At 37.1% G+C, this 72089-nt stretch overlaps 3 protein-coding genes, 1 long non-coding RNA gene and 1 pseudogene across 6 annotated transcripts; 1 reads left to right on the forward strand and 4 right to left on the reverse strand.

Annotated features, from left to right (window-relative positions):
* Positions 1-21665: 21665 nt before the first annotated feature.
* Positions 21666-23428, reverse strand: LOC136996962 (SCAN domain-containing protein 3-like). Its single transcript, XM_067346980.1, has one exon. The coding sequence runs from the start codon at positions 22989-22991 to the stop codon at positions 21666-21668; it is 1326 nt and encodes a 441-aa protein (XP_067203081.1). The 5' UTR covers positions 22992-23428.
* A 20-nt stretch (positions 23429-23448) lies between these two features.
* On the reverse strand, positions 23449-26166 carry LOC137000242 (uncharacterized; annotated as a pseudogene).
* An 8694-nt stretch (positions 26167-34860) lies between these two features.
* Positions 34861-35864, reverse strand: LOC105668213 (uncharacterized). The gene is made up of 3 exons (XR_010888258.1): positions 35702-35864; positions 35294-35541; positions 34861-35194 (listed from the first exon to the last, which is right to left on the reverse strand). It is a non-coding gene; the product is annotated as an uncharacterized lncRNA (long non-coding RNA).
* Positions 35865-38251: 2387 nt separating this feature from the next.
* LOC136997545 (putative nuclease HARBI1) lies at positions 38252-42212 on the forward strand. Its single transcript, XM_067348469.1, has 3 exons — positions 38252-39702; positions 39774-40011; positions 40159-42212. The coding sequence occupies exons 1-3, from the start codon at positions 39335-39337 to the stop codon at positions 40840-40842; spliced, it is 1290 nt and encodes a 429-aa protein (XP_067204570.1). The 5' UTR covers positions 38252-39334; the 3' UTR covers positions 40843-42212.
* Positions 42213-42355: 143 nt separating this feature from the next.
* LOC105678708 (uncharacterized) lies at positions 42356-52833 on the reverse strand. Of its 3 annotated transcripts, XM_067348467.1 has the most exons (13): positions 52386-52833; positions 52001-52118; positions 51716-51833; positions 51431-51548; positions 48074-48097; positions 45149-45398; positions 44473-44628; positions 44164-44295; positions 44001-44081; positions 43855-43902; positions 43552-43775; positions 43094-43253; positions 42356-43008 (listed from the first exon to the last, which is right to left on the reverse strand). In XM_067348467.1, the coding sequence occupies exons 5-13, from the start codon at positions 48092-48094 to the stop codon at positions 42830-42832; spliced, it is 1251 nt and encodes a 416-aa protein (XP_067204568.1). In that variant the 5' UTR covers positions 48095-48097; positions 51431-51548; positions 51716-51833; positions 52001-52118; positions 52386-52833; the 3' UTR covers positions 42356-42829. The 3 variants fall into 3 exon arrangements, with proteins under 3 accessions (XP_067204568.1, XP_067204569.1, XP_067204567.1); XM_067348468.1 differs by lacking the exon at positions 48074-48097 and having other exon boundaries at positions 52386-52831; XM_067348466.1 differs by lacking the exons at positions 48074-48097; positions 51431-51548; positions 51716-51833; positions 52001-52118; positions 52386-52833 and having other exon boundaries at positions 45149-48064.
* Between the last annotated feature and the right edge of the window lie 19256 nt (positions 52834-72089).

Raw genomic sequence — 72089 nt, forward strand, 5'->3', positions numbered from 1 at the left:
TGTTGCTTGCCGGACGGATTATCGTTATGAAATCCCGGCGAATAAACGCGGTGTGCGGACTTAGGCTGCCGATTACGTTCGGCGGGAGTACGAGGATGCTCGTACGAAGACGGAATTTAGAATAGCGACCTGGCTAGGTATGCGGAAATGCCCGCAATACAGAGTTCGGTGGCCTGGAGGAACCAAGTACGCTTGGCGGGTATACGAATATATTCGTATCCTGGAATCAAAGAGTACCGAGGACGCTCGGCGGTACACGAGGATTCTCGTGTGCTGGTAAAGGCATAGAGTCCGAGTATGCTCGGTCGGGACTACGAGGACACTCGTAGCAGGTTTGTTCGCTGTCGATCAGCGAACGGAGTCTGGTGAGAAGACGTTCAGCCGGGCCTCTTTTATACCCGGCTGGCGGCCGAATGATTTCGAATCGGCAAGCATCGGCGGTTTCGGCGGCGAGTCCCCCACAATACGGAATTTCGGAACGGTCGGGTGTGGGGGATTTTCGGCGGTTGACCGCCGCTGTTTTTGATGCGAAATTTATCGGCGCGCGATGCGCCCTTGGTGGGCTACGGACGATGTACGGTCCGTAGCCGTAACGATGCAGCGGGCTGCATCGTTACATATTTTCTAAATATATTTTTGTATTTTTTTTTATTTTTGTATTTTGTATTTTTTATATATTTTTTTGTATTTTTTATTTTTTAAAACTTTTTACAAAAAATTAAAAAAATTTTGCCCTAGTAGGGTTTATTGATAAATCCTCCATTGTTTAAAGTAAAACGACCGTTGATCCAACCACCTAAGGCAAGATTGGCCGTCGATCCAACATTTTTTGAGAATATTTCTGAAATGGAAGAGGAGCAAAGTTTATTTGTATAGTTAGTATTATGTAACAATGCTATCAACAAAATATAAAATTAGTATTATGTAACGATGCTATCAACAAAATATAAAGATAATGCATATACAAAGTAAAGTAGTATTTAGTGTTTATTTTATCTTTTATATTTTATATTCTCTATATCTTTTATATTATATTATATTTTATATTTTATTTTATAGAATTAGATCTATTCCAATTTTTTATTAGATATAAAACGATGAAAAAAATCATTTTGAAAAAATATTAGATTTTTTACTAATTTCCAAATCGCATTTAAAATTTCATTTTTCTGACTTTTTTACCGCAAATACGTCAAATAATACTGTGGAGAGTATTTCTCAAATAGTTTACTTCTTCATGTTCAATGGAAAGAATGCTTAAAGCACTTAAACGATCTTGATTCATAACGCTCCGTAAATAATTTTTTATTAATTTCAATTTTGAGAAAGATCGTTCAGCAGTTGCAACAGTCACAGGTATAGTTAGAAAAAGTATGAGAACTGTACAAACATCGGGAAAACTCGCCGTATGTGCAAAATTTTCAACTATCAATAGGTTTGCCAATTTTTTCACTGTAGTCAATTTTGTGATACTACTTTTGAGACACGATCGCATAGATATTAATTACATTGGAAAACTATCACTAATGTCTTTGTTATATTTATTAACTATTTTTCGAGCCTGTTAAAGTTGTTGGTCGTCTGATAGCTTAATTAATTTTTGTGGTTGAATCGCTTGAAAAATGTAATTAACATGCTTTAAGCTTTGAAATCGCTCATGCAACTTATTGATAACAATATCCAAGCATCCATAGAATACATTTGCTCGGAAACGAGATTCGCCATCAGTGAGTCTTTCTTCCTCATATAGTTCACCGAAGTGACGTTTTGTTTTCTTTACACGTTTATTATCAAATACGTGTAACGATGCAGCATACATCGTCACGGCTACGGACCGAACATCGGACCCACCGGACCCACCAATCGCGTAGAGCATCACCTCCGACTAACGGACTTACGGCCAATTAAACAGCGATACCGCCCCCGCAACCGGCCATGCAAGGGATCATCAACGAGGCCGTAGAAGAGATGAAACGAGAGGAGGTAATCGAGCCGTCACAGAGCGCCTGAAGCTCGCTGGTCGTAATCGTGAAGAAGAAAGACGGCAAGCCCCGCTTCTGTATAGATTTCCGGAAAGTCAACGCCGTGACCGAGTGCGACGCGTACTCTCGTCCTCACATTACAGCCACGCTAGACAAATTAAGAGGCGCGAAGTACCTGTCGACGCTCGATCTCAGGAGCGAGTACTGGCAAGTGCCACTAACGCTCGCAAGCCGGCCAATCACCGCTTTCGCCGTACCCGGGAAGGGGTTAATGCAGTTCCGAGTGATGCCGTTCGGACTGCATTCTGCCCCAGCGACCTTTCAGCGGTTGCTCGATACCGTGTTAGGCCCCGCGTTGGAGCCCAACGTGTTTGTCTACCTTGATGATATCATTGTTGCCAGCGCTACGTTTAGCGAACACTTACAGCATTTAGCCGAAGTATTCCGACGCCTTCGGGAGGCCAGACTGCGTCTAAACCCAGATAAATGCCACTTCTGCCGGACCGAACTCACATATCTCGGTCATGTCATTTCACGGGAAGGCATTCACACGGATCCCGCGAAGGTAAGCGCCGTATCCCAATGGCCGGCTCCTACCACGATTCGAAAGGTACGCCAGTTCCTCGGCATGGCCTCGTGGTACTGCCGTTTCATTAAGGATTCCTCTGCCGTATCCGCGCCGCTCACGAAACTAACGCGGAAAAACGCGCGCTGGCAATGGGGATCGGAGGAAGAAAGCGCCTTCAACGCGCTCATAACCGCGCCCGTGCTCGCTTGCCCCGACTTTCGGCTACCGTTCGTATTGCAAACGGACGCAAGCGCGTACGGACTCGGGGCCGTTCTAACGCAAGATTTCACCGAGAGCGAACGGGTAATAGCATACGCAAGCCGCACTTTAAATCCGGCCAAGAAAAATTACAGCGCGACAGAGTTGGAATGCCTCGCGGTCGTATGGGGGATCCGCCGGATGCGGGATTACTTAGAAGGATATTTCTTCACGGTAATCACCGACCACCAGTCGCTTCGCTGGCTAAAGAGTCTAGAAACCCCCACCGGCCGACTCGGACGTTAGCTTTTCGAGCTGCAGCAGTACAGCTTCGACATCCGGTACCGGCGCGGAGCGTTAAATAAAGTTGCCAACGCGCTTTCCCGGGAACCGGAAACCTGCGCCGCCCAGACGGCAAGTTGCGCGTGGTATAGCGACCTCCTGAAGAAGGTAAAAAGGGAGCCTACGAGCTAACCCGATTACACCATTCAAGGGGGGAGACTTTACCGCCATTTCCGACACGACTTAGAGTTTCGCGAACACACCGAACAAGAGCAGTGGAAACGCTGTCTCTCTCGCCCCGAACGAGAGGAGGTCATGCGTCGATTCCACGACGAACCGACCGCAGGACATTTAGGCGTGGCAAAGACAATCTACCGCGTCACCAGGCGATATTACTGGCCCGGACTGTTCCGCGATATCGCCCGCTACGTTCGAAATTGCGAGAATTGTCTCGCCCATAAATCTTACCAGGGCAAGCCTGCCGGACGCGCTCACGCGCATAACGTCACCGCGCCGTGGCAGCAAGTCACGATTGACTTAGTGGGGCCGCTACCCCACTCCACAAAAAGCTACTCATGGCTTTTCGTCTTACAAGACCGATTTACAAAGTGGGTTGAATTACAACCCCTGCGCAAGGCCACAAGCGAGGCAATTTGTAAAGCCGTAACGGAGCGGATTATATACCGGCACGGCTGCCCCGAACTTGTCATCTCGGACAACGGAAAGCAATTCGTATCCCGCCAGTTCAATGGCTTGTTAAAATCGTTCGGGATAGCGCACCGCACTACGCCAATCTATACGCCGCAATGCAATCCAGTCGAACGAACCAATAAGACGATCAAAACCATGATTGGACAATTCGTCGGGCGCGACCACCGCCAATGGGATCGCCATATCCTCGCGCTTCAATACGCGTTCAACAGCGCATGTCACGACGCGACCGGATTCACGCCCGCGTTCGCCAATTACGGGCGCGAACTAGCACCGCCGTATCCCGAAGACCGAACGCACCCGCCTGTACCGATTCCGACGACAGCCTGGCGGCGCCACCTGGACGAGGCCCGAGAGCTTATTACTGTCAATCTCGCCAGAGCTTTTCAACGGCAAGAGCCGTATTATAATATGCGGCGTCGGGATTGGCGGCCGAAGATCGGCGCGACAGTATGGCGCAAAGAACACCCTCTGTCCAACAAACGCCAAACTCGCGCCAAAATACGCCGGTCCATACGTTGTAACGGTTCGCTTTTCTCGACGCTGCGGATCTGCTCGCCGGAGTCAGGATTCGAGAGAAGGAGGGAAGCTTGATCGATCACTCCATGAAATATATTAAAGCTGCGTTTATTCAATCAATTGTGGTGAAGAATACAAAGTGCGCTTCTGCGCGGACGTTCTCTCTTAAGGTCTATGGCGTTCACTTACACTAACGTTAACTACACTCTATATAATACAACCGCGTACCGGGAGAACCCTGGTTTTAGGAGAGGGAGCACCCGTCTCCTTTAGGACGGCCTAGCGCGCCGCGAGCCGGGAGAACCCTGGCTTCAGGGCGGGAGCACCCGGCCCTGTCGGTGGGAAGTCGGAGAGACCGAACGCCGGGAGAAACCCTGGCAGCAGAGCGGGAGAACCCGGCCCTGTCGGCGGAAAGTCGGAGCAGGTATATCTCGGGAGCACCCAGAGATGTGGTCTGGTCGGATACCGGATCGGGACAGGTGTCGTTATGCTGGCCGAGCCGGCTTATATACCCGGCTCGGGCCTCCCATCCGCGAGTATCGGTCGCGCAGTGGGAGCGGTCCCCACGCTGGGGCGTCGCATGGGCGCGAGCGCTCGTGGGCGTCATAGGCGTCGAGCCTACGTCTGCTGCACGGGACAAGGACAGCATACTGAGTGATACGATAGACAATTAACGACTAGCGAAAACACGTTCCTATGTATAAATGTATAAATTTTTGAAGACGTACATATGTATAAATTTTTGAAGAGAATTGTGTATTTTTTCTTCAAATAAAATGATATTTATAATAAACATAAAAATTTATTTGTAAAATAATATTTCTTACGAGTAAAATTACTTGATTGGCCAAGCTCTTGAGAAATACTTTTCCACAGTTTTTCTTTATAACTGCCATCAAGATATTTTGGATGGGATAAGTCGTACAACTCGATGTGTTGTCGCACTAATTCAATTAATTTTTTGTTATCCATTTTTTAATTTTAAAAGAGTGCTCTTGATATCGTGGACTGATTTAAAATGAGACTCAAAAATCTGACCGCTACACTGAAGCCTATTTACATTTGTCAGTACCGGCACGTTTAGTGCCGTCCGATCCGTGAAAATATCGTCGTCAACGACATCTGCGGTGCCAGTACGGACACGGACGGCACGGATACGGAATAGTGTAAATACTTACATTTAATCATATGGAACCGAATCTAGCATCCGTGCACGGATGTGTACGGTACGGACACGGTACGGATACGGTACGGATATGTATAAACGGACCTTTATTCCGCGTACACAAACGTACCGTTTCATACGACTTCCACTTTCCAAATGGAACTCATTTCCGCAGATTTTTTTTTGCATCTTTATAGTGATCCCGAAAGTTTGTCAGTTCTTTATAAACTTCTTCTATAAGACTGTAAGCTTGAGAAAGGTCTAAATCAGTTTTTTGTAAACTAATTGAAACAGAATTGGTAGTCATTAAGATTTTTGACTGCAGTACAACGTGGAATACAAATTCAAATGTTTCTAGTTCTTTCTTTAGTGAATAGGCCTCTTCTCGTTCAGATGATAATGTACTTATTAGCATAATTTTTGCCAATGCTTGCATGATATGTAGATATCTAAATCTGATTGCAAGCAATGACTCATTCCTTGATGACCAACGCGTTGGGCAAAGACGTTTCAATTTTAAATTAGATTTTTTTTCATTCGAGTCATAGAAAGTTGATAAAAGAGCCCATCGTTTAATACTATTACCAAAAAAAGTATAAATTCTCTCAACCGTCTTGAAAAAACGAGTAACTTCTGGTATCCCGTTCATTGCGTCATTGAGAACAAGATTTAAATTGTGGGCACAGCAATGAACATACAATGCATTCTCTTGTTTGACAATAATTTGTTTTTGCACACCAGAATAAGCACCGCTCATTACCGCTGCTCCGTCATATCCCTGGCCTCGACATTTCGATAAATCTAAGCCGACACTTTTGATACTGTCAATAATTTCTTGTACCAATCCGTCAGTCGTTTGATCGATTTTTGTAAAACCAAGAAAAGATTCTTTAACTTTAATTTCAGTAGGTTTAACATTTTCATCTTTCTTAATTTTTACGTACCGAAATACTTTACTCATTTGATAGCTAAAGTAAGCGTTATATTCATGATTCGATGTATAACTTAACACCAGAAAGACTTTTCCTTCAATATCCGAGCTTCATGATCTTTGTCAATAATTTTATTTTTACACCATTGTTCATATACCACGCACGATTTATGATAAATTACGAAGTTCTTATGATCTTTGATCTTATCACCCAACCTTCTCCAAGCCCGTACTCCATTTACCCAAGCAGGATTAAAATGTGGGTTATTTCTTTCAGCAAAGAGCCAACACGGTTCACAGTACACACAGTCCAGTATTTTCGAATAGCAAATCCAACTTCGTGGTATTGTAACTCCGACTTTGTTCATTGCTGTATAGTAATAAGCTGAGAAGTGACTTTGTGTTTCGTTATTCAAGGGATAAGGTCCAAATGGACGGCAAAATCCAGAAAAAACAATAAATTTTTTAATATTTGCTGACAGTACACATATATTCTTAAAATGACCTTTGCCAGTTGGATAAGTTTGTTTTGTTATTGTAATGGTCGGAGCACAGACTTTTGCATAAAGCATAACGCATAAGCATAAGGAAATTGATTGGCCCATTTCCTTATGCATTTGCTTATGCTTATATATAGACCAATCAATTTCCTTATGCTTATGCGTTATGCTTTATGTAAAAGTCTGTGCTCCGGCCTTAAGCGTTACGTTAGGTAATTACGCGATACGTACGATGCACCACCGATGGTTACGGCACGTACATCTACGACCGACACTATTCTTACTGTTGTGTGTCGTAACACAACGTGTCGCTATAAGGTTAATTAAGTTAAATACCAAAATAAAAATACTAAGAAAGAATTATTTAGCAAATAAAGAATAACGATGAGGCTGCAGAGAAACAACCTCGGATTCAAGGTGACACGAATCAGCAATCCGAGAAATATCAACAATAACATATCAATAATATTACAAAACTCTTGATTGCCGATTCGTATAAATACAGTCGCGCGCAAGCAGCGACGGATTCAGTTTACGATACGCGAATACACCGACTCGTTTCCCCGTGTCCGTACACGGCTCACGGAAATCTAACACCGTCCTGGCGGTTTGTGAGTGATTAAATAAATTGTTCGAGACAAGGTTTGCGTCCAGTTATTCCACACCTCTAAGCAGTACGTCCCGTTCCCCAAGCGGATCTCGAACTTACGGTTGCGATCGGAAAGACTCGCAACATAAATTTGGTGGCAGCGGTGGGATCCGCAATTACCGAAGTTCATTCTGGACACCCGATAATCGGATATCGGCAGTGGTAACAGAGGGACCACTGAGAGAATCTATCACCTGGAGCTACAAAAGTGAGGTGAGAAGGCAGTGTGGAAAATCGCCTGGATTCACAAGGCGACGACAGTCCGGGCAACAAAGCGGCGGAAAGGTGCCTGGCGGAGCAACGACCAAGCTGAGTCAGCGTAACCCGAGAGGACGACGACAGGCAAGGATCGCGACCTACCTCAACAACGGATCAGCTAACCAGCAGCGTGCATCATGCGAGCGAGCGGCCTAATGTAAGTCGATAATAAGAAATAATATTAGAAAAAGCGAATGTCCGGGAAACGAGAGAAATTAGGCTTCCAATTTTGGTTGAACGACGACCGAAGTCATAGTGAGGCGTTAGATAGTTCCGCGAACGGAGAGGAAAAGCGCGTAATCGTAGAATCCCAACCAAACCAATCTCGGTTGATCCGCAACCAAGATCAACGAGCGTTGAGCGTAAGCGAACAACGTAGTAAGACGACAGGAAAGAAAACTGGAAATAAGAAGCAAAGTACCGGAGACGCGAACACAGATACCATTTCGAAAAAACCAACCGTTGAGCGCAATCGTACATTGCTAGGGCTCGACAGTGCTTTGAAAGCTACTCGCGAGGACAAAAAACCGCGACAAAGTAGGCATCTGCCAAGTAGAACTCCGAGTCACGTATCGGAATACAGTGAGTTCGCACTCACATCTTATGATAGTTGCGTTTTCGACCCAGACGAGTTCCGCACTGAAGTAAAAATGAATAATGATCAAGAATTACCGAAGACTACCGAGTCAGAAATCGACCGGGATATTGAGTTACTAAGAAAGGAAATGACGCAAAACGCAGGGGCAAAAACTGAAGACGCGACGCGAAACTCAGAGCTAACAGATACAATGATGGACTTTGTGCGCGAAATAAGACAACAGTTGACCGAAATGCAAGAGCAATTCCACGAACAAATAGAAAACGTACGGGGGCAACAGCAAGAGTGGCAGCAACGGCTCTTAGCTATACCGGGCCAACGAGAATTGAATGTACCACTGACTACTAGGCGCGTAACTGATAACGCGGATGTAGCATACGGACGGGGTATGTCGGATATACGAAATAGGCCGATAGCCATGCATGGGTATATGCAACTAAAAGAAGCGCGAAGCTTAATCCCAGAGATTGACGGAACGTCACAGGCTAAAATACAAGAGTTCCTCAGCGCGAGTACTTACGCGGTGGAAAGTATAGACCCTTTGGAAGAATTACAGTTGCTGAAGGCGATACTGTGTACTAAGTTAAAGGGAAAGGTCTTGCTCGATTTTCAAACAAGAGATATTCAAACGTTCGTGCAATTAAAACGAGAAATAGAAGCAGGATATACAACTCATAAGAGTATAACGCACTTGCAAATTGAATTTAACACGCTAAAGCAGAAGCATGGAGAGAACGCCCAAGCTTTCGGTACACGAGCAGATCAGCTCGCGATGAAACTTTACGAAGCGATGATCGATGGAAAAAGTCTCACGGTCATGGAGAAAAATACAATAAAGACCACTATACAAAACTTAGCGCTACAAAACTACCAAATCGGACTAAACGAAAGCATTAAAACTATAGTACGCGCACGCAATTACAAAACGCTACAAGAGGCGATTGCGATAGCGACGGCTGAAGAAAAATTGCAAAGTCCGTATTCCGAAAATAGGAATTATAACAAATTCAGTAATAATAACGGCGCAAGAGAAAAGATACTAAAATGTATCAAATGCGGCAAATTGGGTCATGAAGGGCGTGATTGCAGAATAGGACGCTTTCATAATTATAATAACCGGTATCAATTACCGAGAGCTAGCGGCCAGAAGGTCAACATGATGAACATGTTTTGTAAACATTGCAAAAGATCGGGGCACAATCAAGATACCTGTTGGTCATTGCATGGAAGGCCAGACAAGGACGACGCCCGAACGAGGAAAAACGCCAAGCAAGGCGAAGGAGAAGAGGCAAACATAAAAACAGCACGACCCGCAAAAACATTGCAGATAGCATCAGTAGGCGAATATGCACAGGCCGAACTTAATCTAGATTTAATAGCAGTACCTATGCAAGAAATTCGAGCAGCACGGGCAGTTATGCTCGTAGATACAGGAGCTGCAATAACTTTAATTAAATTGAAAACCTTAAAAGAAGAAACTTTAGTTTACGATGAAAAGATAATGATAATAGGCGCTACTGGACAGAAGGCCGAAACGTTGGGCACGATAATGGCTCACGTACTATTGAAAGGGCAAGTTATTACGCATAAAATGCATGTGGTGAAGGACAATTTTCCGATAAGTCATGAAGGAATATTAGGAGTTGATTTCCTTAAAAAGCACGTGATGAAATGGGATTACCCCACTAAGCGACTAACGATAGGGGACACCAAATTTAAACTATTTCCGTGCCGACCAGTCACATTGAAGTCACGAAGTGAGACCATAATATCCGCCACTACAAATAAAAATATGACAGGAATAGTGCATGCATTGGAAATGCAGCCGGGAATTATCATAGGAGGTTGCGTGACGACAGCTCAAGATTACGGTTGTGTCATAAGCGTAATCAACACTACCGATAAGCCGGTAGACATACAGACTCCACACGTAGAGTTAACATTGTTAGAAGCGGAAACAGGAATTCAAGTATTTAATACTGAAGTTAACAAGGCAACAGATAAGCCAATGTCTCGTTTGGAGAAAATAAGAGACGCATTAAGAATTGAACATTTGAATAAGGAAGAGCAAAAGGCAATAGCAAAGATTTGTGAAGAGTACAGCGATATCTTTCATATAGAAGGAGAACCGCTGACCCATACCGTGGCGATGAAACACGAGATCGCGACGCGGCCGGGGACGGCGCCCGCCAACACGCGACCGTACCGGTTGCCGGAAAAGCATAAAGAGGAAGTGAACAGACAAGTGAGAGAAATGCTAAGAAATAAAATCGTACGCCCAAGTACGAGCCAATGGAACGCACCTCTCCTAGTGGTGCCAAAGAAAATGGACGCTTCGGGGAAACCGAAAATGAGGGTCGTAGTAGATTTCCGGAAGGTAAACAATGTAACTATAGGAGATTCCTTTCCATTACCTAATATCACAGATATTCTGGATCAATTAGGAAGCTCAAAATACTTCACGACCTTAGATTTGGCTTCTGGTTATCACCAGATACCAATGGCAGAGGAAGATAAACAAAAAACGGCATTCTCGACACCATATGGGCATTACGAGTTTAACAGGATGCCCTTCGGATTGAAGAATGCGCCAGCGACATTTCAGCGTTTGATGAATACCATACTGGCTGGATTGCAGGGCATAAAATGTTTAGTTTATCTGGACGATATTGTAATTTATGGAGCTAGTTTGACCGAACATAATCGGCGGCTAGAAGAAGTATTGGACAGAATTCGTGCAAACAAGTTGAAATTGCAACCGGACAAGTGCGAATTTCTGAGAAAAGAAGTGACGTATCTGGGGCACATTATTACTGAGAATGGAATAATGCCTGATGCGGGAAAAATCAAGGCTGTACAAGACTTCCCTACGCCGAACAAAACAAAAGATATCCAAGCGTTTATCGGATTAGCTGGATATTATCGGAGGTTCATCGAGAATTTCTCCGGAATCGCTAAACCACTCACTAAATCGATGAAAAAGGACGTGAAATTCGAGTGGACCGCGGAACAGCAACATGCTTTCGATGTATTAAAAGAAAAACTAGTTACAGCACCGGTACTTCAGTATCCGGATTTCAGCAAGGAATTCATAGTTACAACAGATGCTTCAGACTTTGCTGTAGGAGCTATACTTTCTCAGGGGGAAATAGGACAGGATCGTCCAATAGCCTACGCAAGTCGAACACTCAATCGAGCTGAGCAAAATTACAGTACTACGGAAAAGGAGTTGCTAGCTATAGTGTGGGCGGTAAAGCATTTTAGACCGTACGTATACGGAATTAAGTTTACAATAGTCACGGATCATCAACCGTTAACATGGTTATTCAATGTAAACGATCCGGGTTCGCGATTGATAAGATGGAGGTTGAAACTGGAGGAGTACACTTATGAAATCGTGTACAAGGCAGGAAAAAGCAATGTTAATGCCGATGCGCTGAGTCGCAATGTCGCGCAGACAGTATCCGCGATAAACAAAGACAGAAAGAATGATGATGACGAAGCAAAAGAAGGAAGTGGAAGCGAAGAGGATGACAAAAACGAAATCAAGAAGTATACAGAAGAAGAAAAAAGACAGATAATGTATGAATATCATGATGCGCCGATAGGGGGGCATCAGGGTCTACAGCGAACGATAAATCGCATTCGATTAACACATAATTGGAGAGGCCTTACACGAGACGTAGAAGACCACATATCTAAATGCAAACAGTGCCAAAAGAATAAACTAAGTAAACACAACAAAGCGCCGATGGTGATTACGGATACGCCTAGCCAACCGTTCGAAAAATGTGCTTTGAACATTGTCGGACCGCTAACCGTCACAGACAATGGAAATAAATATGTATTAACATTCCAGGATCATCTTGTCGCAACATTACAATAGCAATGGCGATACCGGTAATTACATAAATGTCCACTCGAAATTACTTATCGAGGATCTGTCAGGATCAAAAGGCAGGACGGTAAATATACCGTCCTAATAATGTGCTAATTATGTTTGCACCTAATAAGGTGCAAACACAATAATACAATAACGATATTTATTAATATCATTAACACTCGCGTACATACATCGTGGTACTGATTACCGAAAAACACGCCGGACGTGTTGTCACACGAACTGCTCAAAACGGCAATTGCCCGGCACACATGCCGTGACACGCTCAAGGATCGCCTATTGCATCAGCTAATCCTGATTGGCCCTTATTAAGGATATTCCTACGCCTAGGTCGCTAGACGCAGCGCATTAGATAACTCGCGCGTGGTCGCGAGGACCGCGGGAAAGGGGGTACAGTGACGCTCAATCGGCGGCGCTGCACATCATTGCTTACAGTTCGGCCAGCCTGCATTTACATTCGACCCAAATGTGTTCTGACCCTAAAAGGTTTACAAAATAACATATTGCAGGAACTTAAAAGAAATTGGAACTGATCAATAATCATTTAAAGTTTAAATCATAAGAAATAGGAAAACAAAACCTGCATAAAGATAGGACACGATAGTGTACTCAAAACAGAAGTCAAAATTAAAGTAAGTAACAAAAGGAGAATTCTCAAATATAAAATATGAAATATCTGCTTTAGCAGAAACGCTGATATACTTAATCTAAATACAAAAGTATAAACGCTAAACTTAGGTCTAAAGAAACGCAATCTTAATTCAAATACAAATTTAAACTACAAACTAAATGACTGGTTTGACCCACGGCTTGATCCGATCGGGAGATAGTATCGAGTTATAAGGGCGAGGAGTTATATTAAAACCAGGGATGTCCTGTATCACGTAACGGTTATTATTTAAAACTTTTGTAACCTGGTACGGCCCTTTATAATTTGTTTTAAATTTTTTGTCCTCTCCGGATTTAATTATTGTATTGCGGATGAGAACGTAATCCCCGACGTTATACTGAGTGGGTTTACGATGACGTTTATCGTAATAAACTTTGTTGTAATTGCGGATCTTATTTGAGACTTCATAAGCGATTTCACGACAAGCGTCTCTTTCTTTGTCACAATCCAACTCGACTTTAGCGATCTGATTTAAAATACGCACAAGATGTGCATCGGAATGATTCCGAGCATCATACCCTAAAAGAAGTTTAGAAGGGGTTGACTTTAGTGACGAGTGATAGGTGTTATTAATGACGTATTGAATGGCTCCAATTTTGGAAGACCATGACGTCGGATCATCGATAGCCTTTTTGAGCGATGATTTTAAGAATCTATTGACTCGCTCTACAAGACCGTTGGCCCAAGGAGCTGCAACAGCTACTAAGCGATGTGAGATGTTTTTAGAGTCTGTAAACTCAGAGAATTCACGAGAAGTGAAAGCCGTTCCTCTATCCGAGACAATTGAAGAAGGATTTCCAAAAATATCAAAAACTTTCGTGAAATTTTTTATCACTTCTATAGATCCTGTTGATTTGACTGAAAACAGCCAAGTGAAACGAGTGAAGGCATCGATTAAAAGCAAGATATGCTTATGTCCTTCAGATTCGGTAAGAGGACCGAAATGATCACAATGCATGATCTGCATTGGATACGATGGAGATTCTACTTGCTGAATTTCTCCTTTACGGGAATGAACCGATGAATTTGAAATCAGACAATCTAGACAATTATCTAGATGATCACGGACTTTTTTACGTAGGGAAGGAAACCAGTAATTCGAAGAAATTTCTTCAACCGTTTTATCAAAACCACAGTGGGCTTGCTCATTGTGATAAATCCGAATGATGTTTTGAATCATAGATTCTGGGACAACAAAACGAGGTTTGTCTGGTCCTTTTTTGAAGATGAGACCATCAATTAAGTCGAATTTATCGTGGTCTTCAAATTCCAGTTTATGTACGATTTCCTTTAAGTAAGGATCCTGAAGTTGTTTAAACTCGAGTTCTCTTTCGAGAGGCATATGCTCAACGTAACTGGAAACGCGACTCAAGGCGTCGACGTGGCACATTTTATGGCCAACTCGGTGAGAAACCTGGAAACGATAATTTTGAAGACGTAATGTCCAACGCGCAATGCGTGGATTTAAGTGAGCCTTATTCACGGCGTACACAAGAGCATGACAATCGGTAACGACCGTGAAATTCAAACCGTAAAGATATATATGAAACCTTTCGATTGATTTCAATACGGCTAGCATCTCCAGCTCAAAGCTGTGATACTTTGACTCAGCTTGGTTAGTTGTTTGACTGTAATAGGCGACCGGGGCCCATTTACCTTGACTTTGCTTTTGAAATAAGATTTCAGCCAGAGCAATGGAACTGGCATCCGTGTGCAGCTCAGTTTCTGCAACAGGATTGTAAAGACGAAGAACCGGAAACGAAACAAGTTCTTTTTTGAGAGTCTCGAAGGATTGACAACAATCACTATCAAAATTAAACTGAGTAGCTTTCCTCGTTAAATTATTCAAAGGCTTTGCTATGGCAGCGTAATTTTTAATGAACTTACGGAAATAATTGGTCAAGCCTAAGAAGCGTTGAACCTTTACAAGTTTTTGAGGCTGAGGAAAATTGCGTATGGCCTCAGTGTGGCGAGGACTTAAAGTTATTCCATCTGGGGAAATAATGTACCCTAAATATTCGATTGTGGTTCTTAAGAAAGAACATTTCTCATAATTGAGCTGAAAAGAATATTGTTTTAAAATCAAAAGTACTTCTTTGAGAGTCTTGAGATTCTCTTCCACTGTTTTGGAAGGTATTAATATATCGTCAATATAGACGATGACTTCGTCCTTTCGAATAAAGGGTTGTAAAACGTGTACTATACGTTTTTGAAATTCCGTGGGAGCTTCACAATATCCAAACGGAAGTTTTTTAAATTCGTATTGTCCATCAGGCGTCGCGAACAAAAAATACTTTGTATGATCTGGATGGACGTCTATTTGATGGAAACCATCTTTAAGGTCGAGTAAGGAGAAAACCGTTCGATCCGATAACCGTGAGAGACAATCCTCTATTTGAGGGAACGGATATTTTTGTTTCTCTACCCGATCGTTCAAAGGCCGCAGGTCAACGCAGAGACGAAGAGAACCGTTCTTCTTTCGCACCGGAACAACCCGCGCACAATACGGCGATGAACTATACTTAACAATATCTCGGGTTAACAAATCATCGATTAGTTTACGCATCTCTAAACGCTCATTAAACGCGAAACGTCTTGGCGCAAACGCATATGTTGAATGATCTTTTAAGCTTACTTTAACCGAGTAATTGTCTTTTATTGGCGTGACCTGAGAATTATCAACCTCAGTCAATACAGTTAACAATTTAGCTTTTATTTGATCATCAAAATCTGTTTTTAATTCAACAGATTCAAAGTCGTTTTTTAACGGCTGCTCAATAAAAGAATTAGCGAAAGCTATTTGACGGAAAAACTTTAAGTTATTTTCCGCGGTTTTTGCAGAAGGCAAAATAAGGATGCTAATGTCGTGTTTATTAAGAAAGTCACGACCTACAATTAATTCAGCATTAAAAACATTATTATGTAAAACATTTAACTGAATTTGTCCGTTGAAATCTGGTAATTTCTCAAAACAAACAAAAGAATTTACAAAACCAGTTGTTTCAATAGGAAGACCATTTAGGCCAATCCACGAATCTGAATTATTGTTGATCAAAGTATTTCGGTTAAAATATTTTTGATACAAGCGAGGACTTATAAAAGAGACTGGACTACCAGAATCTACAAACGCTAATAAATCGCACGCAATATTATTCAACGAAATAATCTTTACAAGAGGAGGATCAGATATCTCCAACCTTTTTTGTTGAACCACACAAGCTACCGTTGAGGAAGAGGAAGCGTCCTTTGAAGGCTGTCGATCCTCTGCACAAGAGACTGCAACGGGTGTTGGTTTGACGACTGGTTCGGCTGCTGCGACAACGTCAGAAATCGGTGATGTAGAAGACTGCTGCTCTTTTCTTTTGAGCTTGTAGCAATCAGCACGTATGTGTCCTTTAATTTTGCAATAATTGCAAATTATGTCTTTGTGCACTTTTGAAGAGTCACTGTTCCTTGAAGAAGTGTCACTATTCTTTACCGAAGTGTCATTTGAGTCTTTTACTTTCCTTTTGAAAGGCGGTGACTGTTTTTTGTTCACGTCACACATAACCGTGATGTCGTACATGTTTTGCAAAAATTCATCAACTGACTTAGCTCTTAATGAAATGGCAGTTGCTTTTAATGATGTACTACCAATTCCACTAATCAAAGCGTTAATCACATCACAGTCAGGCAGATCGAGATTCTGCATAAGCTCTATTTTATGAAGAGCATAATCTTGAAATGTCTCTTTCGCGAAGTTCCACTTACGCGCTTCGACTTTCTGCATGGTCACAAAGAACGGGACACGACGACGAAATCTATTCGTTACTGCTTGTTTGAGCGATGACCATGAGTCGTTAATTGTTCCAGCGTCCAAATCGAACCATTTACGCGCGGATTTTGTCAGCTTGCTAGAAGCAGCTAGCAAAGTGACGTCATCAGATACTCCATGTATTCGCGCGATGCGTTCTACTTTTTTCAACCACAGTTCCACGTTTTCTTCTTCCGATCCACTGAAACTGGGAATTTGCGACGCCAACAAATTGACTGCTTGAGCGGCTGATGCCGTTGAAAGAATAGAACCACCTCTTGACAGGCCAGAGGTGTTAAAGTTCGGAATAGCACTCACGAAACGATTTTGCCCACTCGTAGGATCAATGTTTTGATCAAAACCGTACGGTGAAATCGGCGGGTTAACGGGCCTTAGTGAGGCTTGCGGAATAATCGGCGGAACAACCGGCGGAACGACCGGCGGAAAAACCGGCGTATTAACGAGCCTTGATGAGGCTTGCGGAATTGCACTAATCGCAACTAACATTTGTTGCATCATTGCGCACAAACGCGACAATTCACTTTGTGACGGCGCGGCTGAGTCACTCGGCCCTGCAACGGATGTTTCGGCACGAGGATTTTGCGTCGTTAAAGCGGCACTACCCGCACTAACCGTAATGTCACTTCGCGGAAACGGACCAGCCAATGACGGCGGTGGATGAAGCGAATCGGTATTTTGCGGTGGCGAGACACTGTCCGTAGAAACCGCACTTTCGTTTAATTGTTCATTGTTCTGAGACGACCCGTGTCGTTCGTAATATGACATGATTTGGTCAATGAGACTCGAACGCGAATTATCACGCGGTAATATCAGAAGGCGAAAAGCCTCAGCACAAAGCTCTTCGAACGAGAGTCTGTCCAAGTAATGACGATCCATCGTCAATTACTAATCACAAGCGTTTACTACAGAGGCGAATAAGTCACTCACACAAAACGGCGACTCGGCGCTACGAACGCGACGTATCACGAAATGGCGATGTTCACACGACCACGTGTAACGCGCACAAATATTGTGTTTGCAGGACAAACGGAAAATAATCCTGGATAGGAATGACAGGATATTCCGATAAACGAACTAAGAAGACGGGAGGTTTAATAATAACAATTATCAATCTTATCCCACTTCTGAGATATTAACGTACCCGCTATAAGCGTTACGTTAGGTAATTACGCGATACGTACGATGCACCACCGATGGTTACGGCACGTACATCTACGACCGATACTATTCTTACAATAGCAATGGCGATACCGGTAATTACATAAATGTCCACTCGAAATTACTTATCGAGAATCTGTCAGAATCAAAAGGCAGGACGGTATATTAGGTGCAAACACAATAATACAATAACGATATTTATTAATATCATTAACACTCGCGTACATACATCGTGGTACTGATTACCGAAAAACACGCCGGACGTGTTGTCACACGAACTGCTCAAAACGGCAATTGCCCGGCACACATGCCGTGACACGCTCAAGGATCGCCTATTGCATCAGCTAATCCTGATTGGCCCTTATTAAGGATATTCCTACGCCTAGGTCGCTAGACGCAGCGCATTAGATAACTCGCGCGTGGTCGCGAGGACCGCGGGAAAGGGGGTACAGTGACGCTCAATCGGCGGCGCTGCACATCATTGCTTACATTATGTTAGCGATCATATGTACGTTGTGGCGGCTAAATAGCCAACCACAAACAGAAATAGAGATACCATCGCTAGACGGAGAGAAAGCATAGGTTACAATATTCACCGCTAGAGGGCTACGGCTGGCTAAAACTAACTCGTAAGTAAAAAGCCACGAGCTGCCTATATATGAACATCGAAAAACGATAATCGACACGTCCTCGAATTTGAGTGAGCTTACACATAGTGGGCCTCAGATCACAGACAAAGTAACCCGACATTTCACGAGGTGTGCCAACTCACCTTGGCCCTCGAGAATTGCCTTTGAGGCGCGCCAATTAATTTTTGGCCCTCAAGAGATATCAACGGCACTGCCGTGCCAAGACCACGGAAGAGGAGACGTCCCGACGAACCTCCTCAGCGGCTGCAACTTACACCGAGGGAACCCCCTCTGCAGCCACCTTCCAAGGGAATAACCGGGGTACCGACAGGACCACAGTCACTAGACCAGGGCGTCACACCAGAGCAAACATTTTTATCGTGGACTCTGATACCTATAGAGTTCACGAATAAAAATCCCGATCCACGGACAAACAGAAGGCGGCCACCAGCTTCACAGACCGTAGCCACCCAGACCGGCGAACACACTGCCGACGCCACCACGCAGACGGAACAAGAAGTCCAACGGTGCCGCTCACCGAGTCCCGGCAGCACGCCTTCTCAAATTCCACCAACACCGGGGAAAAGTTTAGAACGGCTGCTAGCCTTTCACAGACTAGAACGTCTTCTTGCACGTCGCAAGAAATTCAAGACGTTATTTTAAAGAGACTCTCGCCAGCCACAACACCGGTTGCAAATAGTCTGCGCCTTAGGGCGCCATAAAACTTTGTAAAAACAAACACTATATTACATAGAATAAATTAGATTGTTACTAGCTCTGACTCCTTTGTGCAACTTACCCAAAAATATCTGGCAACCGCCACATACGTCAATATTTCTTTCTTACGATTCATCAGTTATGACTTTTTCTCTTTCGGCAGACCCAATTGCCTTATCCATTTCGCATACATCTGTTCGATCTACTGTTTGCTCAAATAATGCATTACCAATTTGTTTATTTGTGATCATATTTTGTTCAAAAGTACTAGTATTTTCTTTCATATTATCGCAAGTTTTAAAGTATTGATCGGTATTTTTTTTTACTTACGCATTTTGGCGATGAGTCTAGGAAAGATATTTTTTTTTAATTTTTTGCTATTTTTATCTACTTTAATTTTATTTTTTATTTTCTGATAACCGCTCAGATAAACCCGTTTATTGGAACTCATTTTAAAATTAAAATCCGCGCTAGCACACGCACACTACGTCTGTTGTAGTAGTCGTAATCGTGGCGTATAGTAAGGCAGAGAAAACGATCGTATACGTGATACGTAAGCGCTTACGCCTTGTTCCCCGCTATCAGCCTAGGGCTGACGCAGGTCCATCCCCACTACTTAGTGCTAGCGTATTGTTCCGGCTGCAATCTAGCAGCTACCATAAGAGCGCGGGCCGCGTTGCGTTAACGTCAGCGATAGCAGCGCGCACTGACGCACTACGAAAGCGATCGTGTATGTACAGGGTGTTTCCGCAACATACAGATCAGTAAGTAGGGTTGCCTATTTATTTATCGGCAGGGACATGCTTTACCGGCCGTACAGAATAAGGTTAGATCGCAAGTCCGGCGAAAAATAAGGCAAAAGAAATTTGAGTTATACCATTCTGGTACAGTGTAGCCAGATTTGGCCCGGTTTTTCGCGCATGCGCGACGCGACGAGCTCAGTGAAGTGCTTGAGTGTAGTAAAAAAGTATGCTATATGGTACCCGTTCATTCTAACAAATTATATTCAGAAAAATCAATTAAAAAATTAAGTATGTTTACGTATATTTATATTTACATAAAATGTAAATAATAAAATGTAAAACAATTATGTAATATATTTTAAAAGATAAGCTAAGATATATATAAAAGATAGAAACTGAAAAAGGGTAGAGGATATTAAAATAATAATTTCAACACATTTTTAAATAAATAAAAATAAATATTTTATTTAGCACAATTTGTAAAGAATACCAACATTTGTTGCAAGGGTAAGGAAAAGTGCTCAAAACCTTACCAGTATTCATGAAACAAAATATAATTTACAAACAATATCTAATAATATAAAAATATGAAAAAATATATTAATGCATTTATAAACATCTATAAACTAAAAATATTATTAATACTCTAAAATTAAAAAAAAAAACTTTGCTTAATGCATTTTATAATAAAATTAAAATAAAATATTTTTTTTAATAATTTCCATTTCAAACAATATGTAACCTAGATAATTATCACAGAACATAATAATGAAATAAAAATATTTTATTATAGAAATAAATAATAAATAAAATATAAATATAATTAAACATAAATAAAGAAAAATATATTAAATAATATTATATACAAACATTATATATATATATAATAAACAAACTGAAAAAATAATGGTTAATTATGTTACAAAATTATAATAAATAATCATAATAAAATAAAATAAAATAAAATTAATAATAATTTGAAACAAAAAAATCAAGCATTAAGTAATCAAGTGCCATCAGATGAATTGCATTCCTTTTAATATAAATTTTTTGACGTGTGTAATTCTAAATGTCTCGAGTCTATTTCTAAATTGGTACAATTAATATTTTCGGTCTGAAAACTAGATCTTACTACACACATCGCGGAAAGAGTGCTACTTGCTAATTTATTTCTTTTTTTATTTTTAATATCCGTTACCATGGAAAATATCCGTTCGGCTTCGGCATTAGAGTGAGGAAAAGATAAAACGGTTTCAATTAACAACTCTAAATTTGGAAACATCTTTTCCCCGTTGAAATCTTGAAAATCTAATATTTTTGCCCACATTTTATCAATTTCTAATGAAGCTAAATTTATTTTTTCCGAATCACTAAAAACTGTGGGCAAAACTCTCCATTCAAATGCTAATTTAGTTACATCAATATTTTCTACACGCGTGGCAATATAAGATAAATCTTTAATTATTAATCTACCTTTATTATAAAGTGCAACTTTGGCTTCTAAAAAATTTAACTGTTCAAATAAGACATCTTTGTACGGTAAACGTTTTAACATTTCGTTAAGCGCTATTTTATAGAAATTTAAGCAATTTAATCTAATTTGTTGCGCGAATTCAAAAGATCGCGATGCTAAAAAGCCTTCACATTCTGGTCCCACATATATATTTGTCAATTATAGGATATTATGTTCATCGTCATTAAAAGTAGTAATGTCTTTCAAAGCCTCAGGGATCATAAAATTTTGACCTATTTGACGAATTAATTGCTGACTGTTAATAAATAATTTATGAATTAATATTTTACGTGACTGAAACAGCGCATTAAAATGATTGAAAAAATTCAATGAGTATTTTAAAAATAACAAATAGGCCTTAATCGAATCATCATTTAATTGCGTTAAAATAATTTCTGCCGATTGTAAATTATCTTCGACTACAGCTAGCATAAAATAATTTCTTAAAACCTCCCAGTTATCCAGAAGTCTTGTAACACATTTATGTAATATAAGCCATCGCGTGTTGGATAATTCAAGTATTTTACTTCTTTCAACATTAAAAAAATCTTGAAATTCGTTTAATATTGCGCATCTCTTTGCACTGCCCGAAACATAAGTAGCAACTCCTCTAATTAAATTTTCGCAACATTGCGGTAATTTTGCACAGGCTTTACTAGCAATAATCGCGGATGTGTGACATATACAATTTAATAAAACTACATTAGGTATTTCAGATTTTAAACGCGAGAAAAAGGAGTTATTGCATCCTGTCATTACTGATGCATTGTCGCTTGCCATACCAACAATATTTTTTAATGGAATTTCTTTATTTTCTAAAAACGTTTTAAAAGTTTTGAAAATGTTATTCGCAGTACAATCTGTGCCATCTAATGATAATAATTCTAATAGCTGCGTTTTTACTTTTTTATTTAAGGGCGAAAAATATTGAACAAGTACACACATTAGTTTCGTATCAGAAATATCTGTACTTTCGTCGATCAAAATAGAAAATTTACGCGTTTGCAAAATTTGAACAATTTTTTCAACTTCGCGTTTGGCAAGGACTTCTTTTACGATATTAATGCACTTAGTTCGACCCAGTGAAAGATCTTGCACAATTTCAGGCTCAATACAAACATCTTTTAATAAAGGAATTAAATGGTCAACTGTATTAAAAGCGACATTATGCTCCGCAAAAAATGCTGCTAATTTTATCTCCGCGCGTTTTACTTTATCTTTATGGCAAATTTCTACGGGTGTTACTACATTTGATTTGAGGCTTTGACTTTGACGATTGACTTTTTCAATATGTGAAACCGTCTGTGAATGTTGCACTAAGTTTGTTTTGCAACATCTGATGGTCTTGTTACATACAATACAAAAAGCCTTGTTTTTCTCTGAATGGGGAGCCAACCATCCTTTAAAAATATCCTCCTTTAACCAAGCAAAAATAAAAATTTTTTCCCGTTTTTTAATGGCTCCTTTTCCACTATTTACATCCATATTGCACAAATTATTGCACAAAAATAATATTATAACTTACCTGTTTATTGCAATACACGTCCCAATTAATTTTGACGATGCTAACCTACACTGGTCACTGATGTCAGGCTGCAGACGGGGCTCATACTGATGTCTACCCACCAAAACTTTGGCGCCCTTTACGTTGCGCATGTGTGTATACATCCCTGTATTTTCTGTTCCCGCCATCGCCACAACGCGCATGCGCGAAAAACCGGGCCAAATCTGGCTACACTGTTCTGGTATAGGATTCCAGATACCATCCAGGATACCATTCTGGTATAGGATACTGGTGTAAGATTCAATAATATATATATAATAAAATATATATACAATTATATATAATAATTTATTAATTATATATAATATAATAAAATATATATATATAATAAGAGTTGTTTAATAATAGAAATATTAATAACGACATAATAATAAAATTAGTAAAAATTTAACGATTATTAAACAAATAACACAATTTACAAAATAAATATAAATAATATTTTTTTAATATAATAAATAAATAAATAATAAAAGTTATTAATAATAGGGTTATTAATAATTAACAATTAAAGATTAATAAATTAAATAATTTTTTTATTTAAATGCTTATAATAAATGTTCTATTAAATTACCATCTTCTTCTAAACATAACATAATTCTGCGCATGAAATTTTCTCTCACTTTATTTAATATGGCAGGAGTGATTTCTGTGCATGCGTTTTGTATTTTATTTTGCAAATCTTCTTGATTTGCTGGCAAAGTTTCAGTTAGATTTTATTTTTTAAATATCCCCACACAAAAAAGTTCATGGGCGTAAGATCTGGAGACCGTGGTGGCCACTCCTGAGGACCATGAAGCCCGATCTATCTCCGCGGAAATTTTCTATTTAGAATTGTTCTCGCTACAAGAAACGTGTGAGCGGGATGTCCATCCTGTTGGAAAACCATTTCTAGCCTATTAGCTAGTGGCACATCTTCCAAAAGCTCGTCGAGTCGGTGGAGAAGAAATTGTGAATAATAATGTGCATTCACATTTCCTTCTATAAATTCAGGGCCGATGACGTGATCTCCTACGATTCCGAGCCACACATTTACTGCCCACCTGCCTTGAAAATTGTGTTCCTTTACACAATGTGGATTCTGCTCTGCATAATGATGCTCATTATGACGATTTATCTGCCCATGACTTCCGAAAATTGCTTCATGGGTTTACAAAATGTTTTTTAAAAAGATATCATTTCTGACATCATTAAAATCCACTTGCAGAAATTGAATAATTTAGTATAAAGTTGACGATGTAAGTTGATAAATGGTAACAATGTGTCCGGTATATTATAAAATAATAAAAGAATAAAAAATTTAAACAAACTAGCGTGATCAATAATCCATTCACAGAAATTTAAATGTCGTGGCATATCAGCAGGTACAAGTTTGTGTGTTGTATGTTTTTTGAATGGATGCAAACCCAGCGAATGTTTAATTATTTTATGAACCGTAATGTGGTTCATGTTTAGATCCGCAGCAATAGCTCTCATGCTTGTGTGAGGATTTCTGACAACAGCTTGTTGAACTGCATCAATTATCTCCTGATTTCTTTGTGGAACATGGAGCGGCTTGCGAGATTTACGAAATTGTCCATTTGTTCTTAATCTTTCTTTAAGGCAATGAAAAAAACTGTGGTTTGGGTGGCGTCTGTCCGGAAACTTTCGAGCGTAAAGTGCAGCTGCTTGTCTTTGATTCATTTGACACTCGCCGTAAATAAGAATTATGTCCGTTAATTCGTCAAACGAATAGTGATTTCGTTCCGGTTCCATTATGTTAACTCAATTTTTAACGCGTTTTAACCTGTATAATTCACGTCAAATTCTGTCAAACGGAATGCGATCAGGACATAAGGAATACAGAAAGAAAAACAATCGAACAAACAATTGTAACAGTTTTGTTCGTTTGAAGAATTAACACACATGATTCCACATTGTGCAAAAAAACACAATTTTCAAAGTAGGTGGACTGTAAATGTGTGGCTCGGAATCGTAGGAGATCATGTCATCGGCCCTGAATTTATCGAAGGAAATGTGGATGCACAATATTATTCGCAATTTCTTCTCCATTGACTCGACGAGCTTTTGGAAGATGTGCCACTAGCTAATAAACTAGAAATGGTTTTCCAACAGGATGGACATCCCGCTCACACGTCTTTTGTAGCGAGAACAATTTTAAATAAAAAATTTCCGGGAAGATGGATCGGACTTCATAGTCCTCAGTGTGGCCATTATGGTCTCCGGATCTTACGCCCATGGATTTTTTCGTGTGGAGCTTTTTAAAAAATAAAATATATGAAACTGCTAGCAAATTAAGAAGATTTGCAAAATAGAATACGAAACGCATGTGCAGAAAACTCTTGCTACATTAAATAGAGTGAGAGAAAATTTCATACGCAGAATCACGTTATGCTTAGAAGAAGCTGGTAATTTAATAGAACATTTGTTATAAGCATGTTTTAAATAAAAAAATATTATTTATCTTTATTTTGTAAATTGTGTTATTTGTTTAATAATCGTTTAATGTTTACTAATTTTATTATTATGTTGTTATTAATATTTTTATTATTAAACAACTATTGCATATATATTATTAAATCTTACACTATACCAGAATGGTAAAACTCAAATTTCTTTTGCCTTATTTTCCGCCGGACTTGCGATCTAACCTTATTCTGCACGGCCGGTAAAGCATGCCCCTGCCGATAAACAAATAGGCAACCCGACTTACTGATCTGTATGTTGCGGAAGCACCCTGTACACGCTTCACTGTGTTCCGAAATTCACTGCCAGTACTGAAATCTTATAGTTTACGTTACGTATATTGTAGATTTTCAGTACTGGCAGTGAAATTCGGAACACAGCCTGTATTTATTTCGAATAGCATGTTAACAGCCCTAAATATTTGGGAGCCCCTTTTAAACTGGAGCCCCCGGGACGTACCCGGGCTTCCCGGGTGGTAGTTACGCCACTGGCTCAATGTATAAGGCAAAGTATAAGGCCATGGGTTAGAATAAAAATCGGCGGGACCGGTAGGTGATTACCGGCCGCGACTTGGTATAGAGCACCGGTCCTAAAAAGAACGGCTTTAGCGAGGGTGCACGTTGCAACTCTTTCCCAAGCGTCGGAGGTACTTCGTTCGGGAAGTGATCCTTGGTTTGTCAACTGCTCTTCGAGCAAGCCCTAGGCGGCGAGGTTTGAGTGGCGATGGAGCGTGTCTCCGATGCGACTTGCACTGTGGCGGTTTCGGTTCTCGGCGGCGCAATTCGTTCTGCGAGCCGAGGAAAAAGAGTGCAGCCGGTGACACCACTGTAAGAATCAGCGATCCCGGAAGGAAAATTGGCAGCAGCCGAGGAAATACAAAGACCATCCGCAGCAGTTGGAGATCCTGAAAAAAGGGGCTAGAACAGCCAAAATTAGAATTTAAGATAATTTTAAGTCTTCATGTATTTAATAAAGTTATTTAACATTTTATACTAGTAAATAAAGCGTATTCTTACTTACCAACAAACACACATGTAAACATAAAGTAAAGCAAAGCGACAAATAGCATAATATAGCATAAGAGAGAAAAATCTCAAATAATAAACAGATTAAAAAGGTAATAATTACTATAAAAATGCGTATTAAAAAGTAAACCAAACGAAATCCAAACAAAATAAAATGTTCAAAATTAATTTTCGGTACTGCCAAAACCAGTAAATTTGATAACCGGCTAAATTTTATTAATTATAATAAATTTTATTTTTACAAGTAAATTACGTTCCATAAGATATAAAAAGCGTAGTTCATAAAGAAAAAATAACCTAGCATAATAAACAAAATTTACTATAACAAATAACCATGATTGGCTGAAGCACTCAGAGAGGAGATATGCCCAAAACCTTTGGGTATATAAGGGGCAGTCAGCAGAGACAGTGAGTGAGAGTTGACAGTAAGTCTTCGGACAGACGGAGTTTCCCTCGGGGAGGACTATTCTTTAAGAATCGAATCGAGTAAACCGGTAGTAGTGTAAAATGACTCGGGTTAGTCATTACGCGTAATTTTAAGGTTATCACGCGAACGCGAAAAATGTATAATGCGGCATGGAAAGTGACCAGCTGTGACTAAGATTGACTCATTGTAATCACATAAAAAACAAGTGTTAATTATTTTTTAATAAATTTTTATTTTTAATTATTTTATAATATTAAAAATGTGTTCAGTGTTGTGGTTTATTCCTCCCTATCACAAATCATCTTTTGGTATGAGATACGGGAACCCGCGGGTGCAATCTGAAAAAATAAAACGATTAAAATTAAACAAACAATAAAAGATATTTACCTGGTGAAGCAGCGGCTGATCCGGAAGACGAGTTGAACAGTGAGACCTGTAATAAAAGAAACATTAATAGTGACAACTCAGCGGATGCAGTGTACGCTTTGCGTAAATTCGGAAACAGATTATAAACGAGCCTGTAGCAGCGATCACCGAGGCCACGACATGCTGTCCAGAGGACTGTATCCTGAGAAAGAAGGATGTCGATACACGTGGGCGGCGATCAATCTGTGCTGACTGGACGGCCGGCATTCCGACTGAGGAAATCATCATTCTTGCTGATAGCAGGTCAAATCAGCTGGCGACCATAAAGGTGGAACGCATTATGTCTACATCGATAAGTGACAAGCATGGCGCCTTGTTATAATAAACATTCGACCGGTCACAAGAGATCTCCGTATGCGGATATCTTCTGGTGCAAGAGTGTCCCGTGGAAGCCAAGTCAACCATACGTAGAATTCAAGCGGAATAAATCTCCACTGTAAAGCCTGCGGCGGCGATAGCGAAGCTGGTGCGTCAGCGAGCCGCAAAGGAATATTCCTTGGTGAAGTGTGCGGCCGGAGCTGGGACCGAGTTTTCTGCCTTCGTGCCTTTCTATAAACTGTGAGAAAGTCGAGAAAACTTGTAGCGAACTAATCGGTTACACTGGTTACGCTCTTTTGAAACAGAGCTACTACTCAAGTCAAGGGCCTTTGTAGAGAGCTTGCACAGTGCGGTCACCGTGGACAATATTCGAAAAAATTATTATTAATATTAATTATACTAATAAACTTAAATTAACGATCACTAATTATATTTTGATAAACACGCATTAATACTTACCTAGAGTACTTATGAATGTCTTACAATTGCAGCCAAATGTAATATATAAACAATTGCAAAAAAATTAACCTAATTTTATAAAAAAGAATACAGCTTAACTCTGATAATTAATATTTGCAAGAATTACTTATAAGAAAAAATTTATTATGGAGAATAGTAATCAAGGTATATACTTTTTGTTTAAATCAAATAATTTATTAATATGTACCTATATATGCACTCATTTTATTTATAAAATAATAATAATAAATTCGAAGTATTGTTTTATTCACCAACTTAACCTATACTTTTAAGTAGATTTGACATAAAATATTTTGTACTTTAAATTATCTGATATTCCTTGTATATTATATTTTTAGAATTCAAAAGTTTTATCTGCTACATACTGCTATATGAGTTTTTTTCAGAATGTGGACTCAAGTTAAAAAATTCGGATTTATTGAAGTTGTGGATTTCGAGTAAAAAGACAGAAAGAATATCAAACATAACAATGAAAATTCAGTCATTATTAAATATTACTGAGTGTACCGATTCAGTTTATGATAAAATGAAGAAAACAACCGAAGATTACTGCCTAGCATTGAGTAAGAAGTGGAAAGATTGTTTGCGTAACAAAAACTATTTGTTGCGATGACATCATAAGTGGTTAAACAAAGAAATTCAACTTGTTGATATTTTTCCTAAACGAAAAGCGATTCCCAGTAAATCACAACCAGGACGTAGTCGTGGGAGACCACAAATATCTTTCGAAGACGCTTCATTAAAAACTAAAAGGAGACGTGTTCAAGATTTAATTACATCAAGATCATCTGACGAACTTTGTTTGGCTGTAACATTATTGCAAAAAACTCCTAAAACTTCAGACCAGGCACTTCCTCGCATAGCTCCGCATGATATAATTGCATTGTATTTAGATTTAGACCTATCAGAAAGAAAATATTTAATACTTAGGTCCTTTGTTAATACTTTACATAAAAGCTCGTACTCGTTTCCGTCCGTAAAAGTCCTTAGACAGATGAAAAGATCATTCTTGCCTTCATCGATATCTGTAACTGAGATATCTGCTGAAATAGATTTGCAAGATTTATTAAACGTAACTGCTGATAGCATTTTAAAAATGGTTAATATCGAAAATGTTACCAATTTAAAGCTTTTATGTAAATGGGGATTTGATGGTAGCTCAGGTCATAGTATTTACAAACAGAAATTCACTGAAAATTCATCTCAAACAGATGAATTTATGTTTGTAATTGCTTTTGTACCACTTAAATTAATAGATACCAGAAATAACAAAGAGTTATGGATAAATCTTCGTCCATCGTCTACGTTTTTTTGCCGTCCAATTAAATTTATATTTATGAAAGAAAGTCAGACATTAGTAAGAGAACAAGAATCTCTTATGATTGCAAAATTAAAAATCTTTCTCCTTACATGATTAATTCTAATCATTACAATGTGCAAATTGATTTTCAGTTATACTTTACGATGTTGGATGGTAGTGTTAGCAATATTTTATCCAATACTAATGCGACTTCTAAATGTTTTATATGCGGAGCAACTCCTAAAGAAATGAATTTCCCGAACATAACTCAGAAGCTTCCAGATACTGAAAATTTTCGTTTTGGCTTATCTACACTTCATTGTTGGATAAGATTTTTTGAATGTATCCTACACATTTCTTATAGACTTCTATTTAAAAAATGGCAAGTAAGAGGTGAGGAACACAAAGAAATCTTTGAACAAACAAAAAAGCAAGTACAAGAAAATTTTAAGGCTCGATTAGGTCTTATTGTAGATAAGCCAAAACCAGGATATGGTTCAAGCAACGATGGTAACACTGCAAGGAAGTTTTTCAGCAATAGTGAAATTAGTTCTCAAGTTACTGGCATCGATAAAAATTTGATAGATAAGTTTTATTTAATTTTAAGAGTGCTATCCAGTTGTAAGGCAATAAATACAATTAAATTTGAAGTACTCCTGCAAGATACTCTAAAATTGTATTTAGCGTTATATAGCTGGTACTATATGCCAAGTAGTGTGCATAAAGTATTAATACACGGCTGTGATGTAATACATTATTTTGATCTACCCATAGGACTTCTTTCTGAGGAGGCTTTAGAGGCTAGACATAAGGAAATTCGAAAAAATCGACTAAATCATACTCGTAAAACAAGCAGAGAGGATACAAATAGAGACCTCATTAATGTTCTTTTACTTACCTCGGACCCTCTAATTTCAAACCGTAGAAAAACTACCACAAAAAAATCTAATGAAGATTTTTCAGATATTCAAGATTATCTGCTTAACATAAATTCATCAGGAATGTCAAATGACATGCCTGATGAATCTATATTACCAGACATGCACTTGAGCGATACTAATTCAGACAGTGAATAGTTATCATTTCTAATAAAAATATGTTTTTGTTTTTAGATATAATATTACATATAATTACTTTTTATTAACTTCAAACATAATTGTGAGTTCTTTTTAATATTAAAAACATACTTCTTGTGCGATTTATATATGAGTTTCTATTTTTGTCCCAATAAAACAAATTTGGCCGCACTGTGGCTTGCCTTGAAACGAGTGAGTAAAGAAAGAATCGAATCGACGCTCTTTTATAGTAAGTCAATCGAATCGCTAGATAGCTTTACACCGCCTGCGCTATCTGGCGGTGTAGCCGTAAGCGTGGAGCTTGGCTGAGGACCTGCGGCGCGTAGCGGCGTCGCGGTGAACTACATAGATTAACTTTCCATCTAATTCATTAAACATCTGGTTTAAAAAAATTAAAAATATGTTGAGAGGTATATGTTTATATTTATGTTATATAAATGTTTATACGTATTTGTAGGTGCAGTTCAATTAAAATACCCGCAAGCTACCGAACATGAAATTTCGGAACCAATAAAATCATGGCTTCGTCATGCAAATGAAAAAATAAAAAAACTGTATGCTGCACAATTAAATATTTAATACTTTTCTTTATATTTTGTTCATGTATATAATTCATACATAATATTAGCGATTTTATGTACACAATATTATGTATGTAATATTATTCATATTTAGTTATAATTTTTAGTAATATTAAGTTTATTAATTTATATTTAACAGTGACTAGTGCAATTTTAAAATGTACAAGACGTATCTTTAGCTTTTGTTTTTATATATACAAATTTTATTTTTATTGTGACTATTTTTACATTATATAGTAAATAAAAAATTTTTTAAAAATTACATATTTTATAATAAAATGTGCTTTATATGTACTATTATTTATATTACTTATACGTACTTTACCTTTTTTGAAATGTGTCTATTTCTTAAAATAATGTAATATAATAGAAGCTTTTATTTTTAGAAATTTTGCTAATAATCTTTCCTTTATGCTCATAAAGATACATACATGTCAAATGTCTATATAAAATATTTGAAAAAATATGTATTTTGAAAAAATGTTTCAAAAATTGTTTAGTTTTAAAGGAGTAATAAAAAGTAGTAATAAAACAATATCTTGATAGTGGTGTCATTAAAGCGAGATTGTCGTAATTTTTTAAAATATAAATAATTAATATGAAATTTTTCGAGAGAGAAAGAGAGAAACATTACTTATTAAGATTACTGTTTTATTGCTTTCTTAACTTAAAACTAAACAATTTCTGTTTAAATCTTTTTAAAAAATATATTTTTTAAAGACATTTTAAATAAATATTTAAAATAAATATTTTTCTGGGTGGTATTTATAGTCCGATTTTATATTTAGAATCTTCTTATGATTTCATTCAACTAATGAAATAATGTTGCGCAACCATTTTGTTGATTGAATGTTTTAAAATGATTTCGAATATAAGATCGGATTATTAACACCATCCTATATTCAATAATTTTATTTGGATTTTATCTGGATAAAAAAAAGATATCCAGGGGACATTGTTGGGATCTAATTTAATCATATGTAGGATATCCCAGGAATATCCCAGGGATTTATTTTTGGATGTCCTACGGATATCTGAAAAGCGGACATTCGGATATCCCACAGATGCCCTACGGATATCCTACGGCTTTGTACAGACATCCCAGGGATATCTGAAAATCCTTTACATTACATCCCACGGACATCCGTAGGATGAAATTTTGCTATGTGGGGTAATATTTCACACCACTGTTTTCGTCTGTACGTATTTTTTGGGAACCTATTAAATATATTAAGAATTCAAATTTTATTTTTAATATTTTCTAATATATATTACATCTTTAAACAATTGTTTATTGTAATAAGTCTATGTTTAATTTATTAAGATTTGGTAAATTCTATTATGCAAGATCTTACATTATTGTTGTACTTACGTGTAAAAAGTTATCTTCTGCTTTTTTTCGAGTTCTTGTTTATATGATTTTCGGTAGGTTCTATTAGAACAAGTTTCCAAAATACACGATGGCATTTTTCTAATACTTTATTCGTATACTTCTTTTTACTTTAATTTCATTTGACACTTCTTTACACTATGAAGCAGTGATGCGATATTTCCCACAGCGGTCCCGGCTCCGCTGCCTCACACAACCTCACAGAAGCGCTACGTCACGTATCCGTGTGAGCTCGGCTGTTCAACCAATGGAAGAGAGCGAACGTCTCCCTTCCACCGAGCCGACACAACAGACGATAAATGCATGCTACTTGCATGTTAAAAGCAAGCGTTTCTGATTCAGAAAAGAAATTCTGAGGCGAGTGACTGGAATATTAAAGATCACCTGTTCGAGATTTGCTTCGTGCAACTTTCTTTTCTTTTTTCCGCATTTGTTTCTAACATAGTAAATCATCAGATAATATTTTTTTGCCAAAAAAAATAATATTTTCTATTTATCAATAATATTCGCATATGTTAAACTAACAATTTTAAAAATAATACAAATCTGCTATTGTCAATAGAAAAATAAAAAGATATTTTACAATGTTGCAACAAAGTGCTAATTTAACATATGCGAATATTTTTAATAAAGATAAAATAATTTTTTTAGCCAAAAACATTATCTAATAATTTACTTAAAACAAATATCGAAAAAGGAAAAAGTTGCAAAATCACAGTTTTCAAACAAGAGATTTTTAATATTCTTGCCATTCGCCTTACTCGTTTAACCATGCTTGCTATTTTACATTTATCAACATGAAAGATTACACACCTGCAAAGCTTTTAATTATTTATTTTAAACTATTGCATATTAGCAAGAGTTACTGCAGCAACTACATATACATGTACTGTGGAGATTAGTGGAAGAACACAGTAACATATTAAAAATGCAGTGAAATAGATGTAAGATTAGTAATTTTATTAGTATTATTAATAAGTAGTGGTCTTCCGCACCATTTTTGAGGTTCCACTTATGGCGCGTTCGATTTTTTTATAAGTGGATCGTCGCCTGAAGCCCTATTGTACCACTTTTTACACCTGTTATTTACAGGTTAAAATAATTTACAGTAGTTGACACTGTATCTTTGTATCTATATACTTACTGTACTTTGTATACTCACTGTACTTGTATTTTTGCGCGTTGCGCGTATATTGGCGAATTGGGAAAATTACTTACTTTATAACTTTCTATGAATACAAAATATATTTTGTATTTATTATGCCTGCAATGCTATCAAGAGTAATGTGAAATACAAGGTGTCCCATTTTAAACGATCCACTCAAATATCTCAGAGACACCGAGTTAAATAAAAAAATATATTTCATAGTATAGATATTTCATAGTTTATGTAAAATTATGTCTGTGGCGGCTCACCGCCACACCGCTGCACGGAAGCGGCCTAGTACGCCGCGGCGCCGCTACGCGCCGCAGGACCTTTGCCGAGTTATGAGCCTGCAGATACACCACCAGGTTGCGCAGGCGGTAAGGCTTTCTCCATATATGTAATACTCCTATATTGCTAGTCTCGTATCTTCACAATGAGAAGGACGAGCCCCATAAAAGAGAGATGCACGAATTCCAAATATGGGCATGGACGGTCAAGTCTCATTATGCGCAGGCGCGTCTATTGAGTGAGTGTGAGCGAGAGACAAAGCATTAGAAAATAAAACGGAAAGAACGCGAAACAAAGAAAACATTACCCGGTCGCGCCCGAATGTTTATTCGCAACGTACCTCTGACGGATAAATGTTAATTAACGAATGATAATATTTGAAGAGAAAAATTGAAATTATAGATGCAGGGTTTTTCATTTTAATTAACGTTCTAAAATATCTCGAGAATAAGATATGGAATTGGAAAATGTAATCTTTTTATGTAGAAGCGTTTTTGATAGTTCAAGCAAGTCATTATTACTGTTTTAAATGGAACGATCCTAAGATTTAATTTACATCGATTCCTCAGAATATTCAGCGTAAAAAGTTGTACGAGTAAAATAGACAAAAATGGAATACGAAATATTTTATTCTTTAATCTGACGTATTTCAACATAAAATATCTCGTAAATATTTCTTCAAATCTTCATGAAATAAATCATCTTATCAGTAATCTTTTTCAGAAAAGAGAAATGATGGTACATAAGTAAATACATAAAAGACGTACATATTAGATCGGATCAAATTTAATGTGAAATTATAAGAAATACATTTTACTTGGGTTTTTTGAATTTGTGAAATGTAGGATAAAATAAAGATTGCGCTCATGTCCACAATTTCTTTTAATCGGTTACGTATATATAATGTTACATTTTTATGAATATCTTTACACAATTAGTCGTGATTAAATAATATTAATTTTGTGTATTTATTTCAAAGATAAACTTCTTTTTCAGATATTTTATGGGCTTCGTAAAATAATCGAATGTTAAGGTATAATTCTATAATATTTTTGCACAACTGACTGCGATGATTATCTAAAATGTCTTGAGATAATATATGATTATCCATCACATTCTTGAATGTTGACGGAAACTCCAGTTCCCCTACATTAGGAATAACTAATGTGGAAGCTGGAGGAATATCAATAGAAGGCATTGATCCTGTAAAACAATAGCATAACGTTAAACCAAAGTTGTAACAATTCTCTTGTCAGTATTTACTACCCTCAATAAAAAACAATTTTTATGTTTCAAACTTACGTGTTTCATCAATTATATTCTCAGATGTTGACTGGAACTGCAGTTTGGCAGCTGGAGAATTTGGAACATTAATGGAAGGCACTGCTCCTGGTTTCAATAACCACTTTCTGCAACACAGTTCTATGCTATTTTTATAATCACTCGGTACAAAGTGATCGGAGCAAATGTGTATATACATCACATTGTCCTTGTCAGATAATTTGCAGGCATGCAACCACTGTGCCCGAATGCTCACCTCTTTTGGAAATCTACAAATAATTATTATTTATTCCATCATGCTGTTAACTGCTTGATAATCCAATCATGTGTTACAGTAAATCTAATGTAATAATGCTATGCAAATAAGTTGAATTAGAGAAAATAAGTATAACATTTTATAAATACACATTTTACGTGTAAGATATTTACTTGTGCATTGCAAAATTTCCATCCTTTGCTGCCTTTTTCTGACACAAAAAACAAATTCGCACCATTGCACAGATCACGAATATAGGTTATGTGAAAATATCGCCTAAAGGTGCCTACTGATGGACGCGGCAAGTGCCGCGCGCGGCAGCGCGGCACTTCAAAAAGAACTAGATTCTAGGGCAGTGATGCGATATTTCCCACAGCGGTCCCGGCTCCGCTGCCTCACACAACCTTACAGAAGCGCTACGTCACGTATCCGTGTGAGCTCGGCCGTTCAACCAATGGAAGAGAGCGAACGCTCCCTTCCACCGAGCCGACACAACAGACGATAAATGCATGCTACTTGCATGTTAAAAGCAAGCGTTTCTGATTCAGAAAAGAAATTCTGAGGCGAGTGGCTGGAATATTAGAGATCACCTGTTCGAAACCTGCTTCGTGCAACTTTTTTTTCTTTTTTCCACATTTGTTTCTAACATAGTAAATTATTAGATAATATTTTTTTGCCCAAAAAAATAATATTTTCTATTTATTATTAATATTCGCATATATTAAACTAACAATTTTAGAAATAATACAGATCTGCTATTGTTAATAGAAAAATGAAGTTATTTTACAATGTTGCAACAAAGTGCTAATTTAACATATGCGAATATTTTTAATAAAGATAAAATAATTTTTTTTTAGCCAAAAACATTATCTAATAATTTACTTAAAATAAATATCAAAAAAGGAAAAAAGTTACAAAATCACAGTTTTCAAACACGAGATTTTTAATATTCTTGCCATTCGCCTTACTCGTTTAACCATGCTTGTTATTTTACATTTATCAACATAAAAGATTACACGCCTGCAAAGCTTTTAATTATTTATTTTAAACTACTGCATATTAGCAAGAGTTACTGCAGTAACTACATATACATGTACTGTGGAGATTAGTGGAGGAACACAGTAGCATATTAAAACTGCAGTCAAATAGATGTAGATTGGTAATTTTATTAATACTATTAATAAGTAGTGGTCTTCCGCACCACCTTTGAGGTTCCACTTATGGCGCGTTCGATTTTTTTTAAGTGGATCGTCGCCTGGAGCCCTATTGTACCACTTTTTTTACACCTGTTATTTACAGGTTAAAATAATTTACAGTAGTTGACACTGTATTTTTGTATCTATATACTTACTGTACTTTGTATACTCACTGTACTTGTACTTTTGCGCGTTGCGCGTATATTGGTGAGTTGGGAAAATTACTTACTTTATAATTTTTTATAAATACAAAATATATTTTGTATTTATTATGCCTGCAATGCTATCAAGAGTAATGAGAAATACAAGGTGTCCCATTTTAAACAATCCACTCAAATATCTCAGAAACACCGAGTTAAATAATAAAATTTTTTAAATAAAAGTTGTAGGATTTGGAGAGAGAAAAAATATAGGAATATTTGTTTGACCTTGGATGGAAGCGCTTCTGAGATTTGAAGGTCATTTTTATTTTTTTAAATGGAACCACTTTAATTTTTTTATATAAATCGATTTCTCATAATATTTGTCGTAAAAAGTTATAAAACTAGGATGGCCAAAAATTGAATGGTTTACAAGATATTTTATACTTTAATTTGACATAATTTTACATAAACTATAAAATATCTCGTTAAATATTCATTTTTCAATTATCTTACTTCAACACTTTTATGCACAAAATAATGAGAGGAATCAATTGGTATAAAAAAAACACATAGTTGTCTTTAAGAAAAAATCTAGCAGAGCTATATTTAAGCTATATTTAGCAGATATGATATAATATACTTTCTTCTTAAATATATATACTTTTTTCTTAAAGTCAACTATGTATTTTTTTACACCAATTGATTCCTCTCATTATTTTGTGCATAAAAGTGTTGAAGTAAGATAATTGAAAAATGAATATTTAACGAGATATTTTATAGTTTATGTAAAATTATGTCAAATTAAAGTATAAAATATCTTGTAAACCATTCAATTTTTGGCCATCCTAGTTTTATAACTTTTTACGACAAATATTATGAGAAATCGATTTATATAAAAAAATTAAAGTGGTTCCATTTAAAAAAATAAAAATGACCTTCAAATCTCAGAAGCGCTTCCATCCAAGGTCAAACAAATATTCCTATATTTTTTCTCTCTCCAAATCCTACAACTTTTATTTAAAAAATTTTATTATTTAACTCGGTGTTTCTGAGATATTTGAGTGGATTGTTTAAAATGGGACACCTTGTATTTCTCATTACTCTTGATAGCATTGCAGGCATAATAAATACAAAATATATTTTGTATTTATAAAAAATTATAAAGTAAGTAATTTTCCCAACTCACCAATATACGCGCAACGCGCAAAAGTACAAGTACAGTGAGTATACAAAGTACAGTAAGTATATAGATACAAAAATACAGTGTCAACTACTGTAAATTATTTTAACCTGTAAATAACAGGTGTAAAAAAAGTGGTACAATAGGGCTCCAGGCGACGATCCACTTAAAAAAAATCGAACGCGCCATAAGTGGAACCTCAAAGGTGGTGCGGAAGACCACTACTTATTAATAGTATTAATAAAATTACCAATCTACATCTATTTGACTGCAGTTTTAATATGCTACTGTGTTCCTCCACTAATCTCCACAGTACATGTATATGTAGTTACTGCAGTAACTCTTGCTAATATGCAGTAGTTTAAAATAAATAATTAAAAGCTTTGCAGGCGTGTAATCTTTTATGTTGATAAATGTAAAATAACAAGCATGGTTAAACGAGTAAGGCGAATGGCAAGAATATTAAAAATCTCGTGTTTGAAAACTGTGATTTTGTAACTTTTTTCCTTTTTTGATATTTATTTTAAGTAAATTATTAGATAATGTTTTTGGCTAAAAAAAATTATTTTATCTTTATTAAAAATATTCGCATATGTTAAATTAGCACTTTGTTGCAACATTGTAAAATAACTTCATTTTTCTATTAACAATAGCAGATCTGTATTATTTCTAAAATTGTTAGTTTAATATATGCGAATATTAATAATAAATAGAAAATATTATTTTTTTGGGCAAAAAAATATTATCTAATAATTTACTATGTTAGAAACAAATGTGGAAAAAAGAAAAAAAAGTTGCACGAAGCAGGTTTCGAACAGGTGATCTCTAATATTCCAGCCACTCGCCTCAGAATTTCTTTTCTGAATCAGAAACGCTTGCTTTTAACATGCAAGTAGCATGCATTTATCGTCTGTTGTGTCGGCTCGGTGGAAGGGAGCGTTCGCTCTCTTCCATTGGTTGAACGGCCGAGCTCACACGGATACGTGACGTAGCGCTTCTGTAAGGTTGTGTGAGGCAGCGGAGCCGGGACCGCTGTGGGAAATATCGCATCACTGTTCTAGGGGCTTCTAATCCTGATGCCGCCTCCCGTGTCTGCCGCGTTAACGCGACGTTTTATCGCGTTTGTCGCGTTGAAGTGAGGCAATATAACCTCTATATCTCAATTCTCAATTATATTGGAGCAAGAGACCCTGTGCTATGTAACTATACAGAATAGTTGAAGGCTAAAGAACGTCCTCAGTTGGAGCTGTCGGGATTATAACTCACAATCAGTTTAATCAGTAAATTATGTGTGCGAAAATGAAAATGCATGAATGGTTAGTACAGTGCACTCATGTAATTAATGAACAGAATGCAGAAGCAGATCGACGTGACAAGCTACTCGGATCATTAACTTTGTTATTAGCTAAAAAAAATAAACGGGTCAAGAAAAAGCGTTTCTGGGTTGCGCCAATTTTTAAAAAACGTTATGAGCATGGGTTTTACCATGCCTTGCTGCCAACACTGAAATTGGAAGATTTGCGATTTCATAATTATTTTCGGATGTCAACTATGCAATACGAAGAGTTGTTAGCCATTGTAGGTCCACATCTAGAAAAACAATACGTCGTGCGAGAGCCGATAAGTGCAGCAGAACGATTAACGTTGACATTACGGTAAACATCTTTTATTTAAATTGTAGTTATATGAATGTAAATGTTGTATCACATTAATCATTATGTTTCAGATTTCTGGCAGCTGGTGACTCTATGTCTTCAATGACGTATCAATATTTGGTAGGCTTGACAACTGTAAGCAATATTATTACTACAACATGCAAGATTATTTGGGAACATCTATGCCCTTTGGTCCTTCCATCTCAACTATTTGAAGATGATTGGCGGAACATAGCAGAAGATTTTGAAGATATATGGGACTTTCCACATTGCATTGGAGCAATTGACGGAAAGCATGTAACTATTCAAGTAAGTTATATACGTTTATTACGATTTTTTTCAGGCATTATTTAAATATCGAAAACTATCAGGAAATAAAGAGAAAAAACAATATATGAACGGACTCCAATTTCCTTGTAGTATGTGAAAAACATGTAATAATCTATGTAATTTCAGTGTCCGGACAATGCTGGCTCCAATTTCTACAATTACAAAAACAGTCATAGCATTGTACTATTAGCTATTTGTGATGCCAATTACATTTTTCGATTCGTCGATATTGGTGCGTATGGCAGGCGAAGTGATGGAGGCATCTTTCGTGAAAGCCGGGTCGGTCAACATCTTGATGCAGGACAAATGAATATCCCAAAATCAGACAGTTTTTACAAGGGAGGACCGTCTTTGCCTTACTGCATTGTCGGAGATGAAGCCTTCCCACTGAAGTCGTATTTACTGCGGCCATTTTCTGGAAAGAATTTGTCCGCCGAACAGAGCATTTTTAATTATCCACTCAGCAGAGCCAGGCGAGTGATAGAGAATAGTTTCGGAATACTTGCTAGTCAGTGGCGAGTTTACCGAAAACCGATCATTAGTAGCGTAGAAACTGCTATGAAGATTGTGCAAGGTACAATCTGCATCCATAACTGGCTCCGCAGGAATGACATCGAGAACCGCTACATTTCACCAGATATGCTAGATAGAGAGACAGCAGAGAATGAACACATACGAGGTTTGTGGAGAACTATTATGGAAGATGGTTGTGCATTAGTGGACATCTCAAATTGTAGCACAAATACAAGTACTCGGAATGCCATGCTTATTAGAGATGAATTTTGTAAATATTTTAATAATGAAGTGTAAGATCTTTAATTTCTTAATAAAATGTTCAATAGTGATATTACAAAGTTTCTATGATTTTCAAACGGCCTCAAACGGTTACGTCCTATACGCGACCCCGGTTATTTATTTAAATTACCGACGACGATACTTCGATGGGAACTGGTAACTGATAGGATGACACTTTTAAGAAATGATTCGACACCGACTTGGATTCACTATTATAATGAAACTTTAATATTATAAGTACAACTTGAAATATTACTAAGTTCAATGCGCGAATATCGACACGACTGTCTCTCTATGATTTCGATTCTCTCGACTGTTCTGGCTGGTTCGGCGATAGAGAGTGAGAATTGATCTCACGTTGCCTCGCAAGTCGACTTCGTAGAAATTTCCCGAACAATTAGATCGGTTACAATTTGATATAATAAAAATATAAGGAGCGGGAATGCGTGCGCGCAGGATCTATTTTATCGAGGCGCTGCTCTCGATCAACCGGCTGCCGTCCGCTGGCGCCGTCTATCGGATGCTATTGCTTGCATCTTACAGAAGGCTCAGTAGCATGGCAAAATGATAAATGATATTACATTTGTATAAAAGTTTTTTTTATTGCTAATAATCGTTATTTGTATATTACACGCGTGCAAAAGAAATAAATTACACCTTTTAACAAATTATTGTTTAACAACTTCTCTTTTCTACTTTTCTAAATAATTGTAACTTGACAAATGTTTCTTGGTATTCCCAGTTCAGGGTCTCGATTCTTGAATTTATGCGAAAAATTTTCGTACGAAAAAATGACGCTACATGATTACTGATTAATATATATTTTTAGATTGAAAAATATATACCAATCAGTGATCTTGCAGTACCATTTTCGCATATGGAAATTTTTTGCGTGAATTCAAGAATCGTGACCCAGGAAGTTGATTCTATATCATGCAATGTAGTTAACATTACAAAAAGTACTAGTAGTACTAGTAGAGCAAATGTACCCAGCAAACACAGTTGTATAACCGCAACATTACCATAATAAAACTGAATGTAACAAGTAATATAACGTGTGTGTTACATGTAACATTTATGTTAGTTGTAATTTCCCACTTATACAAAATTGCAGTTATAATACATGAATATATCATGTTACTAAAATATTACATAACCGTTACAACAGTAACTGAAATGTTATAGAACAGTTATATAGATTATTGGAATGTTATGTAACTGGAATATAAATTATGTAATTGTGTTATATAACTATTCTTTTATTTGTTGCGAAATAGTAATATAACTGTTACGAAAATGTGCTTTAGTAAACTCAAATCAAAAATAACAGATTCCTAAATTAATTCTAAATAAAATTCTATATACTTTTATTATAATAAATTTATTATAATAAAAGTATATAGAATTTTATTTAGAATTAATTTAGGAATCTGTTATTTCTGATTTGAGTTTACTAAAGGACATTTTCGTAATAATTATATTATTACTATTTAATTGTAAATTTGTATAGGAATCAAATAAAAAATACTTTACATATTTATTATATCAATAATATATTTGTATGTTATTATTAATACAACTATATATTATCACTACTATAGTTTGTAACATACTTCCTTATACTTCTTTTATAACTGCATATATATCTTTATACTTTATAAGGTAAAAGACCCAGTGTTCGGACATATCCTAATGTTCGGGCTGTCAGCGAAATATTAAGATTATTAATCATTTCTGCAATATTAAAAAATTAAAATCAACTATTTTATAAAACAATAAAAAAATTTTGTATATTTAAGAACTTATTTAAGGTAAATATTTATTTCTTGCAGTGCAGCCTTAACTGTCCGAACACTGGGTCTTTTACCTTATTTGCAACTATTTTAGTTCATCATTTTTATGTATATAACACACATAATATATACATATGTGCATGTGTGTGTACATAAAAAATATATATATTATATATCATATAAAATAATTATATCACAAACAACTTGTTTTAGTTATTTTCTTCAGGGTTGTTTTCGTTACCAATATTTTCCTCAGCATTATTTCCGTCAGCAATATTTTCTTTTGCTCTGTCTCTCTTATTTCGCTGTGCTGCAAAGCGTAACCACTCTGCAACTGTGTTATCAAAATCTGTTTCCGTGCATGTAGCATAACGCGATGTTATCTCTCCTGAAAAGAAAGTGACATAATACAATTAATAAAACCATCATAATAAAAAGTTGTGATTTGTAAGTTTAATACGCCTACAACATACTTTTCATAATTTTTATTAAATGTAAGTTTGAAATTCTGAAATTGTTTCGTAGTCCTTTCCAGGAACACTTCATAGAACATTCGTTTGTTAATGTTTTTCTTAAGATACGGTGAATATTGTCTCTGACATTATTTCCACCAGTTTTTGACAAAAACTCTTTCTATAAAAAAAAGAAAAAGAAATAAGTAAATAAATAATATGACATGTATTCAAATTGATCGTAGCAATAATATAGAATAATATTGCAACAGAAATGTGTAATAGTTTTGTGTAATAATTTTTGTCTAATTAAATGATTTTATTGACATGTTTTTCAACCAAACAAATGCAAACGTACACTGCAAATGTACACTGTTAAAAGTAGAAGAATGCGGAAATCATGAAAAATTTTACTAAAAAGGTAGAAAATTTCTGTATCCTAATCAATATGCCAATCATGCTAAAATTTTTGTACTTACGAACTGTATCACAGCTTCACCCGACATTTTCAGTAATGCATCAAACTCTTTCACGACTTCAATTGTTGTTAACGGTAAAAATGGTGCAATGAGATCATTATTAATTTCGACAGGACTCAACACGCGGTCTTTAATGGCAGTTTCCATCTTTAATAATCGTTGCTGTATATCTTTCAGTGTAATGTTTGATACTGCTTGCATACGCAACATTTGTTGTATGTCATCTGCAATATAATAAAAAAATGATGTACACAAAGTGATAATTTGTAAGTTGAATACAAATAATATGCAAAAATAATTTACCTTTTATAGTAGAGATGTTTTCTAAGTTTTCAATCGGTGGAGTATTGCCTATAAAATTTCATTAAAGTTTGTAATTACAATTAATATTTGGTGATATTTTAATATTATAATTTATATAATATATATTTATATAATATAATACATACTTTGTAATATTATTGGTACATTGTACAGATTAGAATATTCATTCTCCTTATCTGTTATCAGCAATGGGTCATTTTCTTCTTCTGGAAATGTATAAATTACTATAATAACTGTAATTGCAATAATAATTATCATACTTCACATATCTTTATTATAAAAACATACCATTTTGCAAAGTTACAATGTTGTTTCCACTTGCATTATTAATTGTTAAGACGTTGGATTGTTTGGTTATATCCAAATTCGAAGGACATTCAGGTAGAGTTACCTGAACAGTATTTTTATTGATTTGTTTCTCTGTAAACAGCCAAATAATTTTATTCCATAATATTACGTCCCTCCGTATAAATATACTACATTGCAACGATATCGTGAACAATAACAATGCAAGATAATTATACGGAAATTATATACAGTACATAAACAAATGTACACAGCCATAGTGAATTATGATATGTATCAACCATACTTTACTTTTAATATATTTTCGAGGTTGATGAGAATCATCTTCTTCATCGCTCCTGAAACGATTATATGTCAAATGTAACCTCTTTCCTCGGCCCAGTCGTTCTTCATCAGTTGTGTCATAATTAGAGTCTGCTGCATTCTTTCGGGCTGACTCAAGAGATGCTGCAATAAAGAAAAAAAATTAACATTTAGTTTTTTGTACACCGACTAGCATAATACTTTTAATATTTACTAAGAATGATAAATTATTGAAACAACGTTTATCGAACTCTCTCCAATTAGTCCGTATTATTATTTTATTTATTAAAATCTATATTTCCTATAAACAAAGAGGACATAAGGAACAAATTATATGGAATAAAATATCAAAAGAAACAACAATGAAATTAGTTCAATGAATGCAAAATGTTAATAAAGCAGTAATCAAAGCAAAGAGAGTGCACATATTAATAAGTATTAGTTAAATAAGAATTAACGAATAATCTTTTAATTAAATATTATAGTCTCTCTCTAAATTTACCATGTAAAATACTTTTCAGCAATGAATATTACTTTCTTCGAATGTAATCTTCTATTTTTTTAATTCTTTAAATCGAATAATTATGAGCGGTAGTGTATTTTCTCCGTAAAAAATTGTTTTTCTCCATAATAAGACCGGTAATATATTAATGCAAGTACTTACTACAATATTTTACAATGTTTACTTCATAATGATTCCATGTATAAAAATCAGGACGTTCACAGTTCATTATCAATATTGCACTGTTTGCTGTTCGAGGTGGCCACCAACATTGCTGAATATCATTTTTTTTAAAAAGCCATGCTGTTGGAATTTCAGAATATGTAGAATCCGACAAAAATTTTACCACCGCATATTTTTTACTTTCGTTGCTCATCTTGTGTGATATGGAAAACGTCCAACGTTTTAAAAACTGAAAATAAAAATTAGTTTGTAATGACATCAATAATTTTAAAAGCAAAAGAAAGTTGAACATAATATACTGTTACGTCCTGATCAGACTTCACGATTCTTTTCCTTTTATTAAATACCAGACCTAGTAAACACGGGACCAACAAAAAACTTTTAAAGAATATTATAACGCCAGAGCTGTTTTTCTCACGAGACACCATGAGCTCGAACTTTCTCACAGAGAAAAATAGCAAGGGGGATAGATATTTGAAAATACCTTGGTCGGTCAGCGTGCCTATCGTCGTCAGAAAAATCATAAAAGTCAAAACTTGCGGTAACCGGAGTCTTTAGTCGACTCCAGATGTTTAAAGTAGGAAATAAAAACTGGCACTAGCTAGCCATATACTTGGATTCTGCCTACGGGAACCCTAATAGATAGGATTTTACCGAGTGACGATCGGGTAATGACCACAGTCGCACGCCTAGAAGGCATGACACCTGATACGGTGCACGTGTTCAGTAGGTCTGGGAAACCGAGATGCATTAATCGCACTCTCCACGCGACCCCAGGGCCACGCGACAGTCGTAAACTGTCAAATTTATTAGATCAGTGACCCAAGGCTTTGCGAACTTATATACCGATTCTTAACCACCCAATCCGAAAGCCGAGAATCGGGGCAAGCACTTCTATAGACCACCCATCATTCCATCGTATGGTCTAAAGACTACGCCCACCTAGATCTTAAGACACTGCGATGCACCCCACCTATACTAATTAACACCAACCGGGTTACGCCACCTCAAAAACCTACCCCCATCGCATATGGACCCGAAACGACGCTATTCCTTATTCGTTAGGGCCCCTTTCTTCCTACCCCCATTCCAAGTAACTTAATTACCTAAACCTAATCCTATTAGCTAAAAATGACGCCATCCTCCCCCACATTAAAAATCTTCTCACAAGACTAATTCCTATTCGATCCCCGCTTCAAAAACCTAAGATTTTCCAAATGGATCCACCCCAAGGAAAGGGTATAAAAACCCGTGTTTTGGTGGCTCCAAGCGCAATTATACCCAATTAGTCACTCAGTTATCAAGCAAGTTTTGCCAAGTCCTTAAGACAGTTTTCCGAGTAGTTCTGGCCGCGAAATAAAAAAGGTCGATACTTTGTCACGACCAAGTAGAGGGTTCATCACCCTGACGACACCATCCAGCAGCAGGGTGCCCACACGTTGACAAAAAGGGTCCGACGCCTACACACCATCCCTCAACGGGGCGCCTGCTCAAAACCACCGTACACATTCAACTCAATCCGAAAGTATCCTGTAACGAGTAAGTTAGTTCATTTGTTTTATTTTTCCTCTCTTTATTATTATTTTGTGCTCCGTCCCTATAAACTTTGTTGTGCTATTTATCAGTGAGAACTAAAAATTTGCCGCGACTCAACAATCGGCGGAATCGCTCGGACCTTTCGGCATTCGCTCTCTGCATAGCTATATTCCTCCCACCATACCTTAGATACGCGGCGAGGGTCACCGTAAGACCCGTTAGAATTAGGCGACACACCCCGCGTAGTAACTCTCGTATAACCACACACACTCAAACCGACCCACCTCCCGTATCACCATCGATTCCTCAGGAATCTCCTCAACAATCTCCTCAACAATCTCCTCAACAATCTCCTCAACAATCTCCTCAACAATCTCCTCAACCCTTTCTTGACCTTTCACCACTTCCTACCCCCAGGTCCATCTCTCCGATCCTTGAAGAGCTCCTGGACTACAGACCCCCTTCGCCTGTCCGTTTCCACCCTCCTCCAGCAGAGGCTCAACTGGAGGAACTCCCACATAACAATCCGGAGTTTGACAACATATCCGTCAACTCCGAAGCCACCACCATTGAATACGTCGAGCCTCCTCCGCATCTTCCTAACCCTGAATTTACAGGGTTTGATTTCTTAAATCTAGTCCTTTCCCCTGAGGAATAATCCACATACACACACACACACACACACATTTGTAAAGAATACACAAATAAAATTATTAGCACCTGCAATTAAGAATTAAGTTTTGTATCCTAATTATAAATCCAATCAAATTAAAATGTTGTCTTTAATAAATTAAACTTTTGTTTTTTTTTCATTTAACCACACCCTCCTCGTTCGTCACCCCCCTCACACCTTCCCTCTCAAATTGCGCACAAAGGTTCCGCCCCGGGTAATAGGGATTCAATTCCTTGACCCAAAAAGGGAACCACGAGCGGTTGACTTGTTGACGGAGTAAAAACGACTCTTCCAGTCGCTGACCCGTCGCAAGTCCTAAACGTGCCGCTCGGCTCGTGCGGTCAGGTCCGTTTACGTCGATCGCCGAGCCCAACGAAAAAATTCTACATCTATCAGGACGTAACAATACATAACATCATTTTTTATAGAAACAGCTCTATTGTCGTGAGATCAATTTTTGTTGTCAAATTTCTCTTAATACTTTATTACATAAATACTTGATACATAAAACTTGAGGAATATTGATCCTTCATGTTCATAGATTACAAATTTATTAAAAAAAGATCTTTAAAAAAGAAAATTGTGAAACAGAATGTAGATAAAACAATCAGTCTTCTAAATCTTTTCTTCTTCATTTGTCTTGGTTATATAAAATCAGCATGAAGCTTTTGTACAGTAAAATACTATACACTCACCATTGAAATGTTGTTATCCATGAACTAGAAATCCGTTAAGCAAGGATTTTCCACTTGCAATATATTTAATATAAAGGCAAAAGAAATATATGTTTACGATGCATAAATTTTATCATATAACACACATACAAAAATGAAAAATATAAAAATATATTCAACCAAAGTTATAACATCTAATTATTAGTGGCTTGCAATGGTATTGTAACATAACAACCAATTTCATCAAAGCATTTAATTTTGAAACACTTCCTTTTTATTTGCGTTACGGAAATTTTAATTATATCTGCATTAGTAGTGTTTGATATTATAAATATTCCAAGTCTTTCTGAAGAGCACGGTACACAAAAAAAAGACTTTGGATTCAAAAAACGTTTTGCACGAATATAGCAAACACAATTTTCTTCAAATATATCCAAAATAAATATTACGGATTTGTCATAAAGAATAGCACAGTTATCGGCTTGATTGGTTGCAATTTTAAAATTTTTAAATTGAACATGAGAAATGTCGTGATTTTTTTTATAAAAAACAATCGGATATTGTTGAAATTTACATGATCGAATGGGAAGCTGTAATTCTTCAAAAGTACGATTAGAAAATTCCTCTAAGGGTGCCCCCGACTGATGCAATTTTTTTTTTATTTTTTGCATTTGATTTTCAAATTTGAAGCAACTAAAGTTATCTAAAGAACCGAAACTTTGTACATCATTGGAAAGATGTAGAAGATTGTGAACAAGATTGTTATGTGACAAATATTCGTCTCCATAAATATTTCCATAATTGGAAACAAAGTAGAATAACAACGAATTCGCATAAGCGTTGAATGGCACACATAGTTGTTGATCAGTTAATATCCTGATACCAACGCTAAGAGAAAGAAAGTGATTATAGCAATTTGTAGGCAATATTGATTTCATAACAACAAATCCAGTATAAAGTAAAAATTGACGAAATTCTGTAGCCTTCCATTTATCAATATCATCTAAACTTCTAGGTTTTCTCACAAATTCTGCTGGAATGAAGGGTTTCAATGCAATTAAATAACGCGAAACTGAATTTACAGCCTCTTTAGATAATCTAATATTTCTGTTTCCTCTGACCCATAGTTGCAGCAATCGTTTTACAACACCTAAACAGACAAGGTGCATATAATCTAATGGGATTTGTGATACCATTCCAATACCGAGTTTTTCTAATATGGGATTACCTGTGTGATGTTCAACATGTATACGATTTTTAAATGTGTCATTTGTACGTAACATGCTGTTAGTTTCTCGAAAAACTACTCTGTTACATATGAAATCGCCTTCTTGAATACATTTCGAGCAAGAGGAATATCCTGTATGACCTTTTGTGTAGGTAATAAATGATTTCGCCGGGGCATCGCATAATATTGCATTAAGAGTTACTGTATATTTTATATTAGAAACAATGATGCCTGTTTGAGAAAGGAGAATGAAGTCGTTAACAAAGTCGAGTAAAAACTCGTTAGCATTATTAGGTTTGCACATTCCATGATAAATACCAATTATAAAAGGTAATGTATATGTATCTACATCTTCAATAGATGCCATTATTGGCCAAAATTGACTACCACTACTTTTGGAAATTGGCAAACCGTCAATATTAATATTTAATTTTATTTTATTCCCTGTAATAAATTCAGAATATATTTGTATGGATCGCTTTAGAGTAGAGAAAAGACCAAAATGAACGTAGCGTCCACTATCCAGAGATTTTATATTTACAGACGCATTTCGTGGTGTTTTAAGTAACACCCTCACGTCTTTAGGCAAATCTACATAGCCATGTTTCCTTAAAATAGTAAGTAACTCGTTAACAGTATTATGTGCAATATTTCGTTCAATAATAAATTTTTGTAAATCTTCTCGTAAACTCGTTATATTATTGCTACCATCAGAGATATTATTTATATCAGAAATATAATCTTGTGCTTCAACATTATGTTCCTTGTTACTTTCTATATCCGATAGTGATTCTACACTTGATTCACTTATTTCGTTAGCAAAATCGTGAGGCAAAATATTAATTTCGTTAAATGTATCATCGACATTTGTGAAACTACTGTTACCACTATTTTCTGCTTCTATCGTATCAGATGCTATATTCGAATTGGTTGAATGTAATAATTTTGAATATTTATAATAAGTCAATTCGCGTTTAATTATTTGATTCTTTCGCCTTTTTGATAAATATTGAAATTCCTTTGGCATGATGGCAGACAGTAAAATCTACATAAGAGACAACAACGGTAGATGAGAGTACTTGCGTGAAATGCGCCACCGTCAATGTATTAACATATCTAACTCATGCATAACACATTCTATATTTGTATTACACTGATAATATATAGAAAAATAAATTAACACTTATACATACACACACAGATTTCTCTTCTTATTTTTATTGTATGTATAGGGTGTTCAAAATAAAGGTTCACTAATTTAATTGACTATAATTTCTAAAATAAATAAAAAAATAAGATTCTTTTTTTTATTTATTAATTGAATCATGACAAATTATAACGAATTAGGTGTGAAACAAAATGTCGTTCAAATGGCCGCTTTGGGTTGAGTCACAAATTTGAGTTCTTTTTATAGTATTTTGCATGACACAAAGTCTCTTATAAAGTAGTGGAAATTTAAGCTCTTTCTGCACAAATGTTATCTTTCAGTTCATCAATTGTTCATCACTTTTCCTTTGAGATAGCTCTACAAAAAAAAATCTGGAGCCATCAAATCAGGAGATCTTGGAGGTCAATCAAAACTGCCAAAACGAGAAATAAAACGATCTGGAAAGATTGTTTATAATAGCACGATTGTTTCGCGATATGTGTGTGCGGTGGCACCGTCTTGTTGAAAATAAAAAACAAAATAAAAAAAAAACAATTGCAAACAATCTTTCCAGATCGTTTCATTTCTCGTTCTGGCAGTTTTGATTGGCCTCCAAGATCTTCAGATTTTTTTTGTGGAACTATCTCAGGAAAAGTGTATGCGAATCATCCAGTAACAATTGATAACCTGAAAAATAACATTTGTGCAGAAATAGCTCAAATTTCTACTACTTTATGTGAGACTTTGTGTCAAGCAAAATGTTATAAAAAGAGCTCGAATTTGTAACTCACAATCAGTCCGAAGCGGCCATTTGAACGACATTGTGTTCTACACCTAATTCGTTAAATTTGTCTTGATTCAATGAATAGATGAAAAAAAGAATCTTGTTTTTTTATTTATTTTAGAAATTATAGCCAATTGAATTAGTGAACCTTCATTTTGAACATCCAGCATGTGTATGTGTGCGTATTTACTTGAAAGCAGAGAAAACAATTGTACTTACATATAAAAGTAACTCGTATCCGAACGAGAGAACGGGTTGCACACGGCTTATGCAATGATTTCAATTTTCGACAGGCGTAAGTGCAACGTTTCAGCGACAATCCTTAAATCATAAAGCACTGCAACATAAATAAGACCACTTATATTAGAACACTTGTACGTAATTGTATTAAAAAAGATTTGGCTTTTATACATATGTACGTAAATATGCATGAAGGTGTGTGTGTATGTGTATATGTGTATGTGTGCGTATTTACTTGAAAGCAGAGAAAATAATTGTACTTACATATAAAAGTAACTCGTATCCGAACGAGAGAACGGGTTGCACACGGCTTATGCAATGATTTCAATTTTCGACAGGCGTAAGTGCAACGTTTCAGCGACAATCCTTAAATCATAAAGCACTGCAACATAAATAAGACCACTTATATTAGAACACTTGTACGTAAAGGTATTAAAAAAGATTTGGCTTTTATACATATGTACGTAAATATGCATGAAGGTGTGTGTGTATGTGTATATGTGTATGTGTGCGTATTTACTTGAAAGCAGAGAAAATAATTGTACTTACATATAAAAGTAACTCGTATCCGAACGAGAGAACGGGTTGCACACGACTTATGCAATGATTTCAATTTTCGACAGGCGTAAGTGCAACGTTTCAGCGACAATCCTTAAATCATAAAGCACTGCAACATAAATAAGACCACTTATATTAGAACACTTGTACGTAATTGTATTAAAAAAGATTTGGCTTTTATACATATGTACATACAACATCGCGTGCTTGTCGTACGACAGGCACATAAAATCGTACGATTACATGCCACCATTAATCAGGTTTAATAAAGTTTGTAGATATAAAACCGGATTTAATTACGTAAAATGTTTTAACGCTAGTTAATGGTAACGTTTAATCGTAATCTATAATGATCGGACCGGGGAAAAGAACTTACGATACGATTCGGCAACTGTCTCCCACGTGCTTCAACGTTGCAACGTGCCTGCCTGTGCCGGTATGATCTCGCTTCCCAGCATGCTCCTGAACCAATCAAGACATGATATGGCTGTGTGTTACACATACGTCTGCGCGAGTGTCACTCGCTACCAATCATCGACGTAGTAGCCGCTGTGCGCACACGTAACAAGATGCGTATGCAGTTGTTTCCTCCCGACACTCAGTTTATTACAAATAAATAAATATATAACATCAAAATAATATTTACGAAGCACTTGTTATATAACATGTTACATTCAAGTTATATTGCCATTTACTTTATTATAACCAGTAAGCAACAAAGCAAAATAACAATTCTATAACACAATTACATTATATGTATAAAAAATATTATATAATCACAATATAAATAAAGTGTAACATTTGTTATATGTAATATCTGTTACATGTTATTTCTACGTTATATGGCAACTATATATTGTGTTTGCTGGGTACTAGTTGTTGACTAATATAATCTAATTAGATACTTTAAATTTCAATTATTTTTGTAAATTTCGGTATATTGCATGATACAGAATCAACCTCCAGTTGAATAATAACTATTTGAATAAATACATCTCGGCTTCATTATACTATTAAAATCATTTTTGTTTTATTATTATGAATACATTAATACTACTTAATTACTGTCATCACGCAATAACTCTGTATGTAAAAGATGGTGAATTTTTAACATTATTTCGCGTCTGCGGATTTGCGAGAAATCTCGTAGCTGGCTGGCGATCATCGAAGTGAAGTTATCAACTTCATCAAGAACAGGAGGAGTTGGCAATGGCAATGCTGGTCGTGGAATCTGCAAGGCTTCCGCTATCTGCTTCATCACATCTTGTTCGCAACTTTTTCGTTTTTTTTTTACTTCTGAAAATAAAAGAATACATTTTACATTATTGAAAAAGTTACTCCTGAGATTATAATAAAATTAATTTTAAAAAATTATTACACTAAAATAAATAATATAAATAAATAATTTTTTAAATATTAATTATACAATATGATATGAAAAAATCAAAAAGTCTTTACCAGGATTGCAAGAATTTGTAGTTAAAATTTTACTCCGATCCGATAAAAACTTCATCGCAGGAAATTTTTTACATTATAAAACATTATATATTATGTATTTATGTTATAAATGGATATTTATAGATATATTTGGTTTATTATAAAAATACGCAATTATAAAAAAGAACATAATCTAGGAATTTCAATTTTTATCGAAGACATACTCGTTCCTGAACGAAACGCTTCCGTAGAAACAATGGAAATTTAAATACAAGGGTTTTATTTTATTATTGCATATTCTTACTATTCTCTTTCTGTTTTTAAATTTGTTCATTGGCTTAGTTTACATCGATCGTTTGGTACGCGTATCAAGTATCAAATCTGCTTCTCTGATTGATTTAAATCGTTTAAGGTAAAATCTGCACCAATCAGAGAAGCAGATTTAATATTTGGTACACGTACTAAATGATCGGTATAAACTAAGCCATTTGCCAGTACACCTTATGAGCAAAACGTACCTCTCGATGCATCAACTGCATTGGAATTTACTTCTCCATCTACTTGGATTTCTACATCATCGGGATCTTCATCAAGACTTGTAATATTTGAAACTGTCCTGAAATAAAATATATTGATAGTAACTCTCTCTAGTATTTCTGTAAATTTGTGAAGTAACTAACTCTTTTTCCAAATAGGTATCCCGTAAGAAAGACATCGAGTCATAATGCTGCCACTTCCTACAAGATGGCTTACTGGCTGATCCACTTGGCAATTTCTCAAGGGAGATGATTTTCATATAGCGATCCCTCAAGTTTTTCCATTTTCTTTTTACTTCTTCAGCAGAACATTCATCTGTAATAATAAAATCGAACATTTTGTACTGTTATATCACTTCCTCTCTCCTCTCTCTTTCTCTCTCTCTCTTCTTCTCTTTCTTCACACGCACACATATATACCATTCGTCGCATCAGCCACTTGCTGCCAAAGCTGTTGTACAGTTTGTTTGTCACGTTTCACAATATTACATTTTTGATTCCATAACAGTTCTCGTGCCGACACTTCTGCAATTATTATTTCTTCCAAGTTTCGCCTTTCAAGGTTCGATGTTTGCGGTTCTTGATTAGTCGGAAGATGCGACTCCGTAACAAGCAACTCTGCTCCATCAACCGCACTTCGACGCACAATGTCTCCATTCTCTATAATATATTTAAATTGCTATATTTGCTCAAATAATATTATATCATTTATTTTCGCCTTTTATATTTTACTTACCACATTGGGGATACAAACAGAAAGTGTTCTCGTCATAAATAAGCGTTGGATAATTTACAAAACATTCATGGGAAGATATTTCTTCTTCCTCCAGAATTGTCTCGCACATTCCGCATGTATGTACTTTCTGCAATAAAAAAAATATGAATTATATTAAATATGAATTGTAACTTGGTGTATCATTATCTGGTATGTCATTATGTGTCATTCAAAAGTTTGGTTTCAAGTCATAAATGTTTATAAAAATTAAAAAAAATTTCTAAAAATTGAAAAAAATTTTTTTGCATAAATTTGTTTTCCAAAACCTTTTAAACATAAACTTAACCTCCAATCTTGATGATTATAAACAATTATATATATTATTTTCGTAATTGCTATTTTAACATTTTTGTATTAAACATATTATGAAAATACACTAACCTGTGGAATCTCCACATGTTTTCCGACCATTCTTACAACTTTTTTTTCAAATTGATTTTAACCACTTTTGCGATATCGCAAATAAAGTTGGATTAATCTAACTTCAACGCGGCAGACACGGGAGGCGGCATCAGGATTAGAAGCCCCTAGAATCTAGTTCTTTTTGAAGTGCCGCGCTGCCGCGCGCGGCACTTGCCGCGTCCATCAGTAGGCACCTTAAAATATCGCTGTTTTAAAAAATGTAACCGCATGCGCACAAAGCAGCTGGACCGTGCGCGAGAGAGAGGCTATTATACGTCTGCACCTGTTTGGGCTAAGGATCGACACTCTTCTAGCGATATAGGAGTATTACATATATGGCTTTCTCGCGATCGAAAATTAATTCTTTTCTGTATTCCTTTAGAATGCCAAATTGGAACTAGAAGACTCAAATCAAAATACCTTGTGCGGAATATTGTGCGGAAACCATAATGCATGCACTTGATATTCAGCGTGAGCAGAAGCAACGTCGTGGTCGCTATCGTCGCGACACGTGTACGCATCCGCCGCGTTTTTCCTGAGTAGTCGTTGCTCAGCATGTTGCTCGTCCAGGCAAATCCAAGTCACGCAGAACCATGGTTAATGATGACGATGGATGTTAATGGGCAGTGTGGCAGTCAGGCGGACACATAATCGCGTCTCGCCGATCAGCTGCGGTTTCTGTCATTGTCTCAGCAGAAAAAGAAAAAAAAATACTCTCGTCGCACAATTATATCCGGAATTTGCAATCAGAAGCGAGAAGAAACGACGACACACTAGCAACAACGTCGATACTAAACATCCATAATCGGCGGAAGTGGCCTGAGAGACTCGTTATTCCGAAGGATGCGCATGCGGCCACCCTCCTTCTCTTTCCTTTCATCGCTACCGCTTTTAACCCAGAACTCCATTTGGTCCATGCGTCAGATCTGTATTTTTGGCTATGTGGATATACCGAGTGATAACACGTTTACTCGATCTGTAATCTTTATGATAAACCAACATTGTTAACTGCAACTGTTGCAAATTTTCAGCAGTCTCTATGTTAATATTGTTTAGCTTTATACATAATATTATTTATCGTTATGCAATATTATTTCGTGCAATGCGTAATATATTTATATATAACATTTATACTTTTGTATTTATATGAATATAAACTTTTAATAGTTTTGTGATGTATCAAAAATTATAAAAGTCAGATCATAAACTAAAAGAGGCTCCGACTGTACTGATTATATCAACAATCGGATACTAAATTTAAATGAGAAAAATTTTCTGACCGTCGATATGAATATACAAGAAGCATAATGTAAGAATGAAGAAACACTTTATAGAATTCCTATACAGAGGTGTTACTGCTAAAGATTTGAATCGCTTTGTTTCAAGTAGCTCTCTGTTTTCTTTTCTCCTTTTCTATGTTTTGCGAGTGGTGAGAGGGATTTAATGTAACATGTATTAAGAATTAAGAATGGAGAGATATTCAGACAGTGCTATATAGTACTCTCTAAGTATCTATCTCCATTTTTAATTTTTATATATACACATATGTCACACACTTGAAAAAGAAATTGCAAACACGCACATATAAGTGTGTGTTCTCCAAATATTCATACTTTACACATATTAAAAATGTTAATTATAATTTATTATTTAAAAACTCCAACTTCTTCTTAAAAGAATAACTTGAAAATTTGTCATCTACTTGAAGGTGGTTACTAATAATACAGGGGGTCGAAAAGTGAGCAAATTTACTAGGTTATTGACCAAGAAGATCATAGATATTTTAGTAAATTTGCGCACTTTTGTAATTTTTTCACTCCATTGCATGATACACAATCGACCATTCAGTCTGTACGAGAGCACAGTATAAGAAAGTACAGTAGGTTCACTCGCGTCGGCACTTTTTGATCTCATAACTAAAAGATCGCCATATTGCTGGTTGTGCGCGGACTCTAATTTGAAAGGCATAGATACAATAAAAAAAGATATATATCTAATAAGAATATTAAAAAAAAAAAATTTTTATTTAATATTCTAAAAGAAAATAAGACTCTAGAATAATAATTTACCTGATAGGAAGAAAGTCTGTGCCATCGTTACACGGTGCGTAAATTATTGTGTATATTTACAATAATTAATATCTTTGCGTTTATTTTGTACATATACGTATTAATTTATTTTTAATTAAAATACAATTTTATCAAAATTACTGTATAAGTATACAATTATTATATGCAATAATTATCTAATTATTAAAATCCTAATAAATTTTATGTATATAAATAAATGTACAGAGCCTATAAATTATCAGAGATAAAAAAATTCAAGAAACATGATAATATTTTGATAATGATAATAATGTTACGTCCTACATCCTACACAGTTCTTCTTTGCTCAACTTTCTCACGATCAGTCGGTAAAACTCAAAGAGATCCCTAATGAAAATTTGGCCTTTACAAATAAAAATAAAACCATAAAACTCACTAAGATTATTTCAGACATATCGAAATTTCCGATAAGATAAATTGTCCTTTGAGTTTTCGACGATGATCACGTCCGCACCGATAAAATTTTATAGCGTCTACACTAAATATCACCACCAGGTACCTCGCCTTATTCCCGCCTATCCTTAAGTTCGATTTCATATTGGAAATCTATCTTTATTACTTTCCTCCACCCTAAGATTTCCTCAAGGATCCAAAATCTTAAGGAATACCTCCCTTCCAAAACCAAAAAATCTGAGTATAAAAGGAAGGGACCCAGCGAGAGTCAGCGGAGTTTTAGTTAGAGAGTCAGCGGAGTTTTAGTTAGAGAGTCAGCGGAGTTTTTAGTTAGAGAGCCAGCCAGTTAGTAGAGAGAGACTTTTAGTATTACCGGAACAGTTTGAATATTGGGACTTAGAAATAATTCGCAACATTTTTAAGTGACTGTAAGTGTTTGTAACAAAATAGATTCAGTAAAGTGTCTGTTAAAACTATTCGATCTCTTTTCTCGTGTACAACCTACACCCTACCTAACACCCAACCACCCAGTTATCTCTCTGAATCAGCACTCAGAACTATTTGCTCCGGTGCGGAGCACCGCACGTTGTACTTGGTTTCTGTATCCCCGCTAATCGTCGTGCGGACCACCGCACGCTTTTAGCCTGAAATTTTCGGATTGACAACATTATCCTTCATGCCCAAATCTAAGACGCGACGTGGGGGAGTAAAATACCGTGCGCGCCAATTACTTCTCCAGTACACGAAACCGGTTACGGAAGACAATTCAGAATACATCGGTGTTCAAAGAAACTATTTTGACTACGAATACGAGGATCTGTGCAATGCCTCCGATCAGTTTTCCCGGCGCAAAGGATATAACGCTCATCGGCCGTGGCCCTTCACTCTCATCCCCCTCAGCTGCAATCAGTCTCCGATCAACCCAGTGCAGATACCACTAACTGACCCCAGGAGAATCAAGTACACCTCAAGGCCGACTACACCTGGACTTTAGATTTGGAGATCTAAATACATTTCGAAGACATCCAAGTAGTAAGTCTAATTTTCACAATCACTTCTCTCTCTCTCTCTCTCTCTCTCTCTTTCTCTCTCTCTCTCTCTCTCTCTCTTTCTCTCAAACACCTCTCCTTTTGAAAATTGCACGAGGTTCCGCCCTTGGTAAAAGGAGTTAATTCTCTTGACCAGAAAAGGAAACCACAAACGATTGTTTCAGACCTCTAACAGCGTAATATCGATCCTTACGATCGTTGACCTGTTCTCAGCCAAGGGAAATTGTTCGGCTCGCGCGGTCGCCTCCTGTCATACCGACCAGCGAGCAAACACCACTAATTCATACTTTTATTGTTGCGTCCGTCCGTATACCTGACTCCGCCCCTTTCCCTCCAGGTTAGGACGTAACAATAATAACATGAATATTACTTTGTGTGTGCGTGCGTGCGTGCGCGCGTGAGTGCGTGAATAATTATAAGAGACGTTAGAAAAATATAATTTGATAATATTTACAAATATGTAGCCATCCTTGATCCATCAGTTATAATTTCAATATTGTCCAATTCTTTTTTTTTCTTTCTTAATTTGAATTTATTGATGCATGTTTTGTATACCTAAAAAATAATTAGGAATATTAATTAATTAGCATAATAAATAAATAATTAATTATACAAAACTGAATTAAATGCGAAATGAAGAGACATAGGTTTTAATAAATCGTGCTCCGGGTGAAAAAATTTAACAATAAATAATTATCTGTCATCATAAAAAATTTAGAAATTTTGTAAATTGTTTTTTAAATTGTGAGAAAATATTCACCAGGGATTTCAGCAGGGTTATTTTCATTAAAAGTTACACTAGAGATGTCTTGTATAAGTTTTGTTATTGTTTATTTGAAAATATATAAGTATTTATTTTGAAAATAATATTACTAATTATATATTTATGGCTATAGAATTTTGAATAAACAACAAATTATTATATTGTTCAAATTTTACTAAAATAATATTGTGTCAAGTATATGAAAACAGAAGATTATAAAAATGACTTGACATATAAAGTATCACATGACAAAAATATATATTAACACAATATCATCGAAGAACATCAAAAGAATATATATAGAAGAACAAAGAACAATATATATTGAATATATTAAATATCGCAATTTTTTTAAGTAACAACTTTTTTAAATAACATAACTGTTAAACAATACAACTCTTTTACGTGTTACACATCAAACTAAAAAGATATTGCACAAACACAAATAAAATATAAAAGTTTAAATTATTAATTATGATACAAAATAATAGATTTTTTTTTACTTCTTTTTTTTTGGTTTTGAAGTCTCTATTAATAAATTTTAATATGTAATATAATCTTATTTTAATAAATAGTTTTAGCAAATAAATGTTTGGAAAATAACAACAAGGATGAGAAAATTGAATAGTGGATAAAATTTGCATAAACTTTTGCATAACATTTGTTTCAATAATAATATTAATATTTTCGAAAAATTTGTATGTAATTCTCTGATATAATTAACAAATACGGCACTTGGTACATATAAACTGTCAAACATATTGTTTGTATTATCATACGTCTTAAAATAAGAATATAAACGAGCTTCATCTAAATTACAATCTTTTGCAGCTAGTAACGCACATGTATCACACAAATGTTTAATAAAAAGGCGACGCAATAAATATCCGCATATATAAAAAAAAACATTTTCTTCAGTTACTGGCAAATTACGATAATCATATTTATCTATATCTGAAGTAATAAATGTTGCTGCTTTTGAAGATGTTTGAAATATTACATTTTGTGTTCTTTTAATGTTGTTGCGCCTACTATGGTAGCGGTAGGCGCTGCGTATAGATTCGGGATTCGCCGTGCTGGTCAAGGGGGCTTTGGCTCGGAGAGTGTAGAATAATTAGGCACTTCTGAATATATATATAGTATAGCTTTTATTTGGTATCTTCTTATTACACTTGTCACCTCACTTATTCGGCGACCGTACTACCGTGGTTACGCGTGTACGCGACGTGTCGTGCTTCGTCCGGAACTTTGCTGATAAAAACCCGCGGCGCCTTGTGTGCCGCCTTAATTTATACGGATCAGTATTCGGAACACAATGAGACTTGAACTATATCGATCCATTGTGTTACCAAAATGCTGATCTGTTTAACCTACTTTAGACGCAAGTGACACTCGGGCTTCTAAGAACGAGTGCTCGCGTCAGCGCCTAATTGTTTAATAATTAAATAACTTTTGTCACAGGATTCTCGAGAAGTGGCCTCGATTAATGGCCTTCTAAATGTTTATTATTGTTATTGCCTAATTAACCTATAATTATTACGTTGTGGTCTTTCGACACACAACAATGTCCTGACATCGAATTAATATTGACTCTTCATCAGCAGCGCAATTTCCGCTATCTACTTTAATATAATCAATAGAAAACAGTTTTTTAAAGCTGTAATAAAATTGCATTGGTGTAGGATTAAATGCATTCCCACTTTGTTTACGTATAGTTCCAAAAAAGTTTTCCAAGCAGTCTTGATTTAGTCGTCTGGTTAATAAATACTGAATAGGAACTGATGATTGCTGTAAATTTAAATAATTCCATTACTCTAATATAGAATTAATTGTAATAATCCAACATTTTACTGATTTAACAAAATTTGTTATATTTTTTCCATCTTTTCTAATTACTTTTACACTTTGTAAAAACTGTATTGTTTCATTGAGAAAAGTAACTTGCTCGTTTGTATTTTTGTATGCTTGTTTATTAGGATTGCTGCTGTAAAGTTTCGAAGAATTTAAAAAATCGAATAACTTATCAAATATTCTTATAAAGTCTGCTGTGAAAATGGCTGCTGCAGGTAAAGAACCTAAACTAACATATGTGTTTATACCAGCTGAAACAGAGTGGCTTAATACCTGTGCTGCATATTTCACTTTTATTTTTTCAAAATTATTAGTGTTAATATGACTATCTTTTAATTTAGGAGCCGCTCTAAATTGTGCCTTTTTATCTATTGTATAAAAATCTTCTATATGTTTCCATGAAGCAATTTTATCGCTATATACGTAATTGTGTTTATGTAAGTTATTCCTAGTTGCTTTTAACAGATGAGGTGTATCAAACATGTAATATATTTTCTCTTTATCTACTGTAAAATATGATTTTCTATTATTAATATTCAATAATTTACTTAATTGATAAAAATTGGAGTCCATATCTGAAATAAGACCAACAATTTTTAAACCAATGCTTTTGATCTTTTTAATTGCTTCTTGTATAATTATTAGTAAATCAGATGCTTTCATTGTGGAGTTCAGAAAGACATAACTTAATGGTTGTTTCCATGAATGACAGATACCCTTAATCATAATTACTGCTACATTACATGCAGGTAACTGTGAACAATTCTGTGAATATCTTATATCTTCAAAACCTATGACTTTGTCTGTTATTATATTATAAAATAAGTGTGTTTTCAAAGACATTTCATCTATACAAAGTACGCAGTATTTATTAAGTTCTGACAAAGCATCAATTTTAAATTTTAATATTTGAAATACGTTCTCTTGTAATCCTGGATTTATAAAACAGTTTTGAGTAAATCATTTTAGTGTTGTACAGCTAGGTAAACAAAATAATTTAGATTTATTTGCTAACTCTTTATTTACTTTAGGACTTGAAAAATATATAGATAAACAATACTGTTTGAATGAAGCGTTATCGTATCTTCTACCTTTTGCATTTTTTTTAAAGAGGCCTACTTGTGTTTTTACAAATTCGGATGTCTGTTTTGGAAAATATTTGTTTAGTAACATATCTAATGTATTGATATCTTCTTTTTTCGCTCTTTTTGCTTGCTGTAATTGCAGTTCCAAATTGGCTATTTTTCTTTTATATCCTCTGCGACGTGAACTAGCCTCGGAATCACGCCAGATCCGAGGGAGCACACCCAGTGGAAATCAGTAACTCGCGGTATCGGCAATAAATGCTCGATTCGGTAACTTACGGTATCAGAAACAGATGCTGGATTTGGTAACTCGCGGTACTCCACGCTCGTCGGGAGCAAGGTAACTCACGAAATCGGCAATAACTGCACGATTCGGTAACTCGCGGTATTCCACGCTCGTCGGGAGCAAGGTAACTCGCGAAATCGGCAATAACTGCACGATTCGGTAACTCGCGGTACTCCACAAAATTCGGGAGCAAGGTAACTCACGCGATATCGGTAACCGGAAATGGGCGCCAGGTGCGAGTAATCGCACCGCGGTATCGGTAACTTCGATATTTCTCTAAAATTGCTCGGCTGCTCCCCGCTTAGTATATGGCAGAGGGGCGCAGTTCTTTTATTTAATGTTAGATATCTGGAGTGAGAGGCGAACGCAAGAACAACTCAATAATTAAAATTTAACAATGATGTATTTCAGTGATTTGGTTACAAAGGTAAAGATGTGTAGCGTTCGGCCTGAGCCGATACGGCGGAAACAGTTCAATGCGGTCGTAAGGCCACTCGCCTAATAAATTCGGTAGCAAGAATAAAGTGCGCTAATTACATGAAATCGCGGCAACGCGAACACGATAATTCGCAGCCGATCCGACAATAACCAGCAAAACAAATAACTTATCTTACGATTATCCGACGCGGCCAGTGAAGGCCAAATAAATAGACTTTAAACGACGGTATCCTAACGGCCAGAAATGAGATGTCGCGGAACGGCTATTTTTCGCGGGCTTTCCCGTTTCTCGCCGAGACGCTAACTTTACGGTAACCGCAATCTCGCGGAGAACGTTCTCGGATCAAAATCCGCCCGCGGACATTCACCCACGGTACTTCCGGTACGGCGATAACGCGACAAAACGGTAACGGAGCGGTATCACAAGAAAGACGGTAGCAATCGGTATCTTCCAAAAAGACGGTAACGGTAGAACGGTACGGTAACTAAACGAACGGTAAACGAAACGGCAACGAGAAGAGACTGTCGGCGCTTAATTCTCGCAAGACGGAGAGACTGTTACGCGATATCCGGAGCCGGCTGGACATGCGGTAATTGAGCGTAATTGAGCGCTCACGGTATCAAAAACTACGGTTAATGGTGTGAGAGACACTACATATAAAACAAACTCACGCTACTAGCCATCACCGGACGGAACTCTACAGCTACCCGAGAGGCGGCTTACAATGAGTGGACGTCTTCGGCGTCTTCGGTGTCGTCGGGCTGAGTCCTGGATGTCGTCCTCGCGCACTTGCGGCACACCGAACAGTTGCTCTTCTCGGCTCTGCACGTAGGTTCTCTCCAAATCCGCGTCGCCTTCCTGCGCATCCTGCCGATTTTCCGAAAAGGTGGGCCCCTGAGAACCGCCCACAGTTCATCCAGGGCGCCCCCCCCCCCCGCTCTCTGTGGTTTCCTCAAATTCTTTGGCCGATAATGTATTGATGAGTCGATGTTCCCGGAAGAGACTGGTTAGGCTGGCCGGGCTATACTCCGGTCCTTCCGAGTGCAGCATCTTCGGGGCCCTCGAAGCCGTCTGCAGCCGGGCGAGGTTCGCTGCTGCGTGTCTCTGCGCTTCTTTGATTTTGGCTAAAACCAGAGCGGAGTTAGATAGGGCTTGGATGGCGGAGGCGACGGAATCGCGGTACCTGACCTTTTGCTGTGGGGTCACTAACGCGTGACACCCTTCGATGATCCCCCGGCGTCCGGTCTTCCTGGCGATGCTGCATCTTCGCCCTGAGGCACAAAACACGCAACGCCGCGCGCACGGGGTCTCGCCTTACAACTTAAAAAACGATATTAACGACATAAAACGGGAATGATAATACAAACAACGCGCAAAGATTGTGGAGTCTCGCGGGTTGCTCTCTCCACGTGAGGAGCAACACCAGGACTCTTTGCTCCCTCGGCCGGGCTATCGCCCTTGTGACGGCGCTCGAAAAGCGTCACGTCACCCCTCTTATCTGTTGATAAAGTTGTGCTTTTCGTGGCAATAAAGAAGATAGTGATAAAGGTGTTTGTGTTCCTGATTCTGATACTTTTGCTATTGCTTCGTCTATATGTATTACATCCAGGTCCCTTTTATTGAATGTAGTTATATCTAATACAGTATTTTTTTCTTGTGTATTTTCGATATTTGAAGTGTTTGTGCAGAGTGTTTCTATATTTGAGCTACTTGAACCTGCCTCTTCATCTGTGAAATAATATTTTATCATGTTTAACATTATTTTAATGCTATACATATTGTATTATTTGAAAATAACTTACCATTATTTTTCATATTACTTGGAATTAAGTTAATATTACTTGGAATGGCATGTGGCTGTAACTTTGTTTTTTCATAATTTAAAAACATTATTTGTAAAATGCAGTTTACATATTATAGGCGTATTGCCCAAAGGATTTGTTCGACTCGGTTGAAAGTTTATGAAACCAATTTTGTGTTAGAAAAATATAATTTATTTTTTGTGTCAGAGAATGAGTAAATGTACAAGTCTTTTGATTGTGTTTAAATTAATTGATTGCGCCAGAGGCGCTTTCTCTGTAAAAGTGTAAGACCGAGAATTAAAAGAAATATTGACGGGCGCGGTAAGAATTTACCGGCCGCGTCTTAGTATATTGAACGGGTCCTAAAAAGGACGGTTCAATTGAATCAGCTCGTTGCAGCCCCTTTCCCGGCGTCGGTGGAACTCCGTTCGGAAAATGGTCTTCCGTCTGACAACTGCTCTCTGAGCAGGCTCTCGGCGGCGAAGTTTGCACGGCCACGGAACGAGTCTCCGGTGTGCTGGTAACTGCAACCGTCTCGGCTCTTGGTATTACGGATTGCTCCGTGTATCGAGGAGAGAGAGGTCTCCGAATTCGGATGTCGCCTGGTACAAGAGTGTCCCTTGGTGGTCGAGTCAACCGGACGCAGAATTCTAGTGGAATTAAATTCCAAGCTAGAGACTGAGGAGGTGACGGCGAAGCTGGAGTATCCGCGGGCCGCTTGGTTGAAATGTGCGGCCGATGCTGGGACTCTGTTTTCCTTTTACGTGCCTTGCGAGGCAGCGTGAGAAAAACTGCGAGACAATTTGCCTCTGGTTAAATTCTGCTAAAGCAGAGTACGACTCAGATCAAGGGCCCTTGGAGAGAGCTCGCCTTGAAGCGAGTGAGTGAGGAAAGATCTGCGGAGCAGCTCTTTTATATCTCTTTGATCAAAGCTTGATCGCGAGAGAGCTCTTCACCGCCTGCACAACCTGGTGGTGTCTCCGCAAGCTCATAACTCGGTAGAAGACCTGCGGCGCGTAGCGGCGCCGCGGCGTATTATGCCGCGTCAGTGTAGCGGTGTGGCGGTGAGCCGCCACACATATTCTATAATTATTATAAAGTTGTATGGCAGTCTTTAAAAGCAATTCTTCTCGACCACAGATTAATGCCCACAATTTTGACCTTTAAACAATAGCTTTTTTATGTTTCTACATATTTCAAATTTTTGTTATATACCAATAACAATAAAATTTTTCACATTTTGATCGTATTAAATAAAAACGTAAAAAAATATTACTTGCATTGTTTAACAATTGATTATAAAACATGATTTAAAAATTTAATCAAATTTAATTATAATGCAGATTATTTTAAAATTGGTTTAATATTTGAACACAATTCATGCAATTTGCTTTAAAAGCTACAGTAAATGCAAGACAAGTAACATAATAAACTAAATAGATAATTTCTTTAATTTAATAATAAACTAACCTTTCTGCATCTTTCGGGAATCTAAACAAAGTTTCTTTTATCCCACGTTTATTACTCGTTGCACTTTGGCAGCTTTTTACACAACAACGATGTCCGCCTCTTTCACTCATATTGATTCACTATCATTTAACTATATATATATTTCTTTATAAAGATTTTAAAAAGATGACGATAAAAATAAGAGCACATGGTTCTACGGCCATATGTTTACAACCGCTATGTTGCTGGTTGTGCGATTCGGTCATGCGCGAGAGACGATTATTAGGACACTTTCTAGCAGAGTGAACCTACTGTGCTTTCTTATACTGTGACGAGAGCCTTCGTTCTCCCGTAACAGAAAGAAAATATTTATTTATGCCGGTTCTTTATTGCTCAATCGCGGCTGTAAGTTTGCGCTGGAAATAAAAGATCTGCCTCGTGGGTTTCACCAGTTCTTTATTGACAGTTACACCCGATGATCAGTCTAGACAACGAACTCATTCGCGCGTTCGCATTACAAAGTCTTTCGTCGCGTTACACTCGCATTGTACGTCCGTGCTCGCTGCTCTCTCGTCTCGGACTCTGCCAGGACATGTAGCAACCGGCACGTAGTCGACGCTAGCTGCCGAAAAGCTGCCTATCAGCGATCAACACCGCGAGCTTGGTAACAAGCTGCCAATCGCATTAGGCGTTAGAAAATACAACTACTCGTTTTTCGGCGATTTTTTATACGGACGCGAACCAACCGCTTGAAGGCCGCTTCGCTTGGAACAAACAGCGGCAAAAGAAAGGCCAACGATTCTCGAAGCTTCGAACAAATTCTTGCTTTGTTACTTGTAATCCTGAACATACCGCCCGCCTTGCATGCAGAACGGATGCGAAATTTTCCTAACTTAATGAACGCTGAACACGGGCCAAGACTGATCGATACGGCGATACTTATAACTAATTAACAATTAACGCAACTTATAACTAACGAAACGGCTGAATCACTCTTCGTGATTTACAGGCAGCCGACAGAGTTGAGTGATCGAGTTGAGTCAGTTGAGTGAGGGCAAGTACTGATTCCTCCGGAAGCGCAACTAGCGGTCGGCTTATCAAAAAATGGCCCGGCGTTAGCGCGGACAGGTCGCTCGGATCATCGCTTAGAACCACAATTGGACGCAAATTTAAGCACGCTTCGATCTGACAGAGAAACGTCGCGAATTCAGTCTGGGAGAGAGTACGCGCTTTCATGATTCTGCGAAGATGCGCTTTGAGGATCTTTAACCGCCCGCCATGACGGAGTAAAGAATTTACCCCAATGAACGGGCTTAAAGCTTTCAACGGGCTTGATTGAGATACTAAAGAATTCTTCTTCAGTGACTTTAATTCAGAAGCGAATGATCTTCGCTGAACGTATCGAAGCCAGAAAAGTTCGGCTTTAAGAAACTTGTCGGTGTTTAAACATACAGAGACAAAGGACTGAGCTTCTTCCTTTTGTCTCGAGCGTACGACGAATCTGCGTACGTACGCGGTAATACGAACTAACTTGTTCCAACTGGAACATCGATGAAGCAGATCCCACTCGTTATTGCCTTCCACGCGAAGGGCGACTGACTTGCGGGTCTCCGTTAATACGAGCTGAGCAACGTCGTGCTCAACTGATCTAGAAACATCATGAATTGGCCATGATAGCAAAGGTTGACGAAGCCACGAAGGCTCCGTCCACCACAGCGGATGTGGCAATAGTTCCGACGCCGATAAACAGCGCGATCGGCCGAATTTCTTTTGAAGAGACATGATTCCATCGCACTAAAGATAAATTATTTTGTATTTCTGACACTCGATTGGCCACGTAGGTGGTCCAGTTCGAAGCATGTTGGTGCAACCATGCCAGAGTGATAGTAGAATCCGTCCAGCCATAGATAGGCGTCAAAAGGATTCGCAAAGAGTTCAGAATCCACTTAATGAGTCTACTGAGAAGTACGACAGCATTGAGCTCCAGTCGCGGAATGCAAACTGTTTTGACGGGAGCAACTTTGGTTTTTGCAACTAGTAGTCGAACGTGAACGATTGGCGAGTCATCCGACGGACGCCAAAGAATTTTCTGATAGTCCGCATCGAGCGGATGTATTCGTATCTGACGGAACATTTTTGCGATGTCCGCCGTGTAAACGTAGCACCACTGGCGCCATCGTAACAGTACAGCAGGAAGATCCTGTTGTAATTTCGGTCTGATCAACAAATTATCGTTTAAAGAAGAGCCGTTCCGTGTTTTGCAGGATGCATTGAACACGACTCTTCATTTTGTAGTGCAGCTAGCTTCACGTAAGACAGAATGATGCGGTATGTAAACCGGAACAAAATCGATTCTGTCTGAGCTAGCTACAGGTTTCATGTGCCCGAGAGAGCGATATTCCTCTAGGAAGTCGCGATATTGTGAACTTAGCTCGGCACGAGATTGTAGCCTTTTCTCTAGACTCTCATAGCATGAGAGGGCAATAGGCAAAGTGTCTCCGACTTCGAAGGGCGGAGCGTGTTTAAAGGACAGTCGAACAACATATCGTCCATCCTTCGCGCGACTATGAGTGTCGCAGAAATGTCTTTCGCATCTCTCTTACTCCTCAGTGAGAGGTGGCGACAGAGAGATCTCCTCGTGCTCCCAGAATTTCTGAAGCAACGAGTCAACGTCTTGCGAAAGAACGCAATTTAATACAGCAGCTTCCTCAGAAGCTGAGTCTCGTTTACCGGTAGGTCCGGACAAGATCCAACCGAGAGCGGTCGATTGTGCGGTCGGCGTACCGAGCGGACCTTGACGCACATCGTTCTTCAAGAGAGAACCATAAATGTCGGCACTGCTCAACATATGAATTCGGTGATGACTAGAAGAATCAGGATCGGCAAGAGACAATCCTCGCAGATGAGGCCACGACTCGACAGACTGAATTCGCGATGCAGCGTAAGAAGTAATGCGTTGAAAGACGTAGGCCGTCACGGGAAACGCAGGTTTAGACAGCGCACACGGCGTTAAAGTCAAGAGTATGCGTGATTTCGCCGAACCCGTAAACCGTTCACCGAAACACTTAATCTGCAGATCGGCTGGCTGACGCAGCGCTTGACAAAGGGACTCAGTAGTTATACTATGGGGGTTCTAACTCAGGGATCTGAGGGGGTGCGCGGGGGAAGAGGGGAAGAGGGGTATCGGATAACAGTGGAGGGGGTAATGACGTCTTCGTTTTTGGAGGAGAGGAGGTAAATGTGGAGTGGTGGGGGTATCAGATTACAATAATTCCCGGAAGATAAGGATTGTTAATACAAATCGCAAGATAAGGATTCCCGGAAAAGATAAGGATTGTTTATTGGAAAGAGAACTGTTTATTGGTGCAGGTTTTTTTTTCTACGCATCAAAGTAGAGCGCCATGTTGTCAGAATCATTATGTTTATAGTATGCAGGTTCGTGCAGATTTACGGATTGCGTCATCGCTGTATTTTAGAACAAAGAGGCAGCATTTGAGCGCCGTTTCTTAGAGGGTGTGATAATGATTGTTAATACAAATTGTAGGCATCACCATGTTGCTAGATGCGTCATCGTGTTTGGAGGAGAGGAGGTAATTTTGGAATGGTGGGGGGTATCAGATCACAATAATTCACGGAAGAGATAAGATAAAGATTGTTAATGCAAATATGAGCCATCGATAGTTTTAATCAATGTCGTGTGCAACAAGCGGGTATATAAGGTCCATCATGACCAAGTCGAGGTAACAGTCGAAATGTTCATCGCGCTATTGGACGAACGTGACATTCTGAGCTTGTCCGCGGAGCAATTAGACATCGTGCCGAAAGTGATTCTTATAAAAAACTTTGCTCGGTTTGTGGATCACGTGTGGGATAGGCTACCGGATCATTTAAGAGCGGATCCGGAAGTGCAAGGTTATCGTCGGTGCTCGTTGCACTACAACCAGTCGTGGCAGCGTGACCACATCGACGGGCCCCCACCGTACAGGAAAGATTGCACTCTGTGCAAACTGAAATAGGTAAAGTACACATTTTTAAAATATCTTTAATACACATTTTTCGAATGCGTAATAACTAATTGGATATTTTTTTATTTTAATAATTTTTATTTATTACAGAGATGGAAGACAGTCTCATCTTACGAGAGGAAAATCTGAGTACTCTCACAGATTGGTTAACAACATGTCGGGAATGTAGAAGGAAATATAAAAACAGTGAGGAAATAATTGAAAAGTATACAACATTTCCTGCATTCATTAAACCATATATTCCGGATACTATATTTTAACAACAATTTATCGAATGGACGAGTGAAATTGACGACAGTGTACTAGAATATTCCGAGGAGGAATTTTCGACGTTTTTAATAGAATCTATCCTACCGATATTGATGGAAAAGTTGTGCTCGTTATGCGCTCAGGATAGTCTAATATCAAGGATCTCTTCACACTACTGTGACTACATATATTATATGATACCGAAGCAGTATAGATCAGCGATACTGGAAAAAATTAGAAAAATGCATCCAGAGGTGCCGACATCGATACATTTGCACAAAGTACACACAACTCCTCAACATCAAACATCGATCGTACACATTTTGCAGAACCGGGAGAACGGAGTATGCAACACCTCAGTGCAAGAAAAGAATGAACAATGTTTTTGTAGAACCGGGATAACGGAGTATACAACACTGAACCATGTATGTGGAACTAATTATTTTTAATAAATATTATTTATCAATAAAATAATTTGAATTATTATTCCTGTGCCTCATCTTATTCACTGACCTATCCTACTGCGAGATAAGCGCGCGCGTCATGTTACACTACACGATAGAAGGAAACGAGCGAACCAGTGAGTATCATTTTTTTTTTTCTTTTAATTGTGGCGAATAATATGGAGTGAATTATTTAAGTTATGCATTTATTCTAAACACCAATAATATACTTATGTTTTCTTCCTAATACAAATTATCCGCGGTAAAATATAAATTTAATAGGAACTCTAATCTAAACTTAATATGTAATTTAAGGATGGTAGGTGAAAGGAGAAAAAAATCGCAATAAGATTAGTACTAACAAATTTTATTCATATTTTTTTTTCATCTATGCAACATCTTTTACAAAAAAAAATTGTTTTAACCAAGCCTTTAACGCCTTTCACGATTACGAGGAGGGACGGGAGGCGCTTGAGTCGTCCTCGGACGAGGCTCGACCACAGCTATCGGCTTGTGGTACACTCCGCAATCTTTACACTTCTCGTATTCGGAAGTTTTTCTATTCTGATCACGCTCCATTTTCTATACTTTTTTCTCCACCGCGTGCACACTTTGAACTGATAAATTTCTCTCTTCCGCACACCTTATATACAGCTCGACGCAAAAAACGTCAATTTTGCTGTAGTAATAAACGTTAAAAGACGTTTGATAGATGTTAAAAGTGGTTTAAGTAATGTTGAAAAGATGTATCGTCTTCGACATATTATTGTAAACTATAGTGGATATCGATACGAATGTTAGTTAGCGACGAATAGCTTAGCACCTATCGTCCTAGCGAAACCTTAGATCCTCGATTACTATTCCTCGAAAAGAAAATGCTACTGTCGAGCGAGTTATCTCGTCTTCGACATATTATTGTAAACTATAGTGGATATCGATACGAATGTTATTAGGTCCTTGAATAAGTTCTCGCTGTTTCTTAAAAGAT

The sequence above is a fragment of the Linepithema humile genome, chromosome 1 (assembly GCF_040581485.1).
Source record: "Linepithema humile isolate Giens D197 chromosome 1, Lhum_UNIL_v1.0, whole genome shotgun sequence".
NCBI classification, from domain to species: Eukaryota; Metazoa; Arthropoda; class Insecta; order Hymenoptera; family Formicidae; genus Linepithema; species Linepithema humile.

What these genes read in the sequence shown, in the direction of transcription:
- LOC105678708 (XM_067348466.1), bottom strand. Translation starts at nt 45,461, where the DNA reads ATGTTCAACTTTCTTTTGCTTTTAAAATTATTGATGTCATTACAAACT. An exon ending in ACCTCGAAAATATATTAAAA is followed by an intron (nt 44,296 to 44,472) that starts GTAAAGTATGGT and finishes GGCTGTTTACAG; the next exon opens with AGAAACAAATCAATAAAAAT. An exon ending in CATTGTAACTTTGCAAAATG is followed by an intron (nt 44,082 to 44,163) that starts GTATGTTTTTAT and finishes ATACATTTCCAG; the next exon opens with AAGAAGAAAATGACCCATTG.
- LOC136997545 (XM_067348469.1), top strand. Translation starts at nt 39,335, where the DNA reads ATGTGTGCGAAAATGAAAATGCATGAATGGTTAGTACAGTGCACTCAT. An exon ending in CGATTAACGTTGACATTACG is followed by an intron (nt 39,703 to 39,773) that starts GTAAACATCTTT and finishes ATTATGTTTCAG; the next exon opens with ATTTCTGGCAGCTGGTGACT. An exon ending in GAAAGCATGTAACTATTCAA is followed by an intron (nt 40,012 to 40,158) that starts GTAAGTTATATA and finishes ATGTAATTTCAG; the next exon opens with TGTCCGGACAATGCTGGCTC.
- LOC136996962 (XM_067346980.1), bottom strand. Translation starts at nt 22,991, where the DNA reads ATGGATGTAAATAGTGGAAAAGGAGCCATTAAAAAACGGGAAAAAATT.